The 72,089-nt window shown below is 47.4% G+C and overlaps 1 protein-coding gene across 1 annotated transcript; it reads left to right on the top strand.

The window, feature by feature from the left end:
• The first annotated feature begins 15,796 nt into the window (after nucleotides 1-15,796).
• Nucleotides 15,797-56,457, top strand: LOC138350621 (uncharacterized). The gene is made up of 4 exons (XM_069301658.1): nucleotides 15,797-15,845; nucleotides 33,655-36,823; nucleotides 42,797-43,135; nucleotides 53,936-56,457. The coding sequence occupies exons 2-4, from the start codon at nucleotides 34,138-34,140 to the stop codon at nucleotides 54,124-54,126; spliced, it is 3,216 nt and encodes a 1,071-aa protein (XP_069157759.1). The 5' UTR covers nucleotides 15,797-15,845; nucleotides 33,655-34,137; the 3' UTR covers nucleotides 54,127-56,457.
• The last annotated feature ends 15,632 nt before the right edge of the window (nucleotides 56,458-72,089 follow it).

Raw genomic sequence — 72,089 nt, 5'->3', positions numbered from 1 at the left:
CCATGTTAATAAGATAGGTTGCCATATCATACAGAGTGAGCTTAGATTTATCTCTAAAAGGCTCAATTTTACAACAATGCAAGATATAGTGTTCGAGTGTGTGTCCCTGCCTATGTCCACACACTTTACACTTTACTTCATCTAGATCCCTATACAAGCCGAACTGCCAGAGATTCTTGTAGCCAAGTCTTATACGAGCTGTGACAACATCTGTTAGTCTACTGACTTTGTTACTTGCCCCATACACATGTTTTACTTCACACATTTCATTGTGATGAACAATGGACCTACTAGTTTCAGTTTGCACTGTTCTACTTTCTTCAAATCCATCCAGGAGTTCTCGTCTAAGGACAATTTTAAGGGAACTATTTGATAACTCAAGATTCCGTTCAATACTGTCTTTATTTACTGCAGCCTTAGCAAGGGCGTCAACGTTGTCATGTTCCTGCATGCCAATGTGAGAAGGAATCCACAACATTTTTATATTTACCCTCTTGCTAAGTATTCTTACATATCTACGTCTAGCTTCCAAGACAAGCACGTTATTACTTGATTGCAAACTGTTTATTGCTCGTAGTGAGGATAGGGAGTCAGAAATAATTAAGCTGTCTACTTCAGTGTTGTCAATAATTTCGAGTGCTACCAGTATAGCTACCAACTCGGCTTGCATTGTGGACGCCCAGTTACTAATTCGGATATTTCTTTGAATTGTGCTGCCATCGGGCTGATGAGCAATAACAGCACTTCCTGCCCTCCCTGTAGCTGTATTGAGTGATCCGTCAGTGTATATGGTCTGTTCAATGTTGTTTTCAGCTTGTATATTGTGAATGTCTTCTATGGTGCTTAATTTAGCAGCAAGCTGAGCATGAGGGTTGCTTGTGATTAGTTTCTTGGTGGGGTATGCAGGGGTCAGGATGTCAAAAGGTACTATCTGCCAGGGTGGAAGGAAGTGCTGTACTCTTTCATCTGTATATACATCGTGCAGTCCCATCATTTTAATATGAGTGGAAGTTCTTTGAATCCATTTAGACTCGCTAGTTCCATTTCGTATGTGTCCTAACAGTGCAACTGACACAATGTTGTTTTTGTTATCACGCAGTAGCTTTAGTCCCATCATAAGATTAATTTCAAATATTCTATCTCGAATGCTAAGTATATTTAATTCTTTCCGCATGTTGAGAACTTTGGTAGTTATAGGACAGCCAAGTATAATTCTGAGTACTTCATTTTGCATTTTTTCCAGTCTATCAATACTTTTGCCATTCTGCAGGACCAAAGCTGGTGCATGATAGTCTATCAGAGACCTTATATACGCTAAATACATCATTCTTGCTGTTCTAATATTAACACCATATTTCGGGCTGTACCCCACTACAGTTCTGAGAGCCTTGAGTCTGTCTCTACATTGTTGATGTAACTTATTGACTGCAGTTGAGGTACAAGGGACAGAGACTCCAAGGTATTTGAAAGAAGAGACATAGTCTATTGGTATGTTGTCTATCTTAAGTTTTCGTGGTCCACTTTTGCGGTTGCCAATTTGTCTGTTAAATACCTTAGTTTTAGCAGCGTTGATTACAAGACCAAGGCTCTCACAAGCTGTATGTATACAATTTAAGACTGTTTGCATTTCGCGGTGGGTTTTAGTATGCACAAGGATGTCATCTGCATAGCTGATAGTGATGTTTGCCGGACTAGTTGGGATTGATTTTAGTAAAGCATTAATTAGAACATTAAACAAGGTAGGACTAAGTACTCCTCCTTGTGGGGTGCCTAGTTGCATTACTTTAGTTTCAATCTTGTAGCCTTGGAACAGTGCAGATGACTTCCGGTTGGTAAGATAGCCTCGTATCCATTGTAATAAATGTCCCCCTATATCCATTCTCGCTAATTCATACATAATCACTTCCCTATTAGCAATATCAAAGGCATTTTTTAAATCAAGAAATGTTGTGTACTTGTGCCTTTTATCTCCATGAACAGTAAGAAAGGTTGTGATACAGTTGTGCACACTTTTACCATGTGTGAAACCATTGATATCAGGTGACATGTGCTCTTTAACTCTATACAATAATCTATTAAGCACCATTTTCTCAAAGGTTTTGCACATGCAACTGGTCAGTGAGATGGGACGGAAAGCATCAGGTTGGCCAGACTTTGGTACAGGTACCGTAAGACTGGTGGTCCATGATACAGGCAACTGCCCAGTGACATAGCTGGCATTAAACAATTCTAATAATGGGTTACCGGGTACACGATGTAGGAGTCTTAGAATATCATAGGTGATGCCGTCCTCACCAGGAGCAGTGCTACTGCCCCTGGAGAGGGCTGCATCCAATTCATAATCTGTATATGGAACATCACATTCATCATGTTGCTTGCTCAACATGAAATTTATGAGAGCATTTCTGTCTGTGGACCTCTCCTGCAATTTCTCCCTAGTGCTAGCTGGTAACATTCCAAGGCTGGAAACCTGAGCCCATTTTGCAATTAACTGATTGGCTTTCTGTAGCGGGTTTGGGTGTGAAACTTGTCTACTATTTTTACCAATAATTTTGTTTATGCCTTTCCAGGCTTTGCCCAGGGGAGTATGCAGGTTAAGTTCACTAACAAAACCCTCCCATTCATTTTGTCTCAGTTCAGTCACTCTCTCCCTTGCCGCTGCAAGCGCGGCCTGAAACAGTTTTAACATTTGAGGAGTTCTAAGGTTCTTATATGCTTTACCTGTCTGTCTAGCAATTGATTTAAGCTCTTTCAGTTTAGCATCATCATAGTACTGGTTGTGTCTGACCTGTTTACCAGTACTTCTTTTTGTTTGGCGTGACTCACTATTTTTGATGGCCTCATAGGTATTATTTATGAGGTCATCATAAAACTGTTGTACATTCTCAGGCTCATAATTGTTATACCAATGTTCTATGCTGTCTATAAAGAATTTTTCTTGCTCTTTCCTTACTGTTAGCCTGCGTCTACTCAGCTTAGTGCCAGGTAGGTCAACATTAGCCACGTGTATGTTAGCTGTTATGGCTAAATGGTCAGACATTAAGTCATCCATAATATCAGTCTCATGAGTTGTGTATGACAGGTTAAAGCCAATGCACCTATCTAGGACTCCTCCATATATTTGCGTTGGTTGATTCTTACTGATAATTTGAACATCATCATATGCATCGAGAAGTGCCAACACTCTTCTCCCGTTGGTGTTTGTGAGTTGATCCCCTAATTGTTTGTGTTTAGCATTTAAATCCCCAATTAATATTGTAGAATCAATATGTGCAAAACTAGGTAGGTCAGTATACTGGAGGAGGCCAGTAGGTGCATAGGCATTCAAAACATTAAGTGTAGAGTTACCAACGTGTACCCGGATACCATGATATTGTAGTGTAGAGTTACCAACGTGTACCCGGATACCATGATATTGAAACCCCTCTCGTTGTTGGGCGGGAAGTGGCTCATGTAGCAGGGATTTTTTAACATACATAAGACACGTATTTTTTTATCTGGGATTATAACACTGATAACTAGGCAAATTCTGCGGGGTTTTACCTGCGGGAGTTAGGGTGAGAGAAATCTTGGATCGTGGGTAATTTGCATACGAGGAGCAACAGACTCGTGGGTCCCCACTCCAGTGATTATAGACGTTCTAATTCCTGCTAGTGCTTTGTAGCAGTCGAGGGGAACGGGGAAATTCGTGCCAAGTGTTCAGGGGGCAGTTTTCTCATAGAAATTCGTGGAAATCTCAAGTCAGTGTTTTGGCGCCAAAGTGATGGGAGTACTACGCTTGCTCGGGAGGGGGTAGGCTGCCACAGTCTACCCCCCGCCACCTAGCGCGCCGCCACCTACACCACCTACCGCCACCTAGCGCGCCGCCACCTACACCACCTACCGCCACCTAGCGCGCCGCCACCTACACCACCCACCGCCACCTAGCGCGCCGCCACCTACCGCCACCTAGCGCGCCGCCACCTACACCACCTACCGCCACCTAGCGCGCCGCCACCTACACCACATACCTCCACCTAGCGCGCCGCCACCTACACCACCTACCGCCACCTAGCGCGCCGCCACCTACACCACCTACCGCCACCTAGCGCGCCGCCACCTACACCACCTACCGCCACCAAGCGCGCCGCCACCTACCGCCACCTAGCGCGCCGCCACCTACACCACCTACCGCCACCTAGCGCGCCGCCACCTACACCACCTACTGCCACCTAGCGCGCCGCCACCTACACCACCTACCGTCACCTAGCGCGCCGCCACCTACACCACCTACTGCCACCTAGCGCGCCGCCACCTACACCACCTACCGCCACCTAGCGCGCCGCCACCTACCGCCACCTAGCGCGCCGCCACCTACACCACCTACCGCCACCTAGCGCGCCGCCACCTACACCACCTACCGCCACCTAGCGCGCCGCCACCTACACCACCTACCGCCACCTAGCGCGCCGCCACCTACACCAGGGAGCCGGTCGGCCGAGCGGACAGCACGCTGGACTTGTGATCCTGTGGTTGTGGGTTCGATCCCAGGCGCCAGCGAGAAACAATGGGCAGAGTTTCTTTCACCCTATGCCCTTGTTACCTAGCAGTAAAATAGGTACCTGGGTGTTAGTCAGCTGTCACGGGCTGCTTCCTGGGGGTGAAGGCCTGGTCGAGGACCGGGCCGCGGGGACACTAAAAAGCCCCGAAATCATCTCAAGATAACCACCAAGCGCGCCGCCACCTACCGCCACCTAGCGCGCCGCCACCTACACCACCTAGCGCGCCGCCACCTACACCACCTACCGCCACCTAGCGCGCCGCCAACTACACCACCTACCGCCACCTAGCGCGCCGCCACCTACACCACCTAGCGCGCCGCCACCTACACCACCTACCGCCACCTAGCGCGCCGCCACCTACACCACCTACCGCCACCAAGCGCGCCGCCACCTAGCGCGCCGCCACCTACACCACCTACCGCCACCTAGCGCGCCGCCACCTACACCACCTACTGCCACCTAGCGCGCCGCCACCTACACCACCTACCGTCACCTAGCGCGCCGCCACCTACACCACCTACTGCCACCTAGCGCGCCGCCACCTACACCACCTACCGCCACCTAGCGCGCCGCCACCTACCGCCACCTAGCGCGCCGCCACCTACACCACCTACCGCCACCTAGCGCGCCGCCACCTACACCACCTACCGCGCCGCCACCTACACCACCTACCGCCACCTAGCGCGCCGCCACCTACACCACCTACCGCCACCTAGCGCGCCGCCACCTACACCAGGGAGCCGGTCGGCCGAGCGGACAGCACGCTGGACTTGTGATCCTGTGGTCGTGGGTTCGATCCCAGGCGCCAGCGAGAAACAATGGGCAGAGTTTCTTTCACCCTATGCCCTTGTTACCTAGCAGTAAAATAGGTACCTGGGTGTTAGTCAGCTGTCACGGGCTGCTTCCTGGGGGTGAAGGCCTGGTCGAGGACCGGGCCGCGGGGACACTAAAAAGCCCCGAAATCATCTCAAGATAACCACCAAGCGCGCCGCCACCTACCGCCACCTAGCGCGCCGCCACCTACACCACCTAGCGCGCCGCCACCTACACCACCTACCGCCACCTAGCGCGCCGCCAACTACACCACCTACCGCCACCTAGCGCGCCGCCACCTACACCACCTAGCGCGCCGCCACCTACACCACCTACCGCCACCTAGCGCGCCGCCACCTACACCACCTAGCGCGCCGACACCTACACCACCTACACCCCCCTAGCGCGCCGCCACCTACACCACCTACCGCCACCTAGCGCGCCGCCACCTACACCTACCGCCACCTAGCGCGCCGCCACCTACACCACCTACCGCCACCTAGCGCGCCGCCACCTACACCACCTACCGTGCCGTGAGCCAGCCACCCGCCAGCAGGGTGCCTGAAGTACCGGCACTTGATTGACTGTGGGAAGAGAACCGTCATTTTAGAATAACGTAAACGTGGTGATTAACGTTCTTAATCACCTGAATTGGTCTGAGTATGGAAGCCTCGGACGGAATTCAGACCTTAATGTAAATTGCTGAGCCAGTGTGAAAGGTTGCGTATTTAATTGATTAATTATTGATCTTGAGGATAGTAATTAATGACTCTAAGGGTAATCACGAGTGATTACCGTTCTCTTATCACTTTGGACATTGTAAATCAGAATTTACCATCGTTGAGTGATAGTAACCGATAACGTAAAGTAACGTAAATTAACGTAACTAGTAAAGAGATTAATCAGCTGTCTGGAAGTACAGGGATTAATGGGATTTACTCACTGAATGCTCGACGGGTAGAGTATTTATGTAATTTCCGCGTTACTAGGGACAGTTGTAAGAGTTATTAAATTAACGTAAAAGTTACCTAGTACAGCACCTAGTGAAGATGGCGTCACCTACGACATGCTCAATGCACTTTGTGAAGTGTCTGGGAATCCACTACTCCACCTGTTTACCTTGTTATTAACGTAAATGTTACTTTGTCATTAACGTAAATCAATTGTTATTTTTTTTTTTTTTCTTTTTATTTTTAAAACAGAGCAAGTACAGCGTATAGTATCCATATAAACAGGAAAGCACAGAATAACGAAGAACATAGAATAACAACAACACAGATAACAAGTAACACAGACCAACACAAAAGTGTAAACAAAGAATAACATAAAACACATAAGAACACACACACACACACAAAAACAAAAGCAGCACTACCCAGACGGGGCGCGCCAAAAGCGTCAGGAATTACAAAAGCGCTCAAGGAGCACAATAAAACCATGGGTAAAGTATAAACAGGAATACACATACAAGAAACACATACAAAAATAACACAAACGCAAAACACACGCACCATGCGCCACATCACACAACAGCAGACAACACACCATAACAAACACGTCAATAAACACAATAACAAAACATGTCAATATAACACTGCAAATACAACACAGTAAGGAAATGCAGGAAAATAACAATGGAATACAACAAAGCAATACACAGCACAGTACACAAAATAAAGGAAACAGAACACATTAGCATTACATAGTAAAATAACATAGTAAAAAATAAAGGAATCGGTATAGTACAAACCGATATTGGAACATATAACACAGTAAAATGACACAGATAACAGAAAAAAGTGTAAAAAAAAACATAAACACACAAACAAACAACACATGCCACCCATACGGGGTGTGCCAACAGGAACCAGAATGAAAAGCACATAACACATGGCAACAAGACAAAATGACAAACACAAGCATACAAAAACACATAACAAAGGAACACATACGAACAAACACAGCCACCCAGCACACAACCCCGACCCCCACAGACAGAGGACGGCCAGCCACCAAGCAGAAAGAAAAAACACCCACACACCGGACACATCAGGAGAGTGACAGACATGCCACACAACACCACAACACACCCATACCCACCCACACACAAGCAAAATCCTGCCACACAAGGTAACCAAGCAAACCCCAGTACACACAAAACCCCAAAGACAAACAAACACAGACCCCCCAAACCCCCACCCACCAGAGGGAACCGAACCAAAGGAACACGCACACACACACACACAACCACACCCACAGGAACCCACCACCTACACCAACGCAGCACCCCGGACATACTCGACCGTGAACCAAGCATCAAAAACCCTAGGAAAGGAGCGACGCAACCACCACATAGTATAAGACAGACGGCCTTTCAAAAAGCCCAAAATCCTCCCCACCCCATACCCCTCCATCCTACCAACCCATAAACAAAAAATATAGTCCGCTAACAACACCCCGAGCGTGTTACGCACCCGCCTGGAGCCCCGAGGGAACGAAAAAAACAAAAACCGCAATAGGTCGACCTGCACTCCAGGACCACAAAAGGCTGCAATGACATCCCGCAACCACCCAACCAAACCCTGAACCCGCGCACAAAAATAAAAGACGTGCAACTGAGTCTCACGTCTCCCACAATGAACACAACCATCAGAGGCGACCAAACCCAACATAAAGAGCCTTGCATTCGTAGCCAAAGACTCATGCAAATATCGAAAAACCAACTCACGCGTCCGTGGCGCAATACACGGCCCACTCAACGCCTCCCACACATTCCCCCAGTCGAAACAAGGGTACAAACTTTCAACCCTGGGAGGCACCCGAGAGGCAAGTGCCCCATACACCTCCCGACAACCAAAAGAGACAAACCCATGAAAGCGACAAAGCGCCCGAAGGATCAAAACCGCCCACGAATACACTGGAGGCGTATACATGGCCACCTCCTGGCAACGATCCAGATCAAGCAAAAAACTAAACCTCATAGAGCAGTAAAACAACCCCAAGGAGTTTAACCCACCCCCTAACACCAAACTCCTCCGCACCGACCCCCAAAACAAAGCCAACGCCCTCACATAGACATCAGGAATACCAATTCCACCTTCTGACACCTTAAGACATAACGTAGATCGACGAACCGGATGATACAGGCCACACCACACATAACGATACACCAAACCCTCCAGAGCACAAGCCTTCCGCCGATCCAACGGAAAACACTGCGCAACAAACCAGACCCGCGACAAAACCTTACAAGACACGACAATCGCCCGCTGGTAAATAGTCAGGGCCCGTTGCGACAACATCCCCACAGCTACGCCCACCCCCCGCGAAACTGCCTCCCAATTAAACTCCAAAGACTGCACATACGACCTAAACCACGTAATCCCCAGAACCCGAATGGACTGAACCACCGGAAACCACGAACCAGACCACACCAAACGAGAGGCCCAACCCCCCAACCCCAGAAGACAAGACTTCCCACGATTGACCAAAGCCCCTGTAGCCGATTCAAATTGAAAAACCAAATCCTGAACAGCAGGCACAGAACCCTCAGAGGCAACAAACAAGACTGTGTCGTCCGCATAACCACAAATCTTGAGGGACAAGCCATTCGGCAAACACGGCGAGACAACTGAACGACAAGCACGCACTGCGCGAACAAAGGGCTCCTGAAACAGAATATATAGAAGCATCGACAGAGGACACCCTTGTCGAACCGAACGCCGAATAGCGAAGGGAGCACTAAGGAACCCATTGACACACACCCTACTACTACAACCAGCATACAACATCCGTATCCAGCCCACAAACTGGGGCGGGAAACCAAACCTCTCCAGGACCCGCAAAACAAACCCAATCGGCACGCGATCAAAAGCCTTGGACCAATCCAGGCTTATCATGGCCGCGGGAACACTAGACTCCTCCACATAGAGGAGCAAATCCCGAAAAAGGGAATTACATTGCACCAACGACCTACCCGGAACGCCACAAAACTGACCCCAAGAGATCACCGACCCCACAACCGAGCGCAAACGTCCAGCCAACAACTTAGAAATAATCTTGTAATCCACATTTAGCAATGTAATAGGCCGCCAATTCGCAAAAAAACGTAAATCCCCCGGCTTTGGAAGAAGCCGCACAAGACCATCATTTTGCGAAACAGACAGAGACAAACTCCGAAGACAAAACCGAACCACCTCCAAAAAGTCGGCACCAAGTACATCCCAAAACTCGACATAGAACTCCATCGGAAACCCATCCGACCCTGGAACCTTACCACGACGAAAAGACCGCACAACCCCCCAGAGCTCCGAAGGGCTTACCTCCCGCACAAGACCCACACAATCCATACCCGACAACCCCGGTGCACAGTGTTGGAGGAAGGACTCCATCAACCCCTCATCCCCCGCAACCACCCCATACAAAGACTCTAATTCACCACGCACATAATGCAAAATCGCCCCCGTGTCCGACACAACCGAACCGTCCGGCCGATGAAGACCTGCCAACAAAACAGAGGCACGCCCCACCCGTTCCCTCCGCAGTAAAAACTGCGAGAGCTTCTCACCACACAACCGTTCCTCCACCCCAGCCCGCACACGTACCCCCTCAGCCATCTCCTCCCTCAGCCCACAAATGAGATCCTTACACACCGAGATCTCCCGAAACCTATCTAAACCCTGATTCAGCAACCCATACAGGCGAAATAACCGTGCCTGCAAGACCCTCAACAGACCAAACCTTCCCGACGCCTCCCGCTTCGCCACCACCCGAAAAAACGACCGCCATTCCACCTTAGCCCACTCCCACCACTCCAGGACCGAGGGAAAAGTCCCCTTCCGAGCGGCCAAAACAGCCCACCGGGCCCGGAACTGGGCACACACAACAGGGCATTTCAGCAACCCACAATTCAGCTTCCACCAGCCACGGCCAACCCGCACCTGGCTGCGAATCCCCACCTGCAACACCACCATGCAATGGTCCGAGAACCCCACGGGAACCGTCTGCAACGAAAAAACCGAACCACCCCCAGTAGGCACGTAAAAACGATCAAGGCGAGAGCAAGCCCCACGCGAGAGAAAAGTGTACTCCAAAGGACCCCCTTGCAACACTGCCGCATCCCTAAACCCGCAACTCTTCAAGGTAGCAGTCAAAGCCGGCGAGATATTCGCTGGACGAAGACTATTGCTATCCCGCGGCGATGTAATACAATTAAAATCCCCCCCCAAAATCATCCCCCTCGTATCGTGCCGCAAAAAATGCAGCACATCACGGGAAAAGAAAACCTCCCGGTTCTGCCTCTGCGCCGCCCCAGATGGCGCGTACACATTCAAGAGAGATACCTCAGACCCCAAAAAGGAGACCCGAACTAACAGCACCCGACCACCTTCGTCCATCTCCGTGTGAAGCACGGAAAACGGGGCCCGCTTAGAAAGCAGGATCAACGTACCTCCACGCAAGCCACGCGAAGGGTTTAACACCACCGTAAACCCCTCAGCCAACACATGTAACAACCCCACGTCCTGCACATTGTGCTCCTGCACAAAAGCCACATCCACCCTCCACTCACGCAGCATCGACACCAGGCCCAATTGCACAGCCATAGAACGCAACCCATTCACATTCAGCGAAGCACACGTTAATTTAGGATCCATCGGGAAAAGAGATAAACCCTATCTAACCACAAAACCGTCATACCGGTCCGGCCGACACCCCGCGTACGGAAGCAGTAGCAGCCGCCACCGGGTTCCCAGGCGACAGAGACGCACTCCCCACAGGGGGGGGAAGGCCAGAGTCCTTCCGGAGCTTCACCACAAGGCCGCGATCAGCACTGCCACAGTCCCCCGGATCCACTACCGCCCACTCCGGGCCCCGTACCCCAGGGGACCCACATACGAGATCACCTGGAGGGTCCACAACACCCCCTCCACCACCCGGCACCGACGGGTCTACTACAGACACCGTCACACTCTCACCATCACCGACACTCGCATCATGCTCTAACCTCCGCACCGAAGGCCCTCGGTCCCCGGAGCGACCACTCCTGTTCGTCTTCCGGCGCTTCGTCAGAGAGCCAGGTTGACCCTGGACAGCAGTGGTGGAAGGACGACGAGAGGGGCGACCCCCTTCCAAGAACTCATCTGCTTCCAAGGGTTCCACACCAAGTTCACCAGAATCCGGCGCGACATCCTCCACCGGTGACAAAACAGGGCCACGCCCCACCGAAGCGCCAACATCGATGGCTATGGCAACTGGAGGCGGATGCACCTCCACATGCGTGACCACCGCACTACCACCCACACCAGGGGGGTCCACAGACATCGGACCCGACACGTCAGCACCAGTGGGGCACACCGCACCCACAACGCCATCACCGGTAGGTGCAGGAGGAGGGTTCAACCCGGCAGGAGCATCCCCCAGGTCCACAAGGCCATGTAGAGGTGGAAAATCCTCTTCACGGAAGACACTGACCAACCGGACGGTGCCATTACGGCAACCAGCAGCCAGGTGTCCAGCCATACCGCACCGAAAACATGTGCGCTCTTGTCCCGCATAAAAGCACTGCACCTTGAACCCCAGCAGCACCATCGACGACGGGATCGCCTTCCTCAGCTTCATGGTAACCGTGCGGATACCCATCAGGACGCCACGAAGACGGCCAGACTTCAGCACATTCGCCCGACAGGCAAGAACACTCCCATATCCTCCTAAGAACCGGCGGAGCAGGCTCTCTGGGAACTCAAACGGCAGCCCCCGCACCACCACAAAAGTCACTGGAACACACAAGTCCGTTACAGTAACCGTACCCGCCGCGCCAGGCAAAGGTACAGTACGCCCATCATACTTGTCGACCACATCCCGGTACACCACAGCGTCAGTCAGCTTAACCAAGGCCCGATGTTCCCCAGCCAGCTGCACACCACACACATCTGCAGGGTTGACACCCAGCACATCCAGGAGAGCAACCTCCAACAACGAGTAGTTCACCTGACCAGAGAAGGCCAGCTCAACCGTATCCACACGCCTTATAGGCGGCATGGGCAACGCCATCCCGCCGGCCCGCCAGGCCAGAGGCCCACAAAAAACGCCACCAGCTGTGTGCACGCCAAACGTCCAGGCAAGACTGAGGAGCGAATGTAAACAGAACCGCTCCGCACGGCTGCCAAACAGCCACTCCCAATCAATTGTTATTGATTGTTGATCGTCCGTGGGACGGAGTGTTAACGTAATATAAAGATTAATTCGAGGAAGGGTTGATGGAGTTGCCAGTGAACCCATTAGTCATTGTTGTGTCATTGACAGGCTACTGATATGAGAGCATTGCAACCGCTAGTGCAGGTGTGGACTGCACAGAGGTGTAGAACAGTTAGGAGGTTACTGGAGACGTGTCTCAGAACCTACTGTGTCATAGTTACAGGTGTGATTATAGATCTGTTATTGCCTGCTTGTTTGATTCCTCTGTGTTCACGCTTATGTTCGAGTTAGTTCATTATGCAGTCCGAGGGGCAGGGGCCAGATTCACGAAAGCACTTACGCCAGCACATACGAACCCGTACATCTTTTGTCAATCTTTCGGGGCTTTGTTTACAATTATTAAACAGTTAATGAGCTCCGAAGCACCAGGAGGCTGTTTATAACAACAACAGCAGTTGATTGTGAAGTTTTCATGCTTGTAAACTGTTTAATAAATGTAACCAAAGCCGTCAAAGATTGAGGAAAGATGTACACGATCGTAAGTACTTGCGTAACTGTTTCGTGAAATCTGGCCCTGGTGTCTAGCTGTCATTGATAGTGTCACAGGAAGGATCTCGAGTAACGTCATTGACATTTCCTTTGTTTTTGTTGTAGTAGTTAGTACTTTATTGAATAAACTAAGTTGTTATGTTGAACACTGTCTGCGTTACACCCACACATTTATATGGTTCTGTAAGTGTACTCTCACACTCGACTATTAAATTGAAACTGATTCTTGAGTTTTGGACCAAATATACGGCACCACACAACAATAAATTATTGTTGTGAGAGCCCAGGACCTACTCGTTAGATTCGCTTCAGCGAATGGCGAAGGTCGACGGCCGATAGTAGAGGGGATTTAAACTTTTTTGGGGTCTCTCTGCGTTTGCCTAGTCAATTGTTCATAAATGGTCCCAGAGTGAGGAATGAGCTGCTTACTACACTGGTGTGTTAGCTAAGCAAGTCCTTCCTCAGGCGACCTAATTGAATATCACGACAAATATAAAGGTTAAAAGAATTAAATAAATTTTTAGAAATTTTCAGAGCTCAATTCCTTACTATTCCATATTCCATATCCTCAAACTCTCACAATTGGTACTGGAGGTGGTGTTAGCTGGGATGAGAGTGGTACTGGAGGTGGTGTTAGCTGGGATGAGAGTGGCACTGGAGGTGGTGTTAGCTGGGATGAGAGTGGTACTGGAGGTGGTGTTAGCTGGGATGAGAGTGGTACTGGAGGTGGTGTTAGCTGGGGTGAGAGTGGTACTGGAGGTGGTGGTGGTTGGGGTGAGAGTGGTACTGGAGGTGGTGTTAGCTGGGATGAGAGTGGTACTGGAGATGGTGATGGTTGGGATGAGAGTGGTACTGGAGGTGGTGTTAGCTGGGATGAGAGTGGTACTGGAGGTGGTGTTAGCTGGGATGAGAGTGGTACTGGAGGTGGTGATGGTTGGGATGAGAGTGGTACTGGAGGTGGTGTTAGCTGGGGTGAGAGTGGTACTGGAGGTGGTGTTAGCTGGGGTGAGAGTGGTACTGGAGGTGGTGATGGTTGGGATGAGAGTGGTACTGGAGGTGGTGTTAGCTGGGATGAGAGTGGTACTGGAGGTGGTGTTAGCTGGGGTGAGAGTGGTGCTGGAGGTGGTGTTAGCTGGGGTGAGAGTGGTACTGGAGGTGGTGTTAGCTGGGATGAGAGTGGTACTGGAGGTAGTGATGGTTGGGGTGAGAGTGGTACTGGAGGTGGTGTTAGCTGGGGTGAGAGTGGTACTGGAGGTAGTGATGGTTGGGGTGAGAATGGTACTGGAGGTGGTGATGGTTGGGGTGAGAGTGGTACTGGAGGTGGTGTTAGCTGGGGTGAGAGTGGTACTGGAGGTAGTGATGGTTTAGTGAGAGTGGTACTGGAGGTGGTGATGGTTGGGGTGAGAGTGGTACTGGAGGTGGTGTTAGCTGGGATGAGAGTGGTACTGGAGGTAGTGATGGTTGGGATGAGAGTGGTACTGGAGGTGGTGTTAGCTGGGGTGAGAGTGGTACTGGAGGTAGTGATGGTTGGGGTGAGAGTGGTACTGGAGGTGGTGATGGTTGGGGTGAGAGTGGTACTAGAGGTGGTGTTAGCTGGGGTGAGAGTGGTACTGGAGATGGTGTTAGCTGGATGAGAGTGGTACTGGAGGTGGTGTTAGCTGGGGTGAGAGTGGTACTGGAGGTGGTGATGGTTGGGGTGAGAGTGGTACTGGAGGTGGTGATGGTTGGGGTGAGAGTGGTACTAGAGGTGGTGTTAGCTGGGGTGAGAGTGGTACTGGAGATGGTGTTAGCTGGATGAGAGTGGTACTGGAGGTGGTGTTAGCTGGGATGAGAGTGGTACTGGAGGTGGTGATGGTTGGGATGAGAGTGGTACTGGAGGTGGTGTTAGCTGGGGTGAGAGTGGTACTGGAGGTAGTGATGGTTGGGGTGAGAGTGGTACTGGAGGTAGTGTTAGCTGGGATGAGAGTGGTACTGGAGGTAGTGATGGTTGGGATGAGAGTGGTACTGGAGGTGGTGTTAGCTGGGGTGAGAGTGGTACTGGAGGTAGTGATGGTTGGGATGAGAGTGGTACTGGAGGTGGTGTTAGCTGGGGTGAGAGTGGTACTGGAGGTGGTGTTAGCTGGGATGAGAGTGGTACTAGAGGTGGTGTTAGCTGGGGTGAGAGTGATACTGGAGGTGGTGTTAGCTGGGATGAGAGTGGAACTGTAGGTGGTGTTAGCTGGGGTGAGAGTGGTACTGTAGGTGGTGTTAGCTGGGATGAGAGTGATACTGGAGGTGGTGTTAGCTGGGATGAGAGTGGTACTAGAGGTGGTGTTAGCTGGGGTGAGAGTGGTACTGGAGGTGGTGATGGTTGGGATGAGAGTGGTACTGGAGGTGGTGTTAGCTGGGATGAGAGTGGTACTGGAGGTGGTGTTAGCTGGGGTGAGAGTGGTACTGGAGGTGGTGTTAGCTGGGGTGAGAGTGGTACTGGAGGTGGTGTTGGCTGGGGTGAGAGTGGTACTGGAGGTGGTGTTAGCTGGGGTGAGAGTGGTACTGGAGGTGGTGATAGCTGGGATAAGAGTGGTACTGGAGGTGGTGTTAGCTGGGATAAAAGTGGTACTGGAGGTGCGGCGTTAACACTGTTATCAGTCTCTGGCGGATGTGTCCATATCTGTGTGTGTGGTGAGCTTCCACTCCTCTCAGTTGTCTTTTATGGCTCCACAGTGTGTTGAGGAACCTGAAGCTGGTCACTGTGTAGTGAACTACCAGGTTGTTGTGTTGTGTTGAGGAACCTGAAGCTGGTCACTGTGTAGTGAACTACCAGGTTGTTGTGTTGAGGAACCTGAAGCTGGCCACTGTGTAGTGAACTACCAAGTTGTTGTGTTGAGGAACCTGAAGCTGGTCACTGTGTAGTGAACTACCAGGTTGTTGTGTTGAGGAACCTGAAGCTGGCCACTGTGTAGTGAACTACCAGGTTGTTGTGTTGAGGAACCTGAAGCTGGCCACTGTGTAGTGAACTACCAGGTTGTTGTGTTGAGGAACCTGAAGCTGGCCACTGTGTAGTGAACTACCAGGTTGTTGTGTTGAGGAGCCTGAAGCTGGCCACTGTGTAGTGAACTACCAGGTTGTTGTGTTGTGTTGAGGAACCTGAAGCTGGCCACTGTGTAGTGAACTACCAGGTTGTTGTGTTGAGGAACCTGAAGCTGGCCACTGTGTTGTAAACTACCAGGTTGTTGTGTTGTGGAACCTGAAGCTGGCCACTGTGTAGTGAACTACCAGGTTGTTGTGTTGAGGAACCTGAAGCTGGTCACTGTGTAGTGAACTACCAGGTTGTTGTGTTGAGGAACCTGAAGCTGGCCACTGTGTAGTGAACTACCAAGTTGTTGTGTTGAGGAACCTGAACCTGGTCACTGTGTAGTGAACTACCAGGTTGTTGTGTTGAGGAACCTGAAGCTGGTCACTGTGTTGTAAACTACCAGGTTGTTGTGTTGTGCAACCTGAAGCTGGCCACTGTGTAGTGAACTACCAGGTTGTTGTGTTGAGGAACCTGAAGCTGGTCACTGTGTTGTAAACTACCAGGTTGTTGTGTTGTGCAACCTGAAGCTGGCCACTGTGTAGTGAACTACCAGGTTGTGTTGAGGAACCTGAAGCTGGCCACTGTGTAGTGAACTACCAGGTTGTTGTGTTGTGTTGAGGAACCTGAAGCTGGCCACTTTGTAGTGAACTACCAGGTTGTTGTGTTGAGGAACCTGAAGCTGGTCACTGTGTAGTGAACTACCAGGTTGTTGTGTTGAGGAACCTGAAGCTGGCCACTGTGTAGTGAACTACCAGGTTGTTGTGTTGTGTTGAGGAACCTGAAGCTGGCCACTGTGTAGTGAACTACCAGGTTGTTGTGTTGAGGAACCTGAAGCTGGCCACTGTGTAGTGAACTACCAGGTTGTTGTGTTGTGGAACCTGAAGCTGGCCACTGTGTAGTGAACTACCAGGTTGTTGTGTTGAGGAACCTGAAGCTGGTCACTGTGTAGTGAACTACCAGGTTGTTGTGTTGAGGAACCTGAAGCTGGCCACTGTGTAGTGAACTACCAGGTTGTTGTGTTGTGTTGAGGAACCTGAAGCTGGCCACTGTGTAGTGAACTACCAGGTTGTTGTGTTGAGGAACCTGAAGCTGGCCACTGTGTAGTGAACAACCAGGTTGTTGTGTTACGTTAACCGTTCCCTGCTGTATGGTGGACTGGCAGGTGTGTGGACAGTGTTGTAGTGAGGTTATGGAGGAAAATAGTGTTAAGTGACTCACATAATTATACCTATCGTCATTGTTTAATTTATTGGCAGCAATTTAGTCGAAATTGTTTTATAACTTACTACTAGGAATACCAAGTACAGCCCGGGTCTCTCTCTCTCTCTCTCTCTCTCTCTCTCTCTCTCTCTCTCTCTCTCTCTCTCTCTCTCTCTCTCTCTCTCTCTCTCTCTCTCTCTCCCTCTCTCTCTCCCTCTCTCTCTCTCTCTCTCTCTCTCCCTCTCCCTCTCCCTCTTCACATTTCTCCCTACGTGCCTCTGTCTTTTGACAACTGTAAAAGTCACATGTTCTCGCAGCTGCGGGCTCGGGATGATGGGAAGAAAATATATGTTAATATTCCTGTGATCAGTCCGTAATAACTGCTTTCAAATTGTTGTTTACCAAGTATTTGTCCGGAGGCCGGAACCCTAATGTTGTGGGGCTGACTGTGTGACTGTGGCGGGCTGTTCTCTCCTGAACTGTGTTGCTGGTTCACAAGGAACACTGTTGCTGGTTCACAAGGGACACTGTTGCTGGTTCACAAGGGACACTGTTGCTGGTTCACAAGGAACACTGTTGCTGGTTCACAAGGAACACTGTTGCTGGTTCACAAGGAACACTGTTGCTGGTTCACAAGGAACACTGTTGCTGGTTAACAAGGAACACTGTTGCTGGTTCACGAGGAACACTGTCGCTGGTTCACAAGAAACACTGTTGCTGGTTCACAAGGAACACTGTCGCTGGTTCACAAGGAACACTGTTGCTGGTTCACAAGGAACACTCTTGCTGGTTCACAAGGAACACTGTTGCTGGTTCACAAGGAACACTGTCGCTGGTTCACAAGGAACACTGTTGCTCGTTCGCAAGGAACACTGTTGCTGGTTCACAAGGAACACTGTTGCTGGTTCACAAGGAACACTGTCGCTGGTTCACAAGGAACACTGTCGCTGGTTCACAAGGAACACTGTTGCTGGTTCACAAGGAACACTGTCGCTGGTTCACAAGGAACACTGTTGCTGGTTCACAAGGAACACTGTTGCTCGTTCGCAAGGAACACTGTTGCTGGTTCACAACGAACACTGTTGCTAGTTCACAAGGAACACTGTTGTTGGTTCACAAGGAACACTGTTGCTGGTTCACAAGGAACACTGTTGCTGGTTCACAAGGAACACTCTTGCTGGTTCACAAGGAACACTCTTGCTGGTTCACAAGGAACACTTTTGCTGGTTCACAAAGAACACTCTTGCTGGTTAACAAGGAACACTGTTGCTGGTTCACAAGGAACACTGTTGCTGGTTCACAAGGAACACTGTTGCTGGTTCACAAGGAACACTGTTGATGGTTCACAAGGAAAACTGTTGCTGGTTCACAAGGAACACTGTTGCTGGTTCACAAGGAACACTGTTGCTGGTTCACAAGGAACACTGTTACTGGTTCAGAAGGAACACTGTTGCTGGTTCACAAGGAACACTGTTACTGGTTCAGAAGGAACACTGTTGCTGGTTCACAAGGAACACTGTTGCTGGTTCACAAGGAACACTCTTGCTGGTTCACAAGGAACAATATTGCTGGTTCACAAGGAACACTGTTGCTGGTTCACAAGGAACACTGTTGCTGGTTCACAAGGAACACTGTTGCTGGTTCACAAGGAACACTGTTGCTGGTTCACAAGGAACACTGTTGATGGTTCACAAGGAACACTGTTGATGGTTCACAAGGAACACTGTTGCTGGTTCACAAGGAACACTGTTGCTGGTTCACAAGGAACACTGTTGATGGTTCACAAGGAACACTGTTGCTGGTTCACAAGGAACACTATTGCTAGTTCAGAAGGAAGACTGTTGCTAGTTCAGAAGGAAGACTGTTGCTAGTTCACAAGGAAGACTGTTGCTAGTTCAGGAGGAAGACTGTTGCTAGTTCAGAAGGAAGACTGTTGCTGGTTCAGGAGGAAGACTGTTGCTAGTTCAGAAGGAAGACTGTTGCTAGTTCACAAGGAAGACTGTTGCTAGTTCAGAAGGAACACTGTTGCTAGTTCAGAAGGAAGACTGTTGCTAGTTCAGAAGGAAGACTGTTGCTAGTTCAGAAGGAAGACTGTTGCTAGTTCAGAAGGAAGACTGTTGCTAGTTCAGAAGGAAGACTGTTGCTAGTTCGGAAGGAAGACTGTTGCTAGTTCAGAAGGAAGACTGTTGCTAGTTCAGAAGGAAGACTGTTGCTAGTTCAGGAGGAAGACTGTTGCTAGTTCAGAAGGAAGACTGTTGCTAGTTCAGGAGGAAGACTGTTGCTAGTTCAGAAAGGAAGACTGTTGCTAGTTCAGAAGGAAGACTGTTGCTAGTTCAGAAGGAAGACTGTTGCTAGTTCAGAAGGAAGACTGTTGCTAGTTCAGAAGGAACACTGTTGCTAGTTCAGAAGGAAGACTGTTGCTAGTTCAGAAGGAACACTGTTGCTAGTTTAGAAGGAAGACTGTTGCTAGTTCAGAAGGAAGACTGTTGCTAGTTCAGGAGGAAGACTGTTGCTAGTTCAGGAGGAAGACTGTTGCTAGTTCAGAAGGAAGACTGTTGCTAGTTCAGAAGGAAGACTGTTGCTAGTTCAGAAGGAAGACTGGTGCTAGTTCAGAAGGAAGACTGGTGCTAGTTCAGAAGGAAGACTGGTGCTAGTTCAGAAGGAAGACTGGTGCTAGTTCAGAAGGAAGACTGTTGCTAGTTCAGAAGGAAGACTGGTGCTAGTTCAGAAGGAAGACTGTTGCTAGTTCAGAAGGAAGACTGGTGCTAGTTCAGGAGGAAGACTGTTGCTAGTTCAGAAGGAAGACTGGTGCTAGTTCAGGAGGAAGACTGTTGCTAGTTCAGAAGGAAGACTGTTGCTAGTTCAGAAGTAAGACTGTTGCTAGTTCAGAAGGAAGACTGTTGCTAGTTCAGAAGGAAGACTGTTGCTAGTTCAGAAGGAAGACTGTTGCTAGTTCAGAAGGAACACTGTTGCTAGTTCAGAAGGAAGACTGTTGCTAGTTCAGAAGGAACACTGTTGCTAGTTTAGAAGGAAGACTGTTGCTAGTTCAGAAGGAAGACTGTTGCTAGTTCAGGAGGAAGACTGTTGCTAGTTCAGGAGGAAGACTGTTGCTAGTTCAGAAGGAAGACTGTTGCTAGTTCAGAAGGAAGACTGTTGCTAGTTCAGAAGGAAGACTGGTGCTAGTTCAGAAGGAAGACTGGTGCTAGTTCAGAAGGAAGACTGGTGCTAGTTCAGAAGGAAGACTGGTGCTAGTTCAGAAGGAAGACTGTTGCTAGTTCAGAAGGAAGACTGGTGCTAGTTCAGAAGGAAGACTGTTGCTAGTTCAGAAGGAAGACTGGTGCTAGTTCAGGAGGAAGACTGTTGCTAGTTCAGAAGGAAGACTGGTGCTAGTTCAGGAGGAAGACTGTTGCTAGTTCAGAAGGAAGACTGTTGCTAGTTCAGAAGTAAGACTGTTGCTAGTTCAGAAGGAAGACTGTTGCTAGTTCAGAAGGAAGACTGTTGCTAGTTCAGAAGGAAGACAGGTTATTCAAGTTACTTGAAAGACTGGAAGTTTCAGTTTAGTACATAAATATATTGAATAAAGGTAAGAGTATTCTGGGATATATTTCTAGATGTTGTAGCACCAATATATCTAATAGAATTGTTCACCTTGCTCCTGCCCTTGTTGAGCCCCAGTTGGATTATACTGTTCATTGTTGGTCTCTGTATTACAGAACGAACATAAGTTCACTTCATCTTGTTCAGAGAATAATAGCAATCAATAACAGTACCTATTTACTGTTTGGTAAAGCCCCATATACGCCTCTAGGTGGCCCCTTTATGTGCCTCTAGGAGGCTCTTTATGTGCCTCTAGGCGGCCCTTTATGTGCCTCTAGGCGGCCCTTTGTGTGCCTCTAGGCGGCCCTTTGTGTGCCTCTAGGCGGCCCTTTATGTACCTCTAGGCGGCCCCTTTATGCACCTCTAGGTGACACATTATGTACCTCTAGGCGGCCATTTATGTGCCTCTAGGCGGCCCTTTATGTACCTCTAGGCGGCCCTTTATGTACCTCTAAGTGGCCCCTTTATGTACCTCTAGGCGGTCCTTTATGTACCTCTAAGCGGCCTCTTACGTACCTCTAGGCGGCCCATTATGTACCTCTAGGCGGCCCATTTATGTACCTCTAGGCGGCCCATTTATGTGCCTCTAGGCGGCCCATTTATGTACCTCTAGGCGGCCCATTTATGTGCCTATAGGCGGCCCATTTATGTGCCTCTAGGCGGCTCTTTATGTGCCTCTAGGCGGCCCCTTTATGTACCTCTAGGAGCCCCTTTAAGTACCTCTGGTCGGCCATTTATGTGCCTCTAGGGGGCCCATTTATGTACCTCTAGGCGGCCCATTTATGTGCCTCTAGGCGGCCATTTATGTGCCTCTAGGCGGCCCCTTTATGTACCTCTAGGAACCCCTTTAAGTACCTCTGGTCGGCCCTTTATGTGCCTCTAGGCGGCCCTTTATGTACCTCTAAGCGGCCTCTTACGTACCTCTAGGCGGCCCTTTATGTACCTCTAGGCGGCCCTTTATGTGCCACTAGGTGGCCCCTTATGTGCCTTTAGACAGCCCATTTCTGTGACTCAAGGTGGCCCTTTAAGTGCCTTCAGGCGGCCCCTTTAAGTGCCTTCAGGCGGCCCCTTTAAGTGCCTCTAGGCGTCCCCTTTATGTTTCTCCATACTCCCCCTTTATGTACCTCTAGGCCGCCCTTTATGTACCTAAATTTGGCCCTTTATGTATCTCTAGGCTGCCTTTTATGTACCTAAATTCGGCCTTTTATGTGCCTCTAGGCGGCCCTGTATGTGCCTATAGGCGGTCCCTTTATGTACCTCTAGACGGCCCTTTATGTACCTCTAGGCGGCCCCCTTATGCACCTCTTGGTGGCCCTTTTTGTAACTCCAGAAGACCCTTTATGTACCTCTAGGCGCCTCTTTATGTACGTCTAGGCGGTCCTTTATGTACCTCTAGGTTGTCCTCTATGTACTTCTAGGCGGTCCTTTATGTACCTGTAGGTGGCCCCATTATGTACCACCAGGCGCCTCTTTATATTCCTCTAGGCGGCTCTTTATGTACCTCTAGGTGGCCCAATATGTACCTCTAGGCGGCCATATATGTACCTCTAGGCGGCCTTTTTATATACCTCTAGGCGGCCCATTATGTATCTCTAGGCAGTCTCTTTATGTACCTCTAGGCGGCCCTTTATGTACCTCCAGTCAGATGTAGATCAGGTCTTTCTATGGGCTACGGAAAATAATATGGTGTTTAACGAAGATAAGTTCCAGCTCATTCGCTATGGAAAAAATGAAAATATAAAAACGGAAACCACGTACAAAACTCAGGCAAATCATAACATAGAACGAAAAGGCAATGTAAAGGATCTGGGTGTACTCATGTCGGAAGACTTTACCTTTAAAGAACACAATAAAGTAGCCGTCACAACTGCAAGAAAAATGACAGGTTGGATAACAAGAACTTTTCACACTAGAGATGCTATACCGATGATGATACTTTTCAAAACGCTTGTGCTCTTTAGAGTGGAGTACTGCTGCACAATGACAGCCCCTTTCAAAGCAGGAGAAATTGCTGACCTGGAGAGCGTGCAGAGATCCTTTACTGCTAGAATTCACTCAGTAAAACATCTAAACTATTGGGACCGACTAAAGAGCCTAAAACTGTACTCCCTTGAGCGCAGGCGGGAGAGATACATAATAATTTACACGTAGAAAATATTAGAGGGGCTGGTCCCAAACCTGCACACAGAAATAACATCACATGAGACCAGAAGACATGGCAAGATGTGCAGAATACCCCCGTTGAAAAGCAGAGGTGCAACAGGTACTCTGAGAGAGAACTCTATCAACATCAGAGGCCCGAGACTGTTCAACACGCTTCCACTACACATAAGGGGCATAACTGGCCGACCCCTCACAGTGTTCAAGAGAGACCTGGATAAGCACCTCCAAAGGATACCTGATCAACCAGGCTGTGACTCATACGTCAGGCTGCGAGCAGCCGCGTCCAACAGCCTGGTTGATCAGTCCGGCAACCATGAGGCCTGGTCTACGACCGGGCCGCGGGGACGCTAAGCCCCGGAAGCACCTCAAGGTAAGGTAGGCCCTTTATGCACCTCTACGCGGCCCTTTATGTACCTCTAGCTGCCTTTTATGTGCCTCTAGGCGGCCCCATTATGTACCACTAGGCGCCTCTTTATATACCTCTAGGCGGCTCTTTATGTACCTCTAGGCGGCCCATTTATGTACCTCTGGGCGGCCTTTTTATATACCTCTAGGCGGCCCATTAGGTACCTCAAGGCGGTCTCATTATGTACCTCTAAGCGGCCTTTTATGTACCTCTAGGCGGCCCTCTATGTACCTTTACGCTGCGCTCTATTTACCTCTAGGCGGCCCCTTTAAGTACCTCTAGGCGGCCCTTTATGTACCTCTAAACGGCCTCTTACGTATCTCTAGGCGGCCCTTTATGTATCTCTATCTTGAGGTTATCTTGAGATGATTTCGGGGCTTTAGTGTCCCCGCGGCCCGGTCCTCGACCAGGCCTCCATCCCCAGGAAGCAGCCCGTGACAGCTGACTAACTCCCAGGTACCTATTTTACTGCTAGGTAACAGGGGCATCAGAGTGAAAGAAACTCTGCCCATTGTTTCTCGCCGGCGCCCGGGATCGAACCCAGGACCACAGGATCACAAGTCCAGCGTGCTGTCCGCTCGGCCGACCGGCTCCTCTGTACCTCTAAGCGGCCATTTATTTACCTCTAGGCGGCCCCTTTATGGACCTCTAAGCGGCCCTTTATGTGCCTCTAGGCGGCCCTTTATGTACCTCTAAGCGGCCTTTTATGTAACTCTAGGCGGCCCTTTATGTACCTCTAGGCGGCCCTTTGTGTACCTCTAGGCGGCCCTCTATGTACCTCTAGGCGGCCCTTTATGTATCTCCAGGCGGCCCTTTATGTAACTCTAGGCGGCCCTTTATGTATCTCCAGGCGGCCCTTTATGTACCTCTAGGCGGCCCCTTTATATACATCTAGGCGGCCCTGTATGTGCCTCTAGGCGGCCTTTTTTGCACCTCTAGGCGGCCGCTTTATGTACCTCTAGGCGGCCTTTTATGTGTCTCTAGGCGGCTCTTTATATACCTCTAGGCGGCCCTTTATGCACCTCTAGGCGGTCCCTTTATATACCTCTAGGCGGCCTTTAATGTACCTCTAAGCGACTCCTTTATGTACCTCTATGCGGCTTTTTATCTACCTCTAGGCGACCTTTTATGTACCTCTACGCGGCCCTTTATGTGCCTCTATGCGACCCTTTATGTTCCTTTAGGTTGCCCTTTATGTGACTCTTGGCGGCCCTTTATGTGCCTCCAGGTGGCCCTTTAAGAACATAAGAACAAAGGCAACTGCAGAAGGCCTGTTGGCCCATACGAGGCAGCTCCTATTTATAACCACCCAATCCCACTCATATATTTGTCCAACCCGCGCTTGAAACAATCGAGGGACACCACCTCCACCACGTTACGTGGCAATTGGTTCCACAAATCAACAACCCTGTTACTGAACCAGTATTTACCCAAGTCTTTCCTAAATCTAAACTTATCCAATTTATACCCATTGTTTCGTGTTCTGTCTTGTGTTGATATTTTTAATACCCTATTAATATCCCCCCTGTTATGTCCATTCATCCACTTGTAAACCTCTATCATGTCACCTCTAACTCTTCGCCTTTCCAGTGAATGCAACTTAAGCTTTGTTAATCTTTCTTCATATGAAAGATTTCTAATTTGGGGAATTAACTTAGTCATCCTACGTTGGACACGTTCAAGTGAATTTATATCCATTCTATAATACGGCGACCAAAACTGAACTGCATAATCTAAATGGGGCCTAACCAGAGCAAGATATAGCTTAAGAACCACACCAGGTGTCTTGTTACTAACGCTTCGATTGATAAATCCCAGTGTCCTATTCGCCTTATTACGAACATTCATGCATTGATCCTTTTGTTTTAAATTCTTAATAATCATAACTCCCAGATCCCTTTCGCAATCTCAACACCATCTAGCTCGTATCTTGTAACTCTATCATCATTACCTAGCCTCAGAACTTTACATTTATCAGCATTAAACTGCATTTGCCAATCCTTTGACCATTTCAAAACCCTATCTAGATCAACTTGAAGTGATAGTGAGTCCTCCTCCGAATTAATTTCCCTACTAATTTTCGTATCATCGGCAAATTTGCAAATGTTGCTGCTCAAACCTGAATCTAAATTGTTGTTTATATATTATAAACAACAGAGGTCCCAGGACAGAGCTTTGAGGTACTCCACTAACAACATTATCCCACTCTGACTTAACCCCATTTATACTAACTCTCTGTTTCCTTTGGAATAGCCATGCCCTAATCCAAGTTAATATAGCACCCCCAATACCATGAGCTTCTATTTTTTTAATTAGTCTTTCATGTGGCACTGTATCAAAAGCTTTGCTAAAGTCAAGGTACACAACATCACAATCCTTACCACTATCAAGTGCCTCAACTATGCTGGAATAAAAAGTTAGCAAATTTGTTAAACATGAACGGCCATTTGTAAAACCATGTTGCGACTCATTTATTAATTTATGTTTTTCAAGATGGAGACAAATTGTATTTGCAATTATTGATTCAAGTAACTTTCCCTCAATAGACGTTAGGCTAATTGGCCGATAGTTTGACGCAAGTGATCTATCTCCATTCTTAAAAATTGGTACCACATTAGCTACCTTCCATGACTCTGGCACTCTGCCTGACTCTATTGATTTATTAAATATGGTAGACAGTGGCTCGGAAAGCTCCTCTTTGCATTCTTTAAGCACCCTGGCAAACACTTCATCCGGCCCTGGGGATTTGTTTGGTTTTAGTTTTTCTAATTGTTTAATTACATCCTCCCTGGTAACTGCTAAACTAGTCAACCTGTCCTCTTCCCCACCCACATAGCTGAAGGCATATTGTTATAGTTCGGCTGAAGGCATATTGTTAAGTTCTTCTTTAGTAAATACAGATATAAAATATTTGTTAAAAATACTACTCATCTCTTCATCACTATCTGTTATTTGACCTGTCTCAGATTTTAATGGACCTATCCTTTCCCTAGTCTTAGTTCGATATAACTGAAAAAACCCTTTAGGATTTGACTTTGCTTGCTCTGCTATGCGAACTTCATAGTTTCTTTTTGCTTTCCTAATCTTTTTTTTAACATTTCTAACCAGTTGTATGAATTCCTGTTCTAACCTGACTTCCCCATTCTTAATCCTTTTGTACCAAGCTCTCTTTTTACCTATAAGGTTCTTTAAATTATTTGTTATCCACTTTGGGTCATTAGTATTCGATCTATTCAATTTGTATGGTATACTACGTTCCTGTGCTTTGTTTAGAAAATTCTTAAATAAGTTATATATTAAATCCACATCGAAATCCCCTTTTACGTCACCTATCGCTGGGTTCATGTCTCGCTCTAAGACCGGCCCACACCCCATACCCAAGAGTTTCCAATCTATTTGACCCAAAAAATTTCTTAGGCTATTAAAATCAGCTTTTCGAAAATCTGGCACTTTAACAGAATTTTCTCCTACAGGTCTATTCCATTCTATGCTAAATCTGATTACTTTGTGATCACTGTTCCCTAGCTCACTCCCTATTTCGATGTCATTAATTTGTGTTTCCCTGTTAGTTAACACTAAATCTAAAATATTATTTTCCCGCATTGGTTCCTTAATGTGTTGCGTAAGAAAGCAATCGTCAATTAATTCTAGAAAATCTTCTGCTTCACTATTCCCTGTTTTGTTCACCCAGTTTATTCCACTAAAATTAAAGTCACCCATGACATAAATACCTTTAGATCTAGATGCTCTAGATATTTCATTCCATAGATTCTTTGCTTCCATTCTGTCTAAATTTGGTTGCCTATATATAACTCCTATTATAATATTATTTGCTTTTTCGTTTAATTCTATCCAAATAGTTTCTGTGTGTGGCTCAGTTTTGATTCCCTCTTTGAGACTACATTTCAAATTGTCCCTAACATATATGGCTACTCCCCCTCCTCGTCTAATATATCTATCTGTGTGAAATAGTTTAAATCCATTTATCTGATATTCAGCTAATAGTTCTCTATTTTCTACGTTCATCCACGTTTTGGTAAGTGCAATAATATCTATTTTTTCTGTGCAGACAAGAGCATTTAATTCATTAATTTTATTTCTTAGACTTCTACTGTTAGTGTAATATATCCTAAGTGAATTGTTATTTTGAGGAACTTTTCTTTCCCTGATCATTTTGCCAATTCTTTTCTCCCACGAACACATACTTTTATTACCTCCTTCCTCCAAATCCATTCCCACACCACTATCTACTAACAGTTTAAACCCAAACAAACACCTCTAACTACTGGTTCCAACGAGTTCGCATCAGCAACAACCCCAGCCCTCGATAGATGCACCCCATCACGAGCATACATTTCATTTCTTCCATAGAAGCGTTCCCAGTTGTCTATGAAAGATATTGCATTTGATTTGCAATATCTTTCCTGCCGGCAATTGACACCAAGTGCCCTCGACATCCATTCATTTCCCACTCCCTTTCTTGGAAGAATGACACATATGATCGGGATTCCTCCCTTGCTCCTAACTAATTCAATGGCTGTCCTAAATCTCTGTATTAGTTCCTCACTCCTAACTCGCCCAACATCATTACCCCCTGCACTAATACAAATAATGGGTTTGTTCCCATTTCCCGTCATAATATCATTCATGTTTCCAACAATATCACCAATTCCAACTTCCGGATAGCAAACCCTTAATCTGTTCCCCCTATCTCTGGCACAAAACGTTCTGTCTAAATACCTCACCTGGGAATCTCCCACAACCAAATTTCGTTTCGGTACCGCCCTAACTTTCTGAGCAGCCTGAGGGGCCTGCGCTCCGCCGTTCGTCGCTGATTTCCTCGCTGCAGGCGCACTACAGCACTCGTCCTCCAACACGGCAAATGAATTTGCCGTCCTTAGGGCGTCTGTAGGCGGCCTTGTCAAGGTCTTCTTAAGACCCCTGTCTTTCACTACTCTCCACGATGAGGTCTCGTCAACACTGGTCTCCTCCTTCATTTCCTCTCGAAGTCTCAGCCGTCGTACCTCCTCCCGCAGGGAATCCATCTCTGCTCTCAGAGCTCCAACCAAACTCACCAAATCATTAACTAATCCTTCCATTATTGCAATAATAATGTTACTCCAGAGCTCCAGCTAACACAACCTCTCACTGTGACAGCACCTGACTGACTGACACCCTTTATGTGCCTCTAGGCGGCCCCCTTTATGTGCCTCTAGGCGGCCCCTTTATGTACCTCTAGGCGGCCCTTTCTGTGCCTCTAGGCGGCCCCTTTATGTGCTTCTAGGCGGCCCCTTTATGTACCTCTAGGCGGCCCCATTTATGTGCCTCTAGGTGGCCCTTTATGTGCTTCAAGGCGGCCCCTTCTATGTGCCTCTAGGTGGCCCCTTTATGTACCTCTAGGCGGCTCCTTTTACGTGCCTCTAGGCGGCCCCCTTTATGTGCCTCTAGGCGGCCCCTTTATGTGCCTCTAGGCGGCCCCTTTATGTGCCTCCAGGCGGCCCCCTTTATGTGCCTCTAGGCGGCGAATTTATGTGCCTCTAGGCGGTCACTTTATGCACCTCTAGGCGGCGACTTTATGTGCCTCTAGGCGGTCACTTTATGCACCTCTAGGCGGCCCATTATGTGCCTCTAGGCGGCCCTTTATTTACCTCTAGGCCCCCTCTTTATGTTCCTCTAGGTGGCCCTTTATGTGCCTCTAGGCGGCCCATTATGTGCTTCTAGACCAGGGATCTAGTCTCCTGGTGGGTGTATCTAAAGTTCTATACTTCAAAACTTGTGGTTTAAGGCAAGTCAGTACATTATGCATGGACACCGTGTTCTCCCATATAACAGGGCTTGATAGAAGAGGTGAGTGATCCGTCACTGTCTCTAGTTGCCTGGAGAGGGGGGAATATCTGGGGGTTAAAACCCCAGAATTACCACCTCTTTAGGGCTCTAAATATGGTGTAAAAGGCCCCCTTTATGTACCTCAAGGCTGCCCTTTATGTTCCTCTAGGTGGCCCTTTATGTACCTCAAGGCGGCCCTTTATGTTCCTCTAGGTGGCCCTTTATGTACCTCTAGGCGGCCCCTTATGTGCCTATAGGCGGCCCTTCATATACCTCTAGGCGGCCCTTCATGTGCCTCTAGGCGGCCCTTTAAGTGCCCAGTCACGGCTCCTTTTTGCACCTCTAGGCCACCCTTTATGTGTCTCTAGGCGACCCTTTATGCACCTCTAGGCGGCCCCTTTATGTGTCTCTAAGCGGCCCTTTATGTGATTCTAGGCGGCCCCTTTATATACCTCTAGGTGGCCCTTTATGTGCCTCTTGTCGGCCCCTTTATGTGCCTCTAGGTGGACCTTTATGTGCCTCTAGGCGGCCCTTTATTTGCATCTAGCGGCCCCTTTTCGTGCGTCTAGGCGGCCTTTTATGTGCCTCTAGGCGACCTATTATGGACCTCTAAGAAGCCATTTATGTGCCTCTAGGCAGCATCTTTATGTGCCTCTAAGCGACCCTTATATGTCCCTCCAGGCGGCCCTTATATGTACCTCTTGGCGGCCCCTTCATGTGCCTCTAGGCGGCCCCCTTTATGTGCCTCTTGTCGGCCCCTTTATGGGCCTCTAGGTGGCCCTTTATGTACCTCTAGGTGGACCTTTATGTGCCTCTAGGCGGCCCTTTATGTACCTCAACGCGGCCCTTTTTGTATCTCTAGGCGGTCCTTTATATGCCTCTAGGCGGCCCTTTATGTACCTCTAGGCGGCCCTTTATGTACCTCTAGGTCGCCCCTTTATGTACCTCTAGGCGGCCCTTTACATAACTCTAGGCGGCCCTTTAAGTTCCTCTAGACGGCAATTTATGTTCCTCTAGGTGGCCCTTTATGTACCTCTAGGCGACCCTTTATGCGCCTCTTGGCGGCCCTTTATGTGCCTCTAGGCGGCCATTTTATGTGCTTCTCGGCGACCCATTACGTACCTCTATGCCGCCCTTTATGTGCCTGTAGATCGCCCTTTACGCTCCTCTAGGCGGCCCTTCATGCACCTCTAGGCGGCCTTTTTATAAGCCTCTAGGCGGCCATTTTAGGGGCTTTTAGGTGGCCATTTTATGTGCCCTTATGTGGTCCTTTTATGGGCTTGTAGCCGGCCATTTTATGTCTTACACGGCGGCCCTTTTATGGGCCTAAAGGTGGTCATTTTATGTGCCTTTAGGAGGCCATTTTATGTGTCTCTATGCGGCCCTTTAAGTGCCTCTAGGCGACCATTTCACGTGCCTCTAGGCGATCCATTATGTACCTCTATGCGGTCCTTTATGTGCCTCTAGGTGACCCTTTATGTGCCTCTACGTGGCCCTTCATGCACCTCTAGGCGGCCTTTTTATGAGCTTCTAGGCGGCCAGTTTAGGTGCCTCTAGGTGGCTCTCTTTTGGGCGTCTAAGCGGCCGTTTTATTGGCCTCCAAGCGGCCATTTTATGGGCCTTAAGGCGGCTCTTTTTTGGGCCTCCAGCCGGCTATTTAAGGGCCTCTAGGCGGCCCTTTGTGCATGTAGGCGGCCCTTTTATGGGCCTAAAGGCGGCCATTTTATATGTTGGGATCGAACTGTCGAAAACCCAACACATTTAAATAGGTTTGTTCTGTTATTGCTTTCCTTATTTGTCTTTGTAATCCAAGGGGTTACAATAATATAATGAGGTGTCAGTCTCAGCATGACCTATTGTCAGCTGCGACACACGTGGTGCTGACGCCTGACAAAGGACAAGATATAATTTTGGAATAGACTGCATCATGGATATATTCGGCTATATCACTAAAAATATAAGTGAGTACATTATATACAATTTAATATATGTATATATGATATATGTATATATGTTAAGACACTGTACATGATAGGTACAGTTATATATATATAGATACTATGACCATGAGAAAGTTGTCACTCGTCCGTCGTTTCCTCCCACTTAAGGATCATCAACTTTCAGGAATTAGTAGCACTATGAGGAAGAGCGCGTTATCTCAACGTGGACCTGCAAGTATCAAAGACGGTAACTTGGAAGACGTGGAGCATGCCGCTAGGTGGTGGCGTCCTTGTCGCTGGTGAGAGTGGAGCACACTGTAACAGTTGGGTCCAGCTGGTCATACACACACACACACACACACACACACACACGTGATGACTGCATGTCCACGGCATGGAGGGGAGTAGGCTACTGTCTCTCCTTATGCTCCCACCACCACTCATTGCCTCGCCCGAGCATTATGATTGGCTGTCAGCATTCCCGCCTCCTGACCAGCCACTCAGTGCCGACCGTTAACAACCTTCACGCTCGTTAACCTTGTTCTCCCTCTAACATTGAAAACATTACTATTAAATAACAGTGCTATTCTAATGCGACGCAATAACACGATAAGACTTTCTGTAACACTCTAGGCGGCCCTCTTTTGGGCCTCTAGGCAGCCATTTTATGTACCTCTAGGCGGCCCTTTATGTTCCTCTAGGCGGCCCCTTTATGCACCTCTAGGCGGCCCCTTTATGTGCATCTAGGCGGCCCTTTATGTTCCTCTAGGCTGCCCTTTATGTACCTCTAGGCGGCCCCTTTATGTGCTTCTAGGCGGCCCCTTTATGTGCATCTAGGCGGCCCTTTATGTTCCTCTAGGCGGCCCTTTATGTTCTTCTAGGCGGCCCTTTTTAGGGCCTCTAGGCAGCCTTTTTATGTGCCTCAAGGCAGCCCCTTTATGCACCTCTAGGCGGCCCTTTATGTGCCTCTAGGCGGCCCTTTATGTGCATCTAGGCGGCCCTTTATGTGCATCTCTAGACTGCCCTTGTATGCACCTCTAGGCGGCCCCTTTATGTACTTCTAGGCGGCCCTTTATGTACCTCTAGGCGGCCTTTTATGTGCTTTTAGGTGGCCCCTTTATGTACCTCTACGCGGCCCTTTATGCACGTCTAGGCAGCGATTTTAAGTGCCTTTAAGCGGCCCCTTTATGTGCCTCTAGGCGGCCATTTATGTGCTTCTAGGCGGCCATTTTATGTGCTAGGCGGTCCCTTTATGTACCTCTAGGTTGCCATTTTATGTGCCTCTAGGCTGCCGTTTTATGCACCTCTAGGCGGCCATTTTATGTACCTCAAGGCGGCCCTTTATGTACCTCTAGGCGGCCATTTTATGTGCCTCTAGGCTGCCATTTTATGTGCCTCTAGGCGGCCATTTTATATGATGAGCCTCTACGCGGCCCGCCATCATTGCTCCTATAAGAGACTCTCAGAGGACGGAAGTTTACTTGTAGTAAACTCCATGTAAGTTGTTAACATTATACTGTGAATATTGTCCACAAGAGAGCGGAGGGGGAGAGGGCGATCTACACAGAAGCTCAGCTGGGAACCCTTGCAAGAAAATAAATAAATAATTCAAAGCCTAATTAATATGATATAGCAAAGTTCGTGGTAGGGAGTAGCTTTGGTACTCTTTAAAGTTGTACTCCCTACATATATGCCATTCCCTGTTGGGCACATACCCAGCAGGAATTACTGTTAGAAATTAGGTGAGGCTAGCTCCCTGAGTAGGGTCTTGTAGCTCGCATAGACAGAGAAGCAGACATTATTTCTTATTGATACAGATTTATCATTTCTTGTTCTATTTTGTGTTGATGCAGTTAACAACTTATTATTACTACCTTCGATATAACTTTTCATCCTTTTGACAACATCAATAATATCAACTATACTTTCCGAAGAATGTGTAAACATAGCTTCCTTAATCTCTCTTAATAAGGGAGATTTCTAATTCCTGAGATCAACTTTGTCATTCTTCTCTTTATGGGTTCAAGTCAAATTATGTCCAGTATATTGTATGTTGACCAAACTGAACTGCATAATCTAAATAGGTCCTTACAAGAGCAAGATAAAGGCAGAGAATAACATTACTAAATGCTACACCATATATTTCTATGCGAGAAAATGAGCACCATTACTCTACCTAAACCAGAAGCCAACACCACAATGATCACAGGAGTTAGGTCAAAATATTAACAAGTTTTAAGTTATAAAATAAAACAAAATGCAGGAGGCAGACTTTGGAATTTTATTTGTTTTAGTGATCTCAAAAATGTATTTCTGGCCCAATGTTTAACACTAACATCTTGTTTTAATAACGTTAAATTGTTCTTCCAGATGACAGAATTCTGAAGAATATGAAGACAGAAGAAATTAACTAGTTAAAGAACAAATTGAAAATAACAAATAAAGCTGGAACCGAATATTGCATTAACATGTGAACACATTTAGTAAAATTGGATTTTTTTGGAAATCACTTATATTTTTGGTAAATTAAGTGACTGTATTGTGGTTAATGCAGTCGGATCATCACAGAGTTTGATTCCCTGGCAGTGTGAGATGCTCAGCCTCCTGATACCTCTGTTCACCTAGCAGTAAATATTAACCTGGAAATTAGTCAACTGTTGAGGGATGCATCCTGAGGAAGGTCTGTCGTTGGCTTAGGAAGGCCTACACAAGCCTAACAAGCTGCCCGTCTCCGACAGTGGGAAACAATGTTATGTTTTTAAACATAATATAATAACAAAACCAGCGTGAGACATTTACTGCTTGTGTGAAACTTGACAACAGTTGTGTGAGGTGAGAATCATACGGCCCAATATGGCCGCCTCGAGTCCTGTTATCCAACCGGAAGATGTGAACAGACTGCGGTATGGACTGGCTGTGACTAAGGCAGGACGAGACGCGCTAGCAAGTGTGTTTATGTGGTCGTACCGGGGCACCTTCCCAGTAGTGACTTACCTCACTCAGGACTTGGGGTACACCAATGCTCAGTACAGGCGTGTCTTCGATGCTCAACAGAGGGATAAATTCGAAGTTTCCTCTGACGCGGCAACTTTTGACATCACCATGTTGTATAAACTCATGCAACGTGTGTGTGGTCTGGCTGAGATGAATGACCCCACGTGGACCACTCCAGGGCCTCAGGGACCATCACTTGAACACCTCATTTACAGCCTGAAGCAACACCGAAACACGTTGGCCCATGATAATGTGAGAATGTCAGAGCAAGATCTTACGTCAACACTGACGGAGCTCAGTGACTTATTGGCTAAGATGCTGGCTGAGGCCGGCGTCCGGTGTAGGACAAACAGCCAGGATGTGGACCACGTGACCAGAGATGTCACCGAGTATATTGGTGGTCTGCTAGCGAAGGTCAGAGAGCCGCTGGATCCCTCAGATGTGGCGTACTTGCCTCAGCTCCGCCAGGAGATTAAGATGTTCAGAAGCCACATCACAGAAGAGGTTAAGCAGATGAGCAAGCAGGAGCTAACTGACGGGTATAAACTGCTGTACCAGATTGTTCCCGCACCCTGGCTCCTCCTCAACATTAACTACAACCCAAGTCTTGCTTTTACACGACTACGACTCCTTGAAGATCCCGTCATAGGGGCAAGACCCTCCCATGCGGCCAAGGGTCAGGATAGCACAAGACCCTCCAACGCTGCCAAGGGTCAGGATATAAACTATGAAGACATCTTGAGTATGAGACGAGAGGACGGAAGAGTCCCTCAGTGTGTCCTCCTGACGGGGGAAGGTGGTATGGGCAAGACAACTTTACTCAAGCTCATCCTCGAGAAGTGGGTAGAGGACCCTGCTGCCATACGTCACCTGGGCACTGTGGACCTCGTTTTCTATGTACAATGCAGGGACACACATCTTAATACCTTCGATGATCTCCTCCGCCAGTTGCTGCCTCAAACACTTCGTGATTCTGACGCCGACTTCAAGCTGTTTAAGGAGATAATCTTGAGCTTAAATATATTAGTCCTGATTGACGGCTACGACGAGGTCAACGACCATTCAGGAAGGCTGGTGAAGGAGCTGTTGCACCTGCCTGGCAAGGATGTGAGGTTGGTGATAACCACACGGCCGGGGTGGGACCAACAACTGTCACAGCTCGTCCCACACACCAGACCTCGCTGCAACATCCTCGTCTTGGGCATCACTCCAGAACGTCGCGTGGAGTTCGCCGAGAGAACCATCAAGGTGCTGGTGGAGGGAGAGAGCCAACAGAGTGTCAAAGAGAAATTTACCCAGCGGCTGGAGCAGATGAGTGAGTTCCTGGGTGAGTACCTCAACACTCCACTCACCTTGACCTTGTTGGCGCTGCTGTGTGTCGAGGCTCCAGAAGAATTTAACAACCTCACCACAAACACTCAAGTCTACGAGAAGATTCATGACTTCATAACCAACAAACTGGTGTCCAAACTCACAGACAAACATGTGGCTGACCCCAAAAGAAAATGTGACCAGTTTTTGAGGTTCTTAGAAGGAATTCGTTTAAGAGGGATCCTGAGGCAGGAGTACGACCTTTGGCCGGAGACGGAAGCGGAGATTAGGGAGAAGTGTGACACTTTGGGACTGCCGCAGGAGGAGGTCTTGTCCAACTATTTCACAAGAACCAGCTACCGTCGGGGCCTCAATGCGGTGTGGGTGTTTGGCTATTTTCACGCCAGGTACCAGGAGTATTGTGCCAGCAGGAGGCTGGTCGCTCTCTTGTTGAGGGCTGAGCAAGACCGAGGTGATCCAGCATCACACCGTGTGTCAGGGGAAAGCTCTATAATCATTGACCTCTTGGTGGATGTTGTACGTAAGGAAAAACGCTCCTTGGGAGATCACCTGAGAGAGTCAAAGTTTGATATTAGCGACGTGCTACAAGAGTTTAGGGAGCGCCCCAGATGGCAGAACATTTTACTCAGCACTACCGGGGTGCTGTGTACCCGGGGAGTAGAGGACAGGTTCATTACTCACATAATTGACCTGTGCGAGATGGTTACACATGAGACTGACGAGCTGTTGAAGCATGTAGCAGAGTCCAGCGGAAGTGAGCACGTCATCCAAGCCGTGTGTGAGAAGCTGCGTACAGAACAAAAGTGGTCAATACGGAGTGTTGACTCGTGGGTTGTCCTGCCGCTTGTCCTTAAGAAGGTGACACCTAAGAAAACTTGCCTAATCATAAAAGATACACCCCAACTAAAGCAGTGTCTGTCTACACTGTTTGTGCTGGCAAAAATGCAAGTAACCATATCCTTATGTCTTGCATATAGTTTATTCAGCAAAGAGAGAAACAGTGATATATCAAAGCAATGTTTGGAGAGGCTGACAGCCCCCGGCAGTAAGTGTATCTTAGAGGAGTTTTATGGTGTCTTGCCTGAGGCAGCCATACCCCTCCTGCCTCACACCCTCGAGAGCCTCGGCCAGCAAATCACACCACAGCAACTGCCCGTACAACTGCCCGTCCTCATCCGTCACCTGTCTCACCTTTCTCACCTGCAGACTCTTGGTAAATATTCATATTTTCCACCATAATTTTTAGGGTTATTTAATAATAATACAAATTTTGCAAAGGGCTTCATTCGTCATGTTTAATATAGTAATTCAGATTTACATTGTTTACATATATGTTTCCAACCTTATGGACGAAAGACTCCTTATACTGTTTACAAACATAATCACCTTATGGGAGACAAACACCTTATTTTGTTTACAAATATAATCTTATGGACGACAACCACCTTATTTTGTTTACAAATATAGTCACCTTAAGAGCGACAAACACCTTATATTGTTTACAAATATAGTCACCTTAAGGTTGACAAATACCTTATATTGTTTACAATTATAGTCACCTTAAGGTTGACAAACCTTCTACTTTGATTACAAATATAGACTTATTAAGGGCGACTACTCCATGAATAAAAAATTTTCGAAACATTCCGCTGCTGTATATATTCTTGTGCATAAATAATTTCATGAAGTATTTAGCGACGCCAAACTTTTGGTTCAGATGACTTACCACTTTGGCTTTGACTCGTGGTACAGATCTCCTTTCACTGTGACCTAATTCCTGTTCAAGATGACCTTTCGTTGAAGACATCATAAGAAGGAAGGTGAAACTTGGCGTTCAAGTTTCTTGGCGTTCACAGTTTCAATCAATTTGTTGACCATTGCTTTCAGTTCGGCTGTAGTGTCCTTCGTTACCCTTTGGAATTTAGTTTGTTCAGAGAGTATGAGTTTCATTTTCGCCAGATATTCGTCTTTTTTAAGAATGACGTATATTGGCGACTTGTCGCCTCTCCTGACAACTATCTCCTTGTTCTCACGAAGGCTCTTAGCTGCCGCTTTGAGCTCGGGGGACAGTACGGTGATTCTGTAGTTGCCTCGATTCTTTCCTCCTTCCGCAATAAGTTCTGCTTGTAAGATATCTTTGGTGGTGACCTTCTTTTGTGCTTCGAGGTCGAATATGTCGTCCAACAGAATCTCCAACTCCACTTTCCGGGCCATCTCACTCGGTCTGGACATAACGTGACAGTTTATACCCAGATTTAGGAGAGTGACTTGGTCCTCAGTGAGGTTGATTCCTGCAAGGTTCAGGAAGCCATCTCTTGGTCGTGGAATTGCCATAGTCGGAGGGGACAAGAAATCCGGACTCCACCTGCCAAAGATCATTGGGGAATATAAACCTGGATATGCGTATGGAAATGTCAAGACACACAAGCCTGGAAACCAACTTCGGCCAATCATTAGCCAGATACCCACACCCACGTACAGACTGGCAAAGCGACTCAACGGCCTGCTGACTCCTTATGTTCCTTGCGCCTTCAGCCTGAAGTCTCCAAAGGAATTTGTTGACTTACTGCGGGGCACACGGGCCACAGGGATAAGAGCCTAGTTGGACGTAGAATCGCTGTTTACCAACGTACCTGTGGACGAGACAATCGGGATGATAGCCGACAGAGTGTATCGTGATCCAGCCTGTACTCCTCTTGACATACCAGAAAATATTCTGAGGAAACTACTCTAAGCTTGTACTAAAGAGGCACCCTTCTTGAGCCCGGATGGGCACATGTATAAGCAAGTAGATGGAGTCGCCATGGGTTCTCCCCTAGGTGTCCTGTTTGCAAACTTCTACATGGGTACCATCGAGCAAAAAGTCTTAGTCGACATGAACTTGAAACCGGCCATATACTGCAGGTATGTTGACGACATTTTTACACAGGTACCTGATGTCAGACATCTGCAGGAGCTGAAGGAGGCATTTGAGCGGAATTCCGTGCTGCGTTTCACTTACGAGATGGAGAAGGATGGGAAGCTGCCCTTTCTAGATGTAACAGTCATGGAAAAGAGCGGAGGTTTCCACACTGCAGTCTACACTAAGGAAACGAATATAGGAATGTGCCTAAATGCCAACAGCGACTGCCCAGACAGGTACAAGAGGAGTGTTGTTAACGCATATGTCGACCGTGCTCTCAGCCACAGCTCAGAATGGAAGCAAGTCGACGAAGAACTCTGTAGGGTAAGGCAGGTCCTAGTCAACAACGGCTTCTCCAATGGTTTCGTCGAAGACATCATAAGAAGGAAAGTGAAACACCATGCAACCTCTGAAGAGACAACTAACACAACACCTATACCCCCTATTAGACTATTTTACAGGAACTTCTTTTCCACAGCTCATAAAACGGAGGAAAGGGTCCTGAAAGATATTGTTAATAGAAACGTTATCCCTACAGACAAAAATCAGAGGATACAACTGACGATTTACTATAAAACCAGAAAAACGGCTAGCCTACTCATGAGAAACTCTCCAGACACAAAACAGAACGCTTTAAAAGAGACTAACGTCGTCTATGCCTTCAAATGCCCTCTTGGGGACTGTAAGCTCCAAAAAACCCAGTATATAGGCTAGACAACAACATCTCTTTCTAGGCGTTTAACGATGCATAAGCAACAGGGCTCCATTAAGGAACATATAATCTCTTCCCACAACCAAACCATCGCCAGAGAAATCCTAGTAAACAACACAGAAATCATCGATAGATACAGCAATAGCAGGCGGCTTGACGTTTGCGAGGCACTACACATCAAGAAGTCAACACCAGCAATCAACAGCCAATTAATGCACAACTATATTCTACCCACCTCAAGACTCCGCTCCAATATAGAAGCATCAAGAAATATGGACCAATAGGCTTTCTACAAACACTTCTATTCAATACCCATTGTTTCGTGTTCTGTCTTGTGTTGATGAAATTAATACCCTATTAATGCCACCTCTTGTTCTGTCTTGTGTTGATGAAATTAATACCCTATTAATGCCACCTCACCCCATCCACCTCACTCAAATGTAGATATAAAATCGGAGATGCGTAAGTTCTATTCAGTTGTGTATTTGTAAATTAAAGTCTTTGAAAATGTAATAAGTTTTACGAAACGCGCTCGTGTCGCGTCAGACTAGAAATAAAAATGAATTTTGGAGAAGTGATTTTCGATTTACCTCCAACAGTGAAGCGTAATGTACGAAAGATTGAGAAAATTCGTGTTAGAATTATTAATCTTACTTTTTCGGTCATATTTAATAATATATATATATATATATATATATATATATATATATATATATATATATATATATATATATATATATATATATATATATATATATATATATATATATATATATATATATTTATATATATATATGATTTGGTAATTCTCGTCTCCTTTCTAGGGAGTACATTTTGAGAGCTTAGGGACGATCCCAATAGTTTAGGTGCTTTATCGTGACTATGTTTGGCGTATCTCCCCTCTATCTCTGTATCCCCTCTATTTAAGCATTCCTGCTCTGAAGGGAGAAGTGAGTACGGACCAGTATTCAAGGAGGGACAGCACAAGCAATTTGGACAGTATGACCATTGTGATGGATCCCTGTATTTGAAGGTTCTCGTGATCCATCTCAACATTTTTGCAGTTGGGGCTAAATTTGCTTGGTTTTGCTCCCTATACGTTAGGTCGTCAGACATCATTATTGCCAGATCCTTTACATGTTGCTTTCCTCACTATATTATTTTCTGCAAGATTCACAGAACTACCTCTTTTCCCAGCATGATTCACGTAGCTTCCTCTCTTTCCCGCGAGATTTACGGAGCATCTTCTCTTGTCCGCAAGATTCACGGAGTTTTCTCTCTTTCCTGCAAGATTCACAGAGCTTCATCTCTTCCCAGCAAGATTCACGGAATTTCCTCTCTTCCCAGCAAGATTCAAGGAGTTTCCTTTCTTCCCTGCAAGATTCGCGGAGTTTCCTCTCTTCCCTGCAAGATTCGCGGAGTTTCCTCTCTTCCCTGCAAGATTACCAGAGCTTCCCAACATGATTCATGAAGCTTCCTCTATTCCGTGCAAGTTTTACGGAGCTTCTTCTCTTACTCGCAAGATTCACGAGCTTCCTCTCTCCCATGCAATATTCACGGGACTTCATATCTTCCCCACAAGATACACTGAGCTTCCTCTCTTTCCCGGCAAGATTCACGGTGGTATCTTCCACTGCCAGGAGTAGGGTCTAAAACCTGAGAAAACTAAATACTCCTCTACGTCAATGTTACTCTTTAAACGCGCCTATTCTTACCTAACCGAACCTGAACTTAACCTGAATTTACCTGAGGACCACAATGTCTCTAGTATCCTCGACGGGGACACGAAATCGAGGGCTTGTCATAGGTCCCCCGATTTTTCATTATGATTTTATCTAGCTTGATTTTGAACGTAATAATGTGTTGGCATTTACGCATTCGGCGCGTAGGCGGTTCCACAAGTTTAAACTCCTGTGGGTGAAAAAGCATCCTGTCCTACATTGTGGCTTGTTGAGCTTGAAGCAGTTGCTCCATGTATGTGTTACATATGACCATTTAAAGAAGTGGTCTGGAACAATATTCTATAAATTGTTCATTTTAAAAGTTTTGATGAGCACAGTCGTGGCATGTTTGGCTTGCAATGGTCCTCAACCGTTCCTGGCATATGAGTTGACTTAGATCTGGAATGATGTTTGTCGCTAGTTGGTGAACTTTCTTCAAAGTAGTTACTGTATGTCCTTCTGAAGACGAGGACTCCATGCGTGGATACAGTAGTCTAAGTGGAGGCGCCCCAGAGATTTGTTCAGTTGAAATACCAACAGTACCAACAATAACTTTAAACATTAGTGTGGGTATTGGAATATTATGTAATTTCTCTTGTGTGACCACCTATGTAAAGTATACAGTGTTGACTGCCTTTTTATTATCCATTATAACTTGGTTGGTCTTGTGTTTTGGTTTTACCGAATCTTCGATTTTGGTTTTACTTCTTATGCTTGCATATAAAGACTTTGTATATTTATGTTTTGGCCAAGTTTTCTTTCGTAGCTTCTTTTGGTTGATCTCATTTCCTAAGTGGCTGAATATAGAGTCCCTCTTTATATCTCATAATCTATATTGTTCTTTGTGGAGTTATATCTTCTCCATATCTTAGTCATTAGAACTATTTAATGTGTTTTCCATCTTGTTCTCTTGCTTTTCTAACTTCGTGACATATATTTTTGAACAAGTTCAGTGATGAACATTAATTTTTTCAAAATGTTTCCATATCTTGAAGTCCTATTTGCTCCCTCCAGGAGGTGTTTTTGCAATTCCTCCTTCACCTTGAGTCTCCTCAAGGGTAGTCAAGAAAGTCATTATCCTAAACCATTATATTGGTTTCTGTAACTGCCATCCCTCTTAGAATGTTGTGATCACAAGATGAGGCGAGCTTCTCCCCACCATATATTTGGTTGACCATATCGTCCTCTGATGTTAGATCTAGATCTAACAAGATTTAAATAGCTTTGGTGGACTTTGTCACCTGCTGTATGGGAAAGGACTTAAATATAAGGTCAAGAAATTGTTCTCCTTCCAATTTCATATTAGATTCACCTAATCCATTGTCTCATAGTTAAAGTCTCCCATTATAGAAGCTTTCAGCTACCGCATTAATCTCATTATGCAGATCACTAACATCCTCTGTTGTTCCTCTGTCTGTCCTGTAGCAAACTCCAACTGTCAGTTTGCTACCACCTTGAACTAGTATGTTGCACCTTACAGATTCTGAGTCTTCTATGGAACCTACTTTCTCATTGCTGGTTGCAATCAAGTGCTCTATTAGATACATTCATATTATTATTATTATTATTATTATTATTATTATTATTATTATAACATCATTTCGCAGCCAAGTGGTTACATAACAACATTTCTGCTGGTGGTCACACAACGGAACATATTTCAGTAAAGAATTTATAATTTTAAAAGCTATTAATATATAGTTTAGATGCTATTAATACTATCCAAAATACCCAGTTGTCATCAGGTAATAAACCCAGCAGTAAGGTGAGTGGATGGCTCAGTATGTCTTCTTGTTATATCTTAGAACATACCAGTAACGACAGTGACTGTATCTCAGTGTATGTCTTCAGGCATTATCCTGGACGCCACGGGCTACGTGGACCCGGACACCCTGGACGCCAGGAGCTACGTGGACCCGGACACCCTGGACGCCACGGGCTACGTGAACCAGGACACCCTGGACACCAGGAGCTACGTGCACCCAGACACCCTGGACGCCACGGGCTATGTGGACCCGGACACCCTGGACACTCTGCCGTACCAGGGAAGGAGGCTCGACCTGACCATCAGGCGGGGCCTCACTGATGACGACCCCGCCATAGACTGGTGCTGCCACCTGGCAGCTCAGCTGTGTCCTCCCTCAAGAGGAGGGTATAGTCTTCTGTGGTTCCGTGACACGCGTCTCACCAGTACGTATTGACGACATTTTAACACGTGAATATCTGTAACTCAGTTGTTTAATTCACAGTGCTTCTAGTGGTTTCATAAATATTTTTACATTAAAAGTCATGAATTAGAGAACTTATAAGGCTTCTTGAGTAACTTTGAGCACCGTTTAGCGACCAAGAATATTCATCAAGCAAGTTTCACTGCTTATAAGATAACACTGATCAATATTTAGCCCAACATTGTCTTGCTTAATACGAGCTAGATTTACTTGATATAAGTTTTCTTTGGCATGAGTGTGTGACATAGACAGGTGTGGGTGGGGAGAGTAGCCAGGTGTGGGCTTTAGTGTTCCCTCTCATCTACATGTGTGGGTTGGGAGAGTAGCCAGGTGTGGGCTTCCGTGATCCTTCCTATCTGCAGGTGTGGGGAGGGAGAGAAGAAGGTGTGGGCATCAGTGTCCCCTCTCTTGTGCAGGTGTGGGGGTGGAGAGTTAACAGGTGTATGCTTTAGTTTTCCCTCTCATCTGCAGATGTGGGTGGGGAAAGTAGTCAGGTGTGAAGGAGACAGGTGTTGGTTTACTGTTCCGTCTCATATACAAGTGGGCGCTGGCAGTGGTCCCAGCTGTAGAATTCAGTTTTCCTCTGATATGCAGGTTTGGATGAGGAGAATAGGCTGGTGTGGGGCTTCTTCTGCAGGTGTGGGTGGGGAGAGTAGCCAGGTGTGGGCTTCAGTGTTCCCTCTCATCTGCAGGTGGGGCTCAGAACATAATTTTAGGTTGCCACAACGTACCTGGAAGGTGTTTGAAAGCTGTGACAACGTTTGTTTCATGTATTAGCTACGTTATTGTGTGGTTGTAAATAAGTTGCCACAACTTACTGCACAACTTTGGCTAAACAATTTTGAGACCGTGTCGCAACCTTAAATGTTGCATAAAAATCGTTTTCCTGATTGATGGAATATATATAAAAAATGTAGAAATATTTTAAAAATATATTTCTACCTATACTAGAAATAAAACTGAAGCATAATAAAAGGTAGGTTAAAAATATTTTATTCATTACTTTCACTTAATGGAGAATCCATGGTAGTGGTGGTGGAATTGTTGCTGGGTTGTGGTTGGTGGCTGTGGTGGTAGGTTGTGATTGGTGGCAGTGGTGGGTGATGTTTATTGTTGGTGGTAGTGGTTGGTTCTAGTGGTGGTTAATAGTTGTGGTTGGTGGTGGTGGTGGTTGATTGCTGTGGTTGGTAATTGTGGTGGCTGATGGTTGTGATTAGTGGTAGTGGTGGTTAATGTTAATGGTGGTTGCGGTTGTGGTGGTTAATGGTATTGGTGGTTGATAGCTCTGGTGGTTGATGTCTGTGATGGTTGATGGCTAAGGTGGTTGATGGTGGTGGTAGTTAATGGTTGTGGTGGTTGATGTTAGTGTTTCTTGATGGTTGTGGTGGTTGATGGTAGTGTTTGTTGATGGTTGTGGTGGTTGATGGTAGTGTTTGTTGATGGTTGTGGTGGTTGATGGTAGTGGTGGTTGATGGTAGTGTTTGTTGATGGTTGTGGTGGTTGATGGTAGTGTTTGTTGATGGTTGTGGTGGTTGATGGTAGTGTTTGTTGATGGTTGTGGTGGTTGATGGTTGTGGTGGTTGATGGTTGTGGTGGTTGATGTTAGTGTTTGTTGATGGTTGTGGTGGTTGATGGTAGTGTTTGTTGATTGTTGTGGTGGTTGATGGTAGTGTTTGTTGATGGTTGTGGTGGTTGATGGTTGTGTTTGTTGATGGTTGTGGTGGTTGATGGTAGTGTTTGTTGATGGTTGTGGTGGTTGATGGTAGTGTTTGTTGATGGTTGTGGTGGTTGATGGTAGTGGTGGTTGATGGTTGTGGTGGTTGATGGTAGTGGGGGTTGATGGTTGTGGTGGTTGATGGTTGTGGTGGTTGATGGTTGTGGTGGTTGATGTTAGTGTTTGTTGATTGTTGTGGTGGTTAATTGTTGTGGTGGTTGAGGGTAATGGTGGTTGATTGTTGTGGTGGTTGATGGTTGTGGTGGTTGATAGTTGTGGTGGTTGATTGTTGTGGTGGTTGATGGTTGTGGTGGTTGATGGTAGTGTTTGTTGATGGTTGTGGTGGTTGATGGTTGTGGTTGGTTGATGGTTGTGGTGGTTGATGGGTGTGGTGGTTGATGGGTGTGGTTGTTGGGTTAATTGCAGTGGTGGTTGTTGTGGTTCGTGATGGTAGTGGTTGATTGTTGCACTTTATGTAGTGGTGATTGTTGGTAATAGTTCGCGTGGGTGATGGTTTATTAATTATGGTGTTTGGTGGTAGTGGTGGTTGAGTGTTGGTGGTAGTGGTGGTTGAGTGTTGGTGGTAGGAGTGGGTGATTGTTGAGGTTGTTGGTGATGGTTTATGGTTGTTGGTGGTTGATAGTTGTGGTTGGTGGTTGATAGTTGTGGTTGGTGGTAGTGGTTGTTGATAGTAGTGGTTGAGGGCAGTGGTAGATGGTGGTTGTGGTTGATTGTACTGGTAGTTGTTGAGGTTCGTGATATTGGTGGTTGATTGTTGTATTTTGTTGTAGTGGTGGTTGATTATATTTTGCAGTAGTGGTGGTTGATTGTTGTTGGTGGTAGGGGTGGTTGATTGTTGTGGTTGGTGGTGGTTTATGGTTGTTGTTGATAGTAGTAGTGGTTGATTGTTGTGGTAGTTGATAACTGAGGTGGTTGATGATTGTTTAGGTTGATGGCAGTGGTTATTAATGGTTAGGGTTATTGATAGCAATTGAATTTGAAGTTGAAATAAGTTTATTGAGGTAAAATACACACAAAGGGATGAGGTAGCTCAAGCTATTCTCACCCCGTTCAGTACAACGTGTTCATACATATATAGACACACATCACAAACAATAAATATATTACCGAACATTCTGAGAGATAAACATATATATTTCCTTCTTTAAACAAGTAGTATGGTATCAGACGTACACACAAATACTTTTATGACTTAGGTATACTGTATAGACAATTTGCAAGACACATGCAGATAATTCAACAAAAGATTACAGTCTTGGTGCAAAATTCTTAAATCTCTCCAGAATATCATCAACCTTTCCGTTGTGACACATCCAGGCTATTTGTTCAGGAACAGTCCTTATCTCAGTGTTTCTATATACATTAATCAACGGACAATCAAGAACGTAATGGGCAAGGGTGTGAGACCTTAACATACCACATAGTTGACACTTCGTGTCATTATCATGAACACCTATCCAATATTCCCAGTAATATTTGTACCCAAGCCTGAGCCGCATGTACACAGTCACTCCAAGCATTTCTCCTTTTACCATAAGTGAAATGGATGTTTTGACTCACACACATCCCGCCAAACACACACCGAAACTACGACGTTGGTACAACGTTCGAACAAGTTTTAACACTTCCTAACCAGTTATAACAACCAATATAGCAAGTTGTAACAACGTTCTAATACGTCATAAACACGTTAAGCCAAGATGTAACAACTTTATTACAAGTTGTAACATGCGGAAAATAGAGACAGTTTCGGTTTGCGTTTCCAGGGATGTAGTGTTGCATGGTTTAGCTTCCCTCATACGTTATACCTCTCCTCGCCACTTCTGCCTGTGCCTGAATATTTCTGATTTTGCTTCTTATTTGTCTCATTGTGAATTCACATTCGATGTCAACTTGTAGTTTTAATGTGGCACGTTTGGCCAAGTCATCCGCCACCTCGTTGAGCACTATTCCAACATGAGATGGAATCCACACGAATTTCACACTATGACCTTTCAGCTGTATCTCAATTATCCTTTTCTTACAATCCTCAACTATGGACATGAAGACTGGATTTCGACTGTTTAAGGACTCAAGTGCTCCTCGGCTATCGACAAATACAAAAACATCTTTGTCGTCATGACGTACTTCCTCCAAACACGCCAGAATGGCCTGCAGTTGAGCACTGATAGTAATGGTGGTTGGTTGTTGTAGTTAGTGGAGGAGGTCCAGGAGGAAGGAGGAGGAGTAAGGAGGAGAAAGAGGAGGTAGGAGGAGATCGAGGAGGAAGGAGAAGGTCGAGGAGGAAGGAGAAGGTCAAGGAAGAAAGAGGAGAAGGTCGAGGAGGAAGGAGGAGGTCGAGGAGGAAGGAGAAGGTCGGAGAGGAAGGAGAAGGTCGAGGAGGAAGGAGAAGGTCGAGGAGGAGGGAGAAGGTCGAGGAGGAAGGAGAAGGTCGAGGAGGAAGGAGATGGTCGAGGAGGAAGGAGATGGTCGAGGAGGAAGGAGAAGGTCGAGGAGGAAGGAAAAGGTCGAGGAGGAAGGAGATGGTCGAGGAGGAAGGATATGGTCGAGGAAGAAAGAGGAGAAGGTCGAGGAGGAAGGAGAGAGTCGAGGAGGAAGGAGAAGGTCGAGGAGGAAGGAGAAGGTCAAGGAAGAAAGAGGAGAAGGTCGAGGAGGAAGGAGAAGGTCGAGGAGGAAGGAGAAGGTCGAGGAGGAAGGAGAAGGTCGAGGAGGAAGGAGAAGGTCGAGGAGGAAAGAGAAGGTCGAGGAGGAAGGAGAAGGTCGAGGAGGAAGGAGAAGGTCGAGGGGGAAGGAGAAGGTCGAGGAGGAAGGAGAAGGTCGAGGAGGAAGGAGAAGGTCAAGGAAGAAAGAGGAGAAGGTCGAGGAGGAAGAATGAGAAGATCGAGGAGGAGAAGGTGTTGGTGGTGGCTGTTGGTTGTTGTTAGTGGATATTGATGGATGAAGAACATAGAAGGATTAGGAAAAATAAGGAAGGCAGGAACGAGAAGGAAGTTTAAGGTAGAAGTAGGAAGATTACGGAAGGAGGAAGAAAAATATGGAAGGAGGAAAAACAAGGAAGGAGGAGGAAGACTAAGGAAGGAGGAGAGTGGTGCGTGGCAGTTGTGGAGAGTGGTGTGTGGCAGTGGTGGAGAGTGGTATGTGACAGTGGTGGAGAGTGGTGTGTGGCAGTGGTGGAGAGTGGTGTGTGGCAGTGGTGGAGAGTGGTGTGTGGCAGTGGTGGAGAGTGGTGTGTGGCAGTGGTGGAGAGTGGTGAGTGGCAGTGGTGGAGAGTGGTGTGTGGCAGTGGTGGAGAGTGGTGTGTGGCAGTGGTGGAGAGTGGTGAGTGGCAGTGGTGGAGAGTGGTGAGTGGCAGTGGTGGAGAGTGGTGTGTGGCAGTGGTGGAGAGTGGTATGTGACAGTGGTGGAGAGTGGTGTGTGGCAGTGGTGGAGAGTGGTGTGTGGCAGTGGTGGAGAGTGGTGTGTGGCAGTGGTGGAGAGTGGTGTGTGGCAGTGATGGAGAGTGGTGTGTGGCAGTGGTGGAGAGTGGTGTGTGGCAGTGGTGGAGAGTGGTGTGTGGCAGTGGTGGAGAGTGGTGAGTGGCAGTGGTGGAGAGTGGTGTGTGGCAGTGGTGGAGAGTGGTGTGTGGCAGTGGTGGAGAGTGGTGTGTGGCAGTGGTGGAGAGTGGTGTGTGGCAGTGGTGGAGAGTGGTGTGTGGCAGTGGTGGAGAGTGGTGAGTGGCAGTGGTGGAGAGTGGTGTGTGGCAGTGGTGGAGAGTGGTGTGTGGCAGTGGTGGAGAGTGGTGAGTGGCAGTGGTGGAGAGTGGTGAGTGGCAGTGGTGGAGAGTGGTGTGTGGCAGTGGTGGAGAGTGGTATGTGACAGTGGTGGAGAGTGGTGTGTGGCAGTGGTGGAGAGTGGTGTGTGGCAGTGGTGGAGAGTGGTGTGTGGCAGTGGTGGAGAGTGGTGTGTGGCAGTGATGGAGAGTGGTGTGTGGCAGTGGTGGAGAGTGGTGTGTGACAGTGGTGAGAGTGGTGTGACAGTGATGGAGAGTGGTGTGTGGCAGTGGTGGAGAGTGGTGAGTGGCAGTGGTGGAGAGTGGTGTGTGGCAGTGGTGGAGAGTGGTGTGTGGCAGTGGTGGAGAGTGGTGTGTGGCAGTGGTGGAGAGTGGTGTGTGGCAGTGGTGGAGAGTGGTGTGTGGCAGTGGTGGAGAGTGGTGAGTGGCAGTGGTGGAGAGTGGTGTGTGGCAGTGGTGGAGAGTGGTGTGTGGCAGTGGTGGAGAGTGGTGAGTGGCAGTGGTGGAGAGTGGTGAGTGGCAGTGGTGGAGAGTGGTGTGTGGCAGTGGTGGAGAGTGGTATGTGACAGTGGTGGAGAGTGGTGTGTGGCAGTGGTGGAGAGTGGTGTGTGGCAGTGGTGGAGAGTGGTGTGTGGCAGTGGTGGAGAGTGGTGTGTGGCAGTGATGGAGAGTGGTGTGTGGCAGTGGTGGAGAGTGGTGTGTGACAGTGGTGAGAGTGGTGTGTGACAGTGATGGAGAGTGGTGTGTGGCAGTGGTGAGAGTGGTGTGTGACAGTGATGGAGAGTGGTGTGTGGCAGTGGTGGAGAGTGGTGTGTGACAGTGGTGGAGAGTGGTGTGTGACAGTGGTGACAGTGGTGGAGAGTGGTGTGTGGCAGTGGTGGAGAGTGGTGTGTGGCAGTGGTGGAGAGTGGTGAGTGACAGTGGTGGAGAGTGGTGTGTGACAGTGGTGGAGAGTGGTGTGTGACAGTGGTGACAGTGGTGGAGAGTGGTGTGTGACAGTGGTGGAGAGTGGTGTGTAGCAGTGGTGGAGAGTGGTGTGTGGCAGTGGTGGAGAGTGGTGTGTGACAGTGGTGGAGAGTGATGTGTGACAGTGGTGTAGAGTAGTGAGGGGAAGTAGTGGAGAGTGGTGACACTACCCTCTACTCCTCTGCACCACTACCCTCCTCCTCCTCCTCTGCACCACTACCCACTCTCTCTGTACCACTACCCTCCTCCTCTGCACCACTACCCTCCTCCTTCTCTGCATCACTACCATCCTCTTCCTCTGCTACACTACCCTCCTCCTCCTCTGCACCACTACCCTCCTTTTTCTCTGCACCACTACCCTCCTCCTCCTCTGCGTCACTACCATCCTCTTCCTCTGCTACACTACCCTCCTCCTCCTCTGCACCACTACCCTCCTCCTCATATGCACCATTACCCTCCTCCTACTCGGCACCACTACCCTCCTCCTCTGCACCACTACCCTCCTCCTCCTCTGCATAACTACCCTCCTCCTACTCCTCTGCACCACTACCCTCCTCCTCCTCTGCACCACTACCCTCCTCCTCCTCTGCATAACTACCCTCCTCCTACTCCTCTGCACCACTACCCTCCTCCTCCTGTGCACCACTAACCCTCCTCATCCTCTGTACCACTACCCTCCTCCTCTGCACCACAACCCTCCTCCTCTGCATCACTACCTTCCTCCTCCTCTGCACCACTATTCTCTTCCTCCTACTCTGCACCACTACCCTCCTCCTCCTCTGCACCACTACCGTCCTCCTCCTCTGCAACACTACCCTCCTCCTCCTCTGCACCACTACCCTCTTTCTCCTCCTCTGCACCACTACCCTCCTATTCTGCAGCACTACCCTCCTCCTTCTCTGCACCACATCCCTCCTCCTCTGCACATCTTCCCTCCTCCTCTGCATCACTACCCTCCTCCTCCTCTGCATCACTTCCCTCCTCCTCCTCTGCACCACTACCCTCCTCCTCCTCTGCTCCACTACCCTACTTCTCTGCATTACTTTCCTCCTCCTCCTCCTCCTCTGCACTACTACCCTCCTCCTCCTCCTCTGCAAAACTACCCTCCTCCTCCTCTGCACAACTACCCTTATCCTCCTCTGCACCACTACTCTCCTCCTCCTCTGCACCACTACCCTCCTCCTCTGCATCACTTCCCTCCTCCTCTGCGTCACTACCCTCCTCCTCTGCATCACTGCCCTCCTCCTCTGCACCACTACCCTCCCCCTCTGCATCACTACCCTCCTCCTCTGCACCACTACCCTCCTCCTCCTCTGCACCACTACCCTCCTCCTCCTCTGCACCACTAACCTCCTCCTCTGCATCACTACCTTCCTCATCTGCGCCACTACCCTCCTCCTCCTCTGCACTACTACCCTCCTCCTCTGCATCACTACCCTCCTCCTCTGCACCACTACCCTCCTCCTCTGCACCACTACCCTCCTCCTCTGCATCACTACCCTCCTTCTTTGCACCACTACCCTCCCCCTCTGCATCACTACCCTCCTTCTCTGCACCGCTACCCTCCTCCTCTCCGTCACTACCTTCCTCCTCCTCTGCACCACTACTCTCCTCCTCTGCAGCACTACCCTCCTCCTCCTCTGCTCCACTACCTTCCTCGTCCTCTGCAGCACTACCCTCCTCCTTCTCTGCACCACATCCCTCCTCCTCTGCACATCTTCCCTCCTCCTCTGCATCACTACCCTCCTCCTCCTCTGCATCACTTCCCTCCTCCTCCTCTGCACCACTACCCTCCTCCTCCTCCTCTGCTCCACTACCCTACTTCTCTGCATTACTTTCCTCCTCCTCCTCCTCCTCTGCACTACTACCCTCCTCCTCCTCCTCTGCAAAACTACCCTCCTCCTCCTCTGCACAACTACCCTTATCCTCCTCTGCTCCACTACTCTCCTCCTCCTCTGCACCACTACCCTCCTCCTCTGCACATCTACCCTCCTCCTCTGCACCACTTCCCTCCCTCTCCTCCTCTGCATCAATTCCTTCCTCCTCCTCTGCACCACTACCCTCTTTCTCCTCCTCTGCACCACTACCCTCCTATTCTGCAGCACTACCCTCCTCCTTCTCTGCACCACATCCCTCCTCCTCTGCACATCTTCCCTCCTCCTCTGCATCACTACCCTCCTCCTCCTCTGCATCACTTCCCTCCTCCTCCTCTGCACCACTACCCTCCTCCTCCTCCTCTGCTCCACTACCCTACTTCTCTGCATTACTTTCCTCCTCCTCCTCCTCCTCTGCACTACTACCCTCCTCCTCCTCCTCTGCAAAACTACCCTCCTCCTCCTCTGCACAACTACCCTTATCCTCCTCTGCTCCACTACTCTCCTCCTCCTCTGCACCACTACCCTCCTCCTCTGCATCACTTCCCTCCTCCTCTGCGTCACTACCCTCCTCCTCTGCACCACTACTCTCCTCCTCCTCTGCACCACTACCCTTCTCCTCTGCAAAACTACCCTCCTCCTATGCAACACTACCCTCCTCCTCTGCATCACTACCCTCCTCCTCCTCTGCACTACTACCATCCTCCTCCTCTGCACTACTACCATTCTCCTCCTCTGCACCACTACCCTCCTCCTCCTCTGCAACACTACCCTCCTCCTCTGCATCACTTCCCTCCTCCTCCTCTGCACTACTACCATCCTCCTCCTCTGCACCACTACCATCCTCCTCCTCTGCACCACTACCCTCCTCCTCTGCATCACTACCCTCCTCCTCTGCATCACTACCCTCCTCCTCCTCTGCATCACTTCCCTCCTCCTCCTCTGCACCACTACCCTCCTCCTCCTCTGCTCCACTACCCTCCTCCTCCTCTGCACAACTACCCTTATCTTCCTCTTTACCACTACTCTCCTCCTCCTCTGCACCACTACCCTCCTCCTCTGCATCACTTCCCTCCTCCTCTGCACCACTTCCCTCCTTCTCCTCCTCTGCACCACTACCCTCCTCCTCTGCATCACTACCCTCCTCCTCCTCTGCAGCACTACCCTCCTCCTCCTCCTCTGCACCACTACCCTCCTCCTCTGCACATCTACCCTCCTCCTTTGCACCACTTCCCTCCCTCTCCTCCTCTGCATCAATTCCCTCCTCCTCCTCTGCACCACTACCCTCTTTCTCCTCCTCTGCACCACTACCCTCCTATTCTGCAGCACTACCCTCCTCCTTCTCTGCACCACATCCCTCCTCCTCTGCACATCTTCCCTCCTCCTCTGCATCACTACCCTCCTCCTCCTCTGCATCACTTCCCTCCTCCTCCTCTGCACAACTACCCTCCTCCTCCTCTGCTCCACTACCCTACTTCTCTGCATTACTTTCCTCCTCCTCCTCCTCCTCTGCACTACTACCCTCCTCCTCCTCCTCTGCAAAACTACCCTCCTCCTCCTCTGCACAACTACCCTTATCCTCCTCTGCACCACTACTCTCCTCCTCCTCTGCACCACTACCCTCCTCCTCTGCATCACTTCCCTCCTCCTCTGCGTCACTACCCTCCTCCTCTGCATCACTGCCCTCCTCCTCTGCACCACTACCCTCCCCCTCTGCATCACTACCCTCCTCCTCTGCACCACTACCCTCCTCCTCCTCTGCACCACTACCCTCCTCCTCCTCTGCACCACTAACCTCCTCCTCTGCATCACTACCTTCCTCATCTGCGCCACTACCCTCCTCCTCCTCTGCACTACTACCCTCCTCCTCTGCATCACTACCCTCCTCCTCTGCACCACTACCCTCCTCCTCTGCACCACTACCCTCCTCCTCTGCATCACTACCCTCCTTCTTTGCACCACTACCCTCCCCCTCTGCATCACTACCCTCCTTCTCTGCACCGCTACCCTCCTCCTCTCCGTCACTACCTTCCTCCTCCTCTGCACCACTACTCTCCTCCTCTGCAGCACTACCCTCCTCCTCCTCTGCTCCACTACCTTCCTCCTCCTCTGCAGCACTACCCTCCTCCTCCTCCTCCTTAAGAGATGGGTGTGAGTAGTAACCAGGTGTGGGCTTCAGTGTTCCCTTTCATCTGCAGGTGTTGGTGTGGAGAGTTGCCAGGTGTGGGCTTCAATGTTCTCTCTCATCTACAGGTGTGGGAGGGGAGAGTTGCCAGGTGTGGGCTTCAGTGTTCCCTCTCATCTGCAGGTGTTGGTGTGGAGAGTTGCCAGGTGGTGGCTTCAATGTTCCATATCATTTGCAGGCGTGGGTGTGGAGAGTAGCCAGGTGTGGGCTTCAGTGTTCCCTCTCATCTACAGGTGTGGGTGGGGAGAGACTCCTGCGAGGACTTCATCAGAGGGGCGTCACTGGTGATGAACTTTGGTTTAGGATCGAGGACAGTGAAGACAGTGAGGACAGTGAGGACAGTGAGGACAGTGAAGAGAACAAGAAGTACCTCCAAGAGCTCGCTGCGTCGCTTAACAATTTTAATAATGTTTATATATCGTAGATTGTTGAGACCAGCCTCACGAGACCTATAATGTACAAGGACACATCTACGAGGAGCTGGTTGTTGAGACCAGCCTCACGAGACCAATAATGTACAAGGACACATCTACGAGAAGCTGGTTGTTGAGACCAGCCTCACGAGACCAATAATGTACAAGGACACATCTACGAGGAGCTGGTTGTTGAGACCAGCCTCACGAGACCAATAATGTACAAGGACACATCTACGAGGAGCTGGTTGTTGAGACCAGCCTCACGAGACCAATAATGTACAAGGACACATCTACGAGGAGCTGGTTGTTGAGACCTGCCTCACGAGACCAATAATGTACAAGGACACATCTACGAGGAGCTGGTTGTTGAGACCAGCCTCACGAGACCAATAATGTACAAGGACACATCTACGAGGAGCTGGTTGTTGAGACCAGCCTCACGAGACCAATAATGTACAAGGACACATCTACGAGGAGCTGGTTGTTGAGACCTGCCTCACGAGACCAATAATGTACAAGGACACATCTACGAGGAGCTGGTTGTTGAGACCAGCCTCACGAGACCAATAATGTACAAGGACACATCTACGAGGAGCTGGTTGTTGAGACCAGCCTCACGAGACCAATATTGTACAAGGACACATCTACGAGGAGCTGGTTGTTGAGACCAGCCTCACGAGACCAATAATGTACAAGGACACATCTACGAGGAGCTGGTTGTTGAGACCAGCCTCACGAGACCAATAATGTACAAGGACACATCTACGAGGAGCTGGTTGTTGAGACCTGCCTCACGAGACCAATAATGTACAAGGACACATCTACGAGGAGCTGGTTGTTGAGACCAGCCTCACGAGACCAATAATGTACAAGGACACATCTACGAGGAGCTGGTTGTTGAGACCAGCCTCACGAGATCAATAATGTACAAGGACACATCTACGAGGAGCTGGTTGTTGAGACCAGCCTCACGAGACCAATATTGTACAAGGACACATCTACGAGGAGCTGGTTGTTGAGACCAGCCTCACGAGATCAATAATGTACAAGGACACATCTACGAGGAGCTGGTTGTTGAGACCAGCCTCACGAGATCAATAATGTACAAGGACACATCTACGAGGAGCTGGTTGTTGAGACCAGCCTCACGAGACCAATAATGTACAAGGACACATCTACGAGGAGCTGGTTGTTGAGACCAGCCTCACGAGACCAATAATGTACAAGGACACATCTACGAGGAGCTGGTTGTTGAGACCAGCCTCACGAGACCAATAATGTACAAGGACACATCTACGAGGAGCTGGTTGTTGAGACCAGCCTCACGAGACCAATAATGTACAAGGACACATCTACGAGGAGCTGGTTGTTGAGACCAGCCTCACGAGACCAATAGACACATTTTGACAAGGACACATCTAGGAGTACCTCGCTGGAACTGTTACCACGGGCGGCCTTGTTTTATTTGTTTATGTTGTTTTTGTTTTTAAGTTATCACACGCATGCTGACGGTATGGAGGTTTTATTGTATGCTGAAGGTATGAATGAGTTTTGATATCCTGGTGGTATGAATGCGTTTTAGTATTTTGGTGGTATGAATGAGTTTTGGAATACACATTGCATGAGTAACTTTTGGTATGTAATTTATATATTAGCATTTTCTACAATTTATTATCAATCTGACTTTCTTTTAATTGTTTATTGGATTACTATTATTAGTTTTGGCTGTTTATTTGTTAAGAAATCTTTGCTTTTGTAACATTTTTAGTATTTTAGGCATTAAGAATTGTTGTCTGACTTTTAGTTTGTCTTAACCTTATTATCCTCAAGATCAAGTAGAAGCATATATACACCTTTGTTATTGTAAGTTGCTTAATGTACAACTAAATACAATAAGTTTCCTACTGTAACTTACTATAATGCATTAAGCAGCTTACTGTATATGAACGTTAATATTATCTGTATCCTATCGTATATTTCCTCTAATACAGTTGCTAGCCTTCTGTGCGCTTACTTTATTACAGTAAGTACCTTCCTCTACAAGTACTTTAATACAGTAAGCAGCTTACTGTTCAAGTTGATTAATACAGCAAATATTCGTCTGTACACTTATATGTACAATTTCTTTAGTAAAGAGACTACCATATGTACACCGCCTTTGATACTGTACATAGCCTATCTCCGTTCCCTGTAATACAAAAAGTAACCTATTGTATACTTTTTCTTAATTTTAAGTAGCTTATTGTATATTTTCTATAGTAGAGTACTGCAAGTTATTAAAGTACTTAAATTAAGTACATGCATTATCTGAAATAAAGCTACATATTAGTTTAAACAATTTAAACACTTTTATTTTCACTCATTCTCTGAGGCCTGTTGTTTGGACGTATTAACTTGCTAGTGGTATATGATATGACTTTTTCAACAGAAACAGAGTAAGACAAATCCGAGTGGTAAACGTTGTCAATGGTCCTCAGGACTCTGGCCTGAGAGCTGTCTTGTTTACCGTATATATAAACCATGCAGATACAACACTCAAGTGCAACATTACCATAGTTGCCAATGGTCCTCAGGACTCTGGCCTGAGACCTGTCTTGTTTACCGTATATATAAACCATGTTGATACAACACTCAAGTGCAACATTACCATAGTTGCCAATGGTCCTCAGGACTCTGGCCTGAGACCTGTCTTGTTTACCGTATATATAAACCATGTTGATACAACACTCAAGTGCAACATTACCATAGTTGTCAATGGTCCTCAGGACTCTGGCCTGAGACCTGTCTTGTTTACCGTATATATAAACCATGTTGATACAACACTCAAGTGCAACATTACCATAGTTGTCAATGGTCCTCAGGACTCTGGTCTGAGACCTGTCTTGTTTACCGTATATATAAACCATGTAGATACAACACTCAAGTGCAACATTACCTAGTTTCCGATGATACAAAAATGTTGATAGAAATAAATTAAGAAAAACTTAAAATCGTTGCAAGATAACTTAGGCTTTTAAAATTTAACAAAAGATTTGCATATGATTATCAATACTGTCTATGCAAAGTTTAATATTACTTTAACTTTTCTTTAAGTGACTGGAGAAAAAAGTCTTATTTAAAAAAAATAACAATTGAAGATGACCGAACTAGTTACATCTGAGGGTATAAGACTCAATGATTGTGACAACCTTTCTTGACATTTTCCTGTCATAGACACCGTCACTATACCTCACTGTCGAACTGTTGCTGCTGACAGTGAGAACAGTACCCAACCTTAAAACATTTAAACTGGGAAAAAGTCACCATTGCTGACCTGGAAAAACTTCGAGTGTCTGTTTAACAGAAAATTTTATAATATTCATATATCAATCATTGTTTAAATATTAATATGAAATTACGCAATTCACGTTAAAATTGGTGATAGTTGAATAGCTTTGTTAGTGTAACGCATGTCGGCCTGGTTGAGCGGTGCTATGGGCGCTTCGTAGGGCATGTGAAGTGATTGGGTTTTGGGGTGTGGGGGGGGGGGGATACAAGTGCGCCTCAATATGGGAGAGCAGATGTCTGGCGTGTGTAGGAAGGGCTCGGGTTGGTTCCCCCAGCTGGAGGAAGATACGCCATTGGGGGTCTTTGATTGGATATACACACAGCGAGCAAGCTGCAGCCGGCTAGACAGCCTGTCATCCAGTTAGACAGCCAGTCAAGCCAGCCAGCCAGTTAGACAACCAGTTAGACGGCCAGCCAGCCAGTTAGACAGCCAGTCAAGCCAGCCAGCCAGCCAGTTAGACAGAGAGAGACAGACAGACAGACACACACACACACACACACACACACACACACGCACACAGTGTGTGTGAAAAACAGTGAAATGAAGATGAGAAACCCATGGTTTAATCAGAGATGTAGGCTAGCTAAGCATCAAAGTAAAAGGGCATGGAGAAACTATAGGAATAACAGGACACTGGAGAGCAGAGAAAGATACCAGAATGCCAGGAATGAATAAGTCAGGATGAGAAGAGAGGCAGAAAGACAATACGAAAATGACATCGCAAGCAAGGCAAAGACTCAGCCTAAATTGCTGCATAGCCACATCAGGAGAAAAACAACAGTAAAGGAACAGGTTATGAAATTAAGGATAGAGGCAGAAGGATTCACTACAAACGACAAGGAAGTGTGTGAGGAACTGAATAAGAAATTCCAAGAGGTCTTCACCTTAGAGCAAGGAGAAATCCCAGAGATAAGAGAGGGAATAGCTAACCAGGAACCACTGGAAGAGTTTGAGATTACCAGCGGGGAAGTAAGGAAGTGTTTACTAGAGTTGGATGTGACAAAGGCTATAGGCCCAGATGGAATCTCCCCTTGGATACTAAAGGAAGGAGCAGAAGAACTGTGCCTCCCACTCTCCATAGTGTATAACAAATCACTGGCAACAGGGGAACTGCCAGAAATTTGGAAAGCAGCTAACGTAGTCCCGATATACAAGAAAGGGGATAGACAGGAGGCACTGAATTACAGGCCAGTATCCCTAACTTGCATACCATGCAAGCTGATGGAGAAGATTGTGCGAAGAAAGCTAGTGGAGCACTTGGAGCGAAAGAACTTTGCAACACAGCATCAACATGGATTCAGGGATGGCAGGTCCTGCCTCACAGGGTTACTTGAATTCTACGACCAGGCAACAAAAATAAGGCAAGAAAGAGAAGGGTGGGCAGACTGCATATTTTTGGATTGTCAGAAAGCCTTTGATACAGTGCCACACAAGAGGCTAGTGAAAAAACTGGAGATGCAGGCCGGAGTGAAAGGGAAGGTACTCCGTTGGATACAGGAGTACCTAAGTAACAGGAGACAACGAGTCAGTGTGAGGGGTGAGGTCTCAGATTGGCGAGACGTTACGAGTGGAGTACCGCAGGGGTCGGTCCTTGGACTTATACTGTTTCTGATATATGTAAATGATCTCCCAGAGGGTATAGAATCGTTTCTCTCAATGTTTGCCGATGATGCAAAAATTATGAGGAGGATTGAAACTGAGGACGATAGTATGAGGCTACAAGATGACCTAGACAGACCGAGTGAATGGTCCAACAAATGGCTGTTGAAGTTCAACCCGAGTAAATGCAAAGTAGTGAAAATAGGCAGTGGAAATAGGAGGCCAGATACAGGATACAGAATAGGAGATGAAGTACTTAATGAAACGAACAGAGAGAAAGATCTAGGAGTTGATATCACACCAAACCTGTCTCCTGAAGCCCACATAAAAAGAATAACGTCTGCGGTATATGCGAGGCTGGCTAACATCAGAACAGCGTTCAGGAACCTGTGTAAGGAATCATTCAGAATCTTGTACACCACTTATGTAAGACCAATCCTGGAGTATGCGGCCCCAGCATGGAGCCCGTACCTTGTCAAGCACAAGACGAACCTGGAAAAAGTCCAAAGGTATGCCACTAGACTAGTCCCAGAACTAAGAGGCATGAGTTACGAGGAAAGGCTGCGGGAGATGCATCTTACGACACTGGAAGACAGAAGAGTAAGGGGAGACATGATCACAACCTACAAAATCCTCAGAGGAATCGACCAGGTAAACAAGGATAAACTATTCAACACTGGTGGGACGCGAACAAGGGGACACAGGTGGAAACTGAGTACCCACATGAGCCACAGAGACGTTAGATGGAACTTTTTCAGTGTCAGAGTAGTTAGCGGATGGAATGCATTAGGCAGTGATGAGGTGGAGGCAGACTCCATACACAGTTTTAAATGTAGATATGATAGAGCCCAGTAGGCTCAGGAATCTGTACACCAGTTGATTGACAGTTGAGAGGCGGGACCAAAGAGCCAAAGCTCAACCCCCGCAAGCACAAATAGGTGAGTACAAATAGGTGAGTACACACACACACACACACACACACACACACACAAACACACACACACACACACACACACACACACACACACACACACACACACACACACACACACACACACACAACAGCAACACCACCACCCCCCTCTACATAGAAACCCTCCCTTCCTCTCACCCTACATGCCCCCACCCAACCCTCCCGCCCCCCCCACCCCATTCTTACCCTGTCATCCCTTCACCATTCCCATCATTTCCCCCCTCCCACCTTTCCCCCCCCCCTGTCCCCCCCTCTCCCTTCATCCCATACCCTCCCTATCCCTCCTCCCCCCTCACCCCGTATCCTCCATGTCCCACCCTATCTCCTTAACCCACACCCTACCTGTCCCCCCTTCCCTGAAACCCCCACCCCTCACCCCAAACTCCTTTGAGACCCTGCAAACCACCTCACAGATCATCTCACCCACTGAAAAGCTTCCCACACCAGCAGAATGCTCGTCAAGAAAGGGACAAGAAAATGAACTGAAGAAAGTGAGCTTCAAGGCAATGTACACTAACAGATAGAATTACAAATAAAACAAGTGAACTCGGAGAATGGGCACTAAAAAAAAACCAGACTTAATAGCACTCACAGAAACAAAGCTAACAAACACCATAACAAACGCAGTGTTTCCACAGGGCTACTATGTAGTGAGGAAAGAAAGAGAAGGGAGAGGAGGAGGTGGTGTAGCTTTGCTACTAAGTGAAGGTTGGAGTTTCGAAGAGATGGTAATTCAGAACTGTGAAGGTTTCAGTGACTACATATCAGGCACCATAGCAACTGGAGGACAGAAAATTATAGTAGTAGTCATATATAACCCCCCACCGAATGTCAGAAGACCCAGACAGGAATATGATAGAAACAACTTGGCCACCATCAATATAATAGAGAGAGCAGCTTCTGTGGCTAGCAGGAACGGATCCAGGCTACTAATCATGGGAGACTTCAACCATGGAAAGATAGATTGGGGGAACAGAGACCCACATGGAGGCCCAGACACATGGAGAGCTAAGCTGCTGGATGTGGCAACAAGAAACTTTCTAAGTCAACACGTCAAGGGATCGACAAGAATGAGAGGAGGGGATGAACCAGCCTTGCTTGATCTGATATTTACCCTAAATGAGTCGGATATAAGGGAAGTTAAGTTGGAAGCCCCCTTGGGAATCAGTGATCATAGTGTATTGAGCTTTGAGTACCTGGTTGAGCTGGGAATTATCACCCCCAAAAAAGAACTGGGAACCAAAGGGCTGGCGTACCGAAAGGGAAACTATGAGGAAATGAATAAATTCCTATGGGATATACATTGGGACACAGAACTCGGAACCAAGTCCGTACAAGACATGATGGACTATGTCACCCAAAAATGTCAGGAGGCTGTAAGCAGGTTTGTCCCAGCCCGACAGGAAAAAACAGAGAAGCAAAGGAAGAATCTGTGGTTTAATAAGGAATGTATGAAAGCAAAGGAGCTGAACAAAAGGGCATGGAGGAACTTCCGTAATAACAGAACACCAGAAAGTAGAGAGAGATACCAGAGAACCAGGAACGAGTATGTTAGTGTGAGAAAAGCAGCTGAGAAAAGGTATGAAAATGATATAGCTAATAAAGCCAAGACCGAACCAAAGCTACTACACAGTCACATCAGGAGGAAGACAACAGTGAAGGAACAGGTGATGAAACTTAGGGTGGGCGAGGACAGGTACACAGAGAATGACAAAGAGGTGTGTGAAGAACTCAACAAAAGGTTCCAGGAGGTCTTTACAATAGAACAGGGAGAAGTCACGGCGCTTGGAGAGGTGGCAGCAAACCAGGTGACCTTGGAAAGGTTCGACATTACAGGAGATGAGGTCAAGAAGCACCTATTGGAGCTGGATGTGAGAAAAGCTGTTGGGCCGGATGAAATCTCACCATGGGTATTGAAAGAGTGTGCAGGAGCACTTTGCTTGCCACTCTCCATAGTGTATAGTAGGTCACTGGAAACGGGAAACCTACCAGAAGTATGGAAGACTGCTAATGTAGTACCAATATTTAAAAAGGGTAACAGACAAGAGGCACTGAACTACAGGCCAGTGTCCTTAACTTGTATACCATGCAAGGTGATGGAGAAGATTGTGAGAAAAAACCTAGTAACACATCTGGAAAGAAGAGACTTCATGACAACCCATCAACATGGGCTCAGGGAGCGTAAATCTTGCCTTACAGGCTTGATAGAATTCTACGATCAGGTGACAAAGATTAAGCAAGAAAGAGAAGGATGGCCGGACTGCATTTTTTTGGACTGTCGAAAAGCCTTTGACACAGTACCCCATAAAAGGTTGATGCATAAGCAGGAGAAACAGGCAGGAGTAACTGGTAGGGCGCTCCAGTGGATAAGGGAGTACCTAAGCAATAGGAAGCAGATAGTTATAGTGAGGGGTGAGACCTCAGAATGGCGTGAAGTTACCAGTGGAGTCCCACTGGGCTCTGTGCTTGGACCTATCCTGTTTCTGATATACGTAAATGATCTCCCAGACGGTATAGACTCATTCCTCTCAATGTTTGCTGACGACGCAAAAATTATGAGAAGGGTTAAGACAGAGGAGGACAGTTTGAGGCTTCAAGAAGACCTGGACAAGCTGCAGGAATGGTCGAACAAATGGCTGTTAGAGTTTAACCCAAGCAAATGTAATGTAATGAAGATAGGGGTAGGAAGCAGGAGACCAGATACAAGGTATCACTTGGGAGATGAAATACTTCATGAGTCAGAGAGAGAGAAAGACCTGGGGGTTGATATCACGCCAGACCTGTCCCCTGAAGCTCATATCAAGAGGATAACATCAGCAGCATATGCCAGGTTGGCTAACATAAGAACGGCCTTTAGAAACTTGTGTAAGGAATCTTTCAGAACATTATATACCACATATGTCAGAAAAATCCTGGAGTATGAGGCTCCAGCATAGAGTCCATATCTAGACAAGCATAAGACTAAACTGGAAAAGGTTCAAAGGTTTGCCACCAGACTAGTACCCGAGCTGAGAGGAATGAGCTACGAGGAGAGACTACGGGAATTAAACCTCACTTCGTTGGAAGACAGAAGAGTTAGGGGGGACATGATCACCACATTCAAGATTCTCAAGGGAATCGACAGGGTTGATAAAGACAGGCTGTTTAACACAAGGGGCACACTCACTAGGGGACACAGGTGGAAACTGAGTGCCCAAATGAGCCACAGAGATATTAGAAATAACTTTTTTAGTGTCAGAGTGGTTGACAAATGGAATGCATTAGGAAACAATGTGGTGGAGGCTGACTCCATACACAGTTTCAAGTGTAGATATGATAGAGCCCAGTAGGCTCAGGAACCTGTACACCTGTTGATTGACGGTTGAGAGGCGGGACCAAAGAGCCAGAGCTCAACCTCCTCAAACACAACTAGGTGAGTACAACTATGTGAGTACACACACACACACAAACAGACACCTGTTGGGGCCGGTGGCTGAGAGGACAGCACACTGGACTTGTGATCCTGTGGTCCTGGGTTCGATCCCAGGCGCCGGCGAGAAACAATGGGCAGAGTTTCTTTCACCCTATGCCTCTGTTACCTAGCAGTAAAATAGGTACCTGGGTGTTAGTCAGCTGTCACGGGCAGCTTCCTGGGGGTGGAGGCCTGGACGAGGACCGGGCCGCGGGGACACTAAAAGCCCCGAAATCATCTCAAGATAACCTCAAGATAACATCATTGCAACTTTCAACACAAATCTTCAGTGTAATATCTATCAAAACCGTTTCAGTTACTGTTTTTTTCCGTCTGTCATGTCAGTGTTAGTTAAGGAAGAGGAGAGAGAATCCTTCTGTATAAATAGAAGAAGTTTGCCTGGTTGGAATTGTCACATTAAAGCATTCCAAATTTCATATATCATTGGGATACTCTGTGGCAAGATGCTGGGTGTCCCACAGATGGCTGGGATACCCTGTGGCAAGATGCTGGGTGTCCCAGAGATGGCTGGGATACTCTGTGGCAAGATGGTGGGTGTCCCAGAGATGGCTGGGATACTCTGTGGCAAGATGCTGGGTGTCCCAGAGATGGCTGGGATACTCTGTGGCAAGATGGTGGGTGTCCCAGAGATGGCTGGGATACTCTGTGGCAAGATGGTGGGTGTCCCAGAGATGGCTGGGATACTCTGTGGCAAGATGCTGGGTGTCCCAGAGATGGCTGGGATACTCTGTGGCAAGATGCTGGGTGTCCCAGAGATGGCTGGGATACCCTGTGGCAAGATGCTGGGTGTCCCAGAGATGGCTGGGATACCCTGTGGCAAGATGCTGGGTGTCCCAGAGATGGCTGGGATACTCTGTGGCAAGATGCTGGGGGCCCCAGAGATGGCTGGGATACTCTGTGGCAAGATGCTAGGTGTCCCAGAGATGGCTGGGATACCCTGTGGCAAGATGCTGGGTGTCCCAGAGATGGCTGGGATACCCTGTGGCAAGATGCTGGGTGTCCCAGAGATGGCTGGGATACTCTGTGGCAAGATGCTGGGGGCCCCAGAGATGGCTGGGATACTCTGTGGCAAGATGCTGGGTGTCCCAGAGATGGCTGGGATACCCTGTGGCAAGATGCTGGGTGTCCCAGAGATGGCTGGGATACTCTGTGGCAAGATGCTGGGTGTCCCAGAGATGGCTGGGATACTCTGGGACAAGGTGCTGGGTGCCCCAGAGATGGCTGTGATACCCTGTGGCAAGATGCTGGGTGCCCCAGAGATGGCTGGGATACCCTGTGACAAGATGCTGGGTGTCCCAGAGATGGCTGGGATACTCTGTGGCAAGATGCTGGGGGCCCCAGAGATGGCTGGGATACTCTGTGGCAAGATGCTAGGTGTCCCAGAGATGGCTGGGATACCCTGTGGCAAGATGCTAGGTGTCCCAGAGATGGCTGGGATACCCTGTGGCAAGATGCTGGGTGTCCCAGAGATGGCTGGGATACCCTGTGGCAAGATGCTGGGTGCCCCAGAGATGGCTGGGATACCCTGTGGCAAGATGCTGGGTGCCCCAGAGATGGCTGGGATACCCTGTGGCAAGATGCTGGGTGCCCCAGAGATGGCTGGGATACCCTGTGGCAAGATGCTGGGTGTCCCAGAGATGGCTGGGATACCCTGTGGCAAGATGCTGGGTGCCCCAGAGATGGCTGGGATACTCTGTGGCAAGATGCTGGGTGCCCCAGAGATGGCTGGGATACTCTGTGGCAAGATGCTGGGTGCCCCAGAGATGGCTGGGATACTCTGTGGCAAGATGCTGGGTGTCCCAGAGATGGCTGGGATACCCTGTGGCAAGATGCTGGGTGTCCCAGAGATGGCTGGGATACTCTGTGGCAAGATGCTGGGTGTCCCAGAGATGGCTGGGATACTCTGTGGCAAGATGCTGGGTGTCCCAGAGATGGCTGCCTGTCCCAGACCAGACCAAGAACTAGTGCTCTGACCATCATATTATTAACAGGATTAAAGACAAAACAAATATTATATAATCAAAGGATTTGTGATTGCCTTCAAAGACAAAAAGTTTTATGAATTTTAGGATGAAATTATAAAATTATGAGAGTAAGGAACGTCATGGAAGATTCCTCTGGGCCTGTATTACATGTAATACTTTCAGAGATAAGTGTTCAACACTATACAGCAGTGCTGTATACAGGACACGAGACTGAACCTGATCTTAGTACAGTTCTCTGTGACATCTGTTTATATTTGGCCACTGATGTTTTAAAATTTAAATAAATTGATTTCTAAATTTATTTCTTGATTTGAAATTAAAATAAATTTATTGAGATATAATTTATACACAAAGAGTTGAAGCAGTTCAAGCTATTCTCACACCGTCCAGTCCAACGTGTACATATTTACCTGAATTTACCTGAAGGCCACTATCTCTCGAGTGTCCTCGACGAACCCGGCTTGTCAAAAGTCACGCCATTTGTTCTGATGATTTTTTCTATTTGGATCTTAAATTGTTGCAGTCTTTTGACATTTACGGCTTCGGCGGGTAGGCAGTTCCATGGGTTTATACTAAAAGCATCACCTATTTTCTGTCCTACATTGTCTTGTTGAGCTTAAAACCGTTGGTACTTGTTTGTGATACATCTGACCTTTTGAAGAAGTGGTCTGGATCCACAAATTCTTCAATATTTTAAGTGTCGTTGAGATCAGCCTTGTTATGTCTGGTTTGCAGTGTTGTTAGCCCTGTAAACCCTCAACTATTCCTCGTACGGGAACCCACTTAGTTCATGAATGATTTTTCTGGCCAGGTGTTGAACTCTTAAGCAGATGTGCCTCTCTGAAGCTGAGGTCTCCATGCTTGGCTACAATAATACAAGCACCTGACTGACGTCAAGCGGCTGACTATTCCTAGGATGTGGATGGCTTCTTTTACTGCAGCTCCCACTTGTTGACCAACTTTTACTGCAGCTCCCACTTGTTGACCAACTTTTACTGCAGCTCCCACTTGTTGACCAACTTTTACTGCAGCTCCCACTTGTTGACCAACTTTTACTGCAGCTCCCACTTGTTGACCAACTTTTACTGCAGCTCCCACTTGTTGACCAACTTTTACTGCAGCTCCCACTTGTTGACCAACTTTTACTGCAGCTCCCACTTGTTGACCAACTTTTACTGATTTGTGGATTCTGACTCCAAGGTCCTTCTTCATCAACCTCCTGCAAGGTAAGGCTTTTGATTTGATAGTTATGATGTGCAATGTTATGCCCCACATGCAAGGTCTTTACATTTTTCGGTATTAAAGAGCATCTGCCAATCTTCGACACTTATGGAGTTCATGTAGCTCGCTTTGTAAGGCCTCAATATTATGGTCACTCCATACTTTACCATAAATCTAAGCGTCATCTGCAATTTTGATGATATGGTTTGTAATATTTTATTCCATGTCATTGATATATATGACAAATAGGGATGGCCCCAAAATGGACCCGTGCGGTACTTCGCTCACCACATTTTTCCAGCCATAGTTATTTCCGTTTAGGACGACTCTACTTTCTTTGTTATAATCATTATTTGATCCATTCTAGTATTCTACCATATATTCCATGTGCTTGTACTTTCCATGTCAGTCTTTCATATGGCACCTTATCAAAAGCTTTAACAAAGACCATGTATACTACATGTACTGAAAGTCCTTGTCTGAATAGCTAGTTACCATCCCCTAAAATTTGAGCAGGTTTGTAAGGCATCATTTATTTTTAAGAAGGCCATTGTTGTGACCCAAACTGTAGGAGTGAATAAATTAGAAAATCTCTCTCAGAGTATGGGACAAGGGAAGTGTGTGTGTGTGTGTGTGTGTGTGTGTGTGTGTGTGTGTGTGTGTGTGTGTGTGTGTGTGTGTGTGTGTGTGTGTGTGTGTGTGTGTGTGTGTGTGTGTGTGTGTGTGTGTGTGTGTGTGTGTGTGTGTGTGTGTGTGTGTGTGTGTGTGTGTGTGTGTGTGTGTGTGTGTGTGTGTGTGTGTGTGTGTGTGTGTGTGTGTGTGTGTGTGTGTGTGTGTGTGTGTGTGTGTGTGTGTGTGTGTGTGTGTGTGTGTGTGTGTGTGTGTGTGTGTGTGTGTGTGTGTGTGTGTGTGTGTGTGTGTGTGTGTGTGTGTGTGTGTGTGTGTGTGTGTGTGTGTGTGTGTGTGTGTGTGTGTGTGTGTGTGTGTGTGTGTGTGTGTGTGTGTGTGTGTGTGTGTGTGTGTGTGTGTGTGTGTGTGTGTGTGTGTGTGTGTGTGTGTGTGTGTGTGTGTGTGTGTGTGTGTGTGTGTGTGTGTGTGTGTGTGTGTGTGTGTGTGTGTGTGTGTGTGTGTGTGTGTGTGTGTGTGTGTGTGTGTGTGTGTGTGTGTGTGTGTGTGTGTGTGTGTGTGTGTGTGTGTGTGTGTGTGTGTGTGTGTGTGTGTGTGTGTGTGTGTGTGTGTGTGTGTGTGTGTGTGTGTGTGTGTGTGTGTGTGTGTGTGTGTGTGTGTGTGTGTGTGTGTGTGTGTGTGTGTGTGTGTGTGTGTGTGTGTGTGTGTGTGTGGAAGCAAGCTTGTGGAGACATCTGGGACGCCAGAATGTCGGTACCGTCTAAGAATCATCCGCCAGTTATGGCTGCTATAAGGAAGGCGGTACTTCAAGGACACAGGGTGGCCGGAAACGCACAAGGGCTGGTTGTGTGGAGGACCAGAGGACATATGTGACAGATGTGGATTTGAGAGTTGACTTGTGGCTGGAGCAAGTGACGGAAGGTAGTTCTGTCCTACACATGTAATGTAGCCACCATAGCTGGCGGCTACACTACTGGCTAAAAGGCCTTTCCCCAGTATTTACAGCTTAATGGATTTGTGTGTTATGTAACTTGAAATTTATCGTGTACTAATACTATTTTTCAACAAATAATAAAGAATATATATATATACACATTGTCGGGGTTCCCTCTTCCTTACTATATCACAGTGTACACAAGGTCACTTACCGTAGCCCTGCGGGTCTTCACTCAATCCTTGTGGCACCACTGTACGTCCGGATAGTCTACCAGTCGATCCCCGGCCGGCCTCTTTAGCCAGAGATGAGTGAGAACACAGTTTGCACTTTCAACTGTATGCCCGCCCCGACAAGGGCTCTACTACTAACCACAAGGTCGCCAACTGGTGTTTCCCGTGTCCAGTAACACATCAGTGGAATTGTGGTAACAGTGGCAAGAGCACACTCAATAGATCTGATATCAGGCAGGTATTTATTTCTGTCACTCTATCTCCTCTCAAGTATTATATAGCCACAAGAAATATGGAGGGGATGATACAAACGCCAAGGTATTTTGTATTTTACTTAAAACTCAAGATATCATATTCTTATATCAACAAGCAAACAGCAAATACGTGCAAAAGTCGCTCGCTCTCCACATATAATCAGGAACACACCAAGATGGCAATGCTCCCCCTCACGTCAACGTCAAAATCAGCTGGGCGACTCCCCCTTCACTGCGTGATCTCTTGCTGCACTTGTTTGTTGGTGTTAGGCGCCTGTTTCTTTAAATTCTCAAGAATCACTAAAGGTTCACACAACACAATATTTGCGACAATGGCAATGGAACGCAAATGAGTCACTGCACTGATCTTGAGCTCAATCAAACATTTCTATATTAATGAACATAATAATTCACTATCATGGCGTAACACACTTTACTTCATATAAATAACGAATGCACCAAGATATAATACTGGGGTTCTCACTAATTCCTTTCGTATGTGAATGTTCAATTGATCACTGCACACATGAAAAATTATTCAACACACAAGCATGTATATATATAGATAAATCATAGATATCAATAATAGTAATAATATAAATACTGGGCACATAGCCTAACACCAATAACTGGTACACTTATATATATATATATTCTCTCTAAGTTATCATAGTAAAGTCACATATATATATATATATATATATATATATATATATATATATATATATATATATATATATATATATATATATATATATATATATATATATATATATATATATATATATATATATATATATATATCTACTTTTGAGTGAGGTGGATGGGGTGAGGTGGTATTTAATAGGGTATTAATTTCATCAACACAAGACAGAACACGAAACAATGTGTATTGAATAGAAGTGATTGTAGAAAGCCTATTGGTCCATATTTCTTGATGCTTGTATATTGGAGCGGAGTCTTGAGGTGGGTAGAATATAGTTGTGCATTAATTGGCTGTTGATTGCTGGTGTTGACTTCTTGATGTGTAGTGCCTCGCAGACGTCAAGCCGCCTGCTATCGCTGTATCTATCGATGATTTCTGTGTTGTTTGCTACGATTTCTCTGGTGATGGTTTGGTTGTGGGAAGAGATTATATGTTCCTTAATGGAGCCCTGTTGCTTATGCATCATTAAACACCTGGAAAGAGTTGTTGTTGTCTTGCCTATATACTGAGTTTTTTTAGGCTTACAGTCCCCAAGAGGGCATTTGAAGGCATAGACGACGTTGGTCTCTTTTAAAGCGTTCTGCTTTGTGTCTGGAGAGTTTCTCATGAGTAGGCTGGCCGTGTTTTAGTTTTATAGTAAATTGTCAGTTGTATCTTCTGATTCTTGTCTGTAGGGATAACGTTTCTACTAACAATATCTTTCTGGACCCTTTCCTCCGTTTTATGAGCTGTGGAAAAGAAGTTCCTGTAAAATAGTCTAATAGGGGGTATAGGTGTTGTGTTAGTTGTCTCTTCAGAGGTTGCATGGCGTTTCACTTTCCTTCTTATGATGTCTTCCACGAAACCAATGGAGAAGCCATTGTTGACTAGGACCTGCCTTACCCTACAGAGTTCTTCGTCGACTTGCTTCCATTCTGAGCTGTGGCTGAGAGCACGGTCGACATAAGCGTTAACAACACTCCTCTTGTACCTGTCTGGGCAGTCAATGTTGGCATTCAGGCACATTCCTCTGTTTGTAATACTTTTTTGGTCATATTTAATAATATATATATATTTCAGTCATATTTAATAAAATATATATATATATATATATATGCGAACAAGCCTGAATGGTCCCCAGGACTATATGCGAATGAAAACTCATTCATATATATATATATATATATATATATATATACATATATATATATATATATATATATATATATATATATATATATATACATATATATACATATATATATATATATATATATATATATATATATATATATATATATATATATATATATATATATATATATATATATATATATATATATATATATATAATATCAGGGGTCCCGCAACGAGAGAGGGTGAACTGACCGCCCCCTAAGCCACCTCCGGTGTCCACCCTCTCACGCTCCGTCCACCCAGCGTCCACATGCCGCCCGCCCATGTCTCAGGTCGCAACAGACAGGCAGACTTCCCTCTGCCACGTGAAGCCATCAATCAGCAGCAGAGAAGGCGCATGCCTGGTGTGTTACAGGGTGTTGTATCTCAAGACCAAAGGGGATGTGCGCAACATTCCCACAACAGAACCGGATACGTGGATCAGGGTACGTGGCGCTCTAGTAAGGACAGTATCAGTCAACGCTACGGCAAGGGTACTTGCCTCCCGGTGTACTTGCCTCCCAGGGTACTTGTCTCCCAGGGTACTTGCCTCCCAGGGTACTTGTCTCCCAGGGTACTTCCCTCCAAGGGTACGTGCCTCCCAGGGTACTTGTCTCCCAGGGTACGTACCTCCCAGAGCACGTACCTCCCAGGGTAAGTGCCTCCCAGGGTACATACCTCTCAGGATACTTGCCTCCCAGGGTTCGTACCTCCCAAGGTACTTACCTCCCAGGATACTTGCCTCCCAGGGTACGTACCTCCAAGGGTACGTGCCTATAAGTGTACTTACCTCCCTGGGTACTTATCTCCCAGGGTACGTGCCTCCCAGGGTACTAACCTCCCAGGGTACTTGCCTCCCAGGGTACGTACCTCCCAGGGTACTTACCTCCCAGGGTACGTACCTCCCAGGGCAAGTACCTCACAGAGTACGTGCCTCCCAGGGTACGTGTCTTCCAGGGTACGTACCTCCCAGGGTACGTACCTCCCAGGGTACGTGCCTCCCAGGGTACTTACCTCCCAGGGTACGTGCCTCCCAGGGTACGTGCCTCCCAAAGTACGTACCTCCCAGGGTACGTACCGGCTAGGGTACGTACCTTTCAAGGTCCTTACCTCCCAGGGTACGTACCGGCCAGGGTACGTACCTTTCAAGGTACTTACCTCCCAGGGTACGTACCGGCCAGGGTACGTACGTCCCAGGGTACGTACCTCCCAGGGTACGTACCTCCCAGGGTACTTGCTTCCCAGGGTACTTACCTCCCAGGGTACGTACCTTTCAAGGTACTTACCTCCAGGGGGTACGTACCGGCCAGGGTACTTGTCTCCCAGGGTTCATGCCTCCCAGGGTACTTGCCTCCCAGGATACTTGCCTCCCAGGGTACTTGCCTCCCAGGGTACTTGCCTCCCGGGGTACTTGCCTCCCGGGGTACTTGCCTCCCAGGGTTCATGCCTCCCAGGGTACATGCCTCCCAGGGTACTTGCCTCCC

This window comes from Procambarus clarkii, chromosome 46 (genome assembly GCF_040958095.1).
Source record: "Procambarus clarkii isolate CNS0578487 chromosome 46, FALCON_Pclarkii_2.0, whole genome shotgun sequence".
In the NCBI taxonomy this organism is placed as follows: domain Eukaryota; kingdom Metazoa; phylum Arthropoda; class Malacostraca; order Decapoda; family Cambaridae; genus Procambarus; species Procambarus clarkii.
The sequence above is the reverse complement of the archived record's forward strand: the minus strand, read 5'-3'. Positions and strand labels throughout refer to the sequence as shown.

Bases quoted from the DNA above. Each gene is read 5' to 3' on its own strand.
- LOC138350621 (XM_069301658.1), top strand. From the start codon at position 34,138: ATGGCCGCCTCGAGTCCTGTTATCCAACCGGAAGATGTGAACAGACTG. The intron at 36,824-42,796 runs GTAAATATTCAT...GTATGTCTTCAG, and splicing joins TTCTCACCTGCAGACTCTTG to GCATTATCCTGGACGCCACG. The intron at 43,136-53,935 runs GTACGTATTGAC...TCTCATCTACAG, and splicing joins CCGTGACACGCGTCTCACCA to GTGTGGGTGGGGAGAGACTC.